We start from the raw sequence: 52,821 nt of genomic DNA, 5'->3' as shown, positions 1-52,821 counted from the left end.
GTTAAGGATACCTGCCACAAATACTCGGTTTCCGTTTCTGTAGGTTGCCTGCAGTATTTCTCTTGCAGTTTTCCCATCTCGTCTCCCGAGTATGGGGTAGTTCTAATCATGCTTCTAGTGTTACCCCCTTGGGGCCGTGTCGCGGTTTTGTTTTTTACAACTGGCCGCACATCCAGAGGTGAGGGTCCTGGAGGGTACAAATCGCCATCGTCCTCCAAACTACTGCTGTTTCCCCATGTATCTCTGCCCCAGTCGTCCGGGTCCTCCACCAATATCTTTCTAATCTGGGCTGCTGTGGGGGCTTCCTTGCTGTCGAAAGGACAAGTTCTAACTTGTTTTGTAGTTTCTGATTTTTCTCCTTCTCTAATTTCAATTCTCTTTCAAGATCTACACACCTTTTCTTGTAACTGTTCCTTAGTTTTTCGATGGGTCCGATTGGCTTGTTGGGCCGCTAGTACACAGGCCCCTAAGATGGCACACGTACCACCTTTTCCTTTCCCGTCTCTTTGGTTGCCTCTGATTTCTCTACCCTACGCACGACAGAGGCTTCATCTTCCCAGTTATCATTTGCCCAGTCAATCCCAGAGCTGGAGGGTCCGCATCCGTGTCTCCTCAATAACTCACACAGCGACATAGTTCAAAATGTTTCTATCCGGTAACCCTAGCTTATGTATCTACTGAGTCTGTATCCTATCCTGCCACTACGCCAAAAGTTACTGTCACGCTATGAAGGTTTGATAGTAACAACTGAGACAGTAGCATAATAAAAAATATGTTTATTTCCTCACGCAAGCTCTCAGATTAGTAACACCCATTAAAATAATGCGATTACTAATTTAGAAAGGATAACCCCAAACCGTCGGCTACTGTGCTGTTAATTGGAAGCACTGCTTATCCCAACTTGAAAGCTAGCTTGTTCACTCTCTTAGTGAGAGGACTTTCAACCTCGAGGAGTTACCTTAACCCAGCGTCCCAGGAAAAGGAGATCTGGGGGGGAATACTCACGGTCTAGCCGGAGAGGATGGTCAGGTCACGTTCCCGTCCCTGCTCAAACTCTCTTAGCTTCCAAGTCTCTTTTAATACGGCTGGGGCTCTGGGCAAACACTGCTTTTGCTGACCTCTGTGAATCACACAATCACAGGACTGTTTCTTCTTCTGCTTGGAAAGTCCCTGCTAGGGAGCCAAGACCGCAACACCTCTGTATCACTTCCTCCCTCCCTGGGGGTACGTGCAGTTTTGATTCCACAGCCTTATCAGGGGCAGAGTTCTTTAATCCTGTTAACTCTTCTATTCCGCAGCCTTGCGCATATCAGTTGGCAGTCTTCTCCAGTCCTGTTAACTCTTTACTTGCTCGGCACAGGGTTTCACCCTGCAGCCATGCGCTGCTGCCAGGGGTGGCACAAACGCCAACGCTGTGGCCCCCTGCTCCTCCGAGGGCAAATTCAGCCCATTTGTTCTGTGTTTCAGCGTCTGACTCGCGAGCCCGGCAGCTCTCCTCCTTCGCCCAAAAGATGCTTGTTTGGCTCCGCACAGTGGTTGAAGCCTGCAGGACTACCACAGCTCAGAGCTGCGCTGGGTCGGGAGTCGAAGCAAAATGAGACCACCGCTGGTTTCAAGCGGCCGTTGTCACTGGCCTACAAAACCGCCTCGGGTCTGCCAGCTCCTCTAGGCAGTTTCCGGTGGGTGCGGAAGTCCAGGCTGGGTCAAGTTTCACCAAATAACGGCTTTGCTTTTCTCAGCCGCCTTCCCTGCGTGCTGCAGAGGCGGTGTGGGGACACCCCGGGGCTGGGGACATCCGTGGGGCTTGGGACACCTCCGGGGCCGGGGACTGAGATCTCGTGTGCAGCAAGTCACCCTGCTCCTCCTGAGGTGCCCCAAATGGTCCGGCTTTTATAAAATGAAGGAACAGGATCACCCCAATTTCAGATAGGTTTCCCCAGAGGGAATCCACCGGTTTGCAGCACACAGCAATGAGCCCCCTCCCCGTCCCAACATTCAGGTGGAAAATTTCGTCCTCTGAAAGAATAATCACGCAGACAGTTCACCGTTTAGGATCCGTCACAGTTCCCGCCAGCCTGCCTATTGCCAGCCGCTCCACTGGCGCAGTAATAGCGTGGACAGGAGCCAGCACAGCTAGACCGGGAGAAGGCAACCTCTTGAAATCAAGCTAATCCCTTTCCACAGCGGAGGGTCTACGATACAGCTCAGCAGCTTTCATTCTCATTAGCACAGCGCTGCAGTCCCGGGCAGCTCTTGCGCTTCTTGCTGATCCACTACGGCAAGAACGTATCAAGGACTGCCCGGTAAGTGGCAGTTATTTTCTTCCAAAGACTTCCACAGAGATGGAACAGTTTTGATTTCATGGAATTTGCAGATTCTTTTCTGAAAACCAAGCTGAAGTGTTTTCCTGGTTTATTCTGTTCTTCCCCGTTTCTCTCTCCCCTCGCTATCTTCAGGAAAGGGAGAGGGGGGAAGGAAAGCAGGAAGAGACAGACAAAAATATGCAAATCCCAGAAGCAACTGAAATCCAAACCATTCTTATAATTTTCCCCGTTGCTATTTCCCTGTATGTTCACGTAACTTTAGCAGCAGTTTTTGATGAGGGCTAGACAGAGTCTTGGAAAACCTCAACCCTTTTCCCCCCCTATCATAACTGTCAGCTGTTATTGTAGTCAACCACACAATGACCATCTTTCCCTCTTCTCTATAACCTTTAGATGGTGCTTGTGTATCATTTTCTGCACATAAAGTGGCTCACGCTGCCTCCAGCCAAGCTGGGAAGTGGCTGGGAAGTGCAGCGCTCTGGCAGGCTGGGAGCAGGAGCTGGAGGTAGGCATGCCGGGTGGTCGCCGCATCCAGCTCTCCGCCAGAGACCACGGTGGTCCTCAGCCACTTCCCAAACGCGAGTCACGGGACAGGCAATACGCTGTGGCACGTTTTACTGAAATTTCTGAAAAGTCACATTTGATTGCATTTCCTCGGCATCGTGCCTTACCACGCTCTTGATGCCCGAGGCTTCACCCCTTCTGTGGGTGCCCAGTAGTTCCAGCATATCAAATGCGCGTCCAAGCAGTCGGTGGGAAAGAAGCCATTCTTGCTCGAAACGGCACTCTCAAATGCCAGAGCACCTCGCTTTTCCATGAATAATGTCACCAAAGCCTGCCGCTCACGAGGATCGCAGCAAAACAGAAGCTTGTGTCTGGGCTACGGGGAGGAGGGGAAAATTCAGGGTAAGAAGCTGGTGCAGGCAGGGAAAGAAACAAGGGCTCTGCCTTGGGGTCAGAGAAGGTGGGTACTTCTGAATGGGTCTATTTTTTAGGAAAAAAATCCATTCTGGAAAGAAAACAACCCCTCTCCCAACCTCTTATTATTCAACTCTTCATTCTGATTCAGGACACAAATGCATGCAGAAGTATTGAAATGTAACAGAGAAACAAAATCCTGAGCATTCCTCTCTGTCACGAAGGAGTGATGCACTTCACTTGTAAGAGGGAAGCAGCACTATGTTCATTGCGGTAAAATAGAATAAGAATAAATAAGAATGATGTAACGAGGTTCTATTGGCAAGGTTCACTCAGTTATTTACTGCATGAAGGACAAGGTCAGATGCATGTTCAACAGAGACCCTCCCGTTGAGTCACGAGGTTCAGAAAGGACCCCCTTGCTTTCTAAACTCCTTCGGAGAGGAGCCTAGGTGCGGCTGGATCCAGTCTTAGTCCCAGACTTGGTCAACGGTTCATGTCTAAAGGAGTATGTGCGAAGGAGACCCTCCTGTTGAGTCATGAGGTTCAGAAAGGACCCCCTTGCTTTCCAGACTCCTTCAGAGAGGAGCCTAGGTGCGGCTGGATCCAATCCTAGTCCCAGACTTGGTCAACAGTTTATGTCTGAAGGAGTGGGTGCAAAAGGGACCCTCCCGTTGAGTCACGAGGTTCAGAAAGGACCCCCTTGCTTTCCAGACTCCTTCAGAGAGGAGCCTAGGTGCGGCTGATCCAGTCTTAGTCCCAGACTTGGTCAACGGTTCATTTCTAAAGGAGTATGTGCGAAGGAGACCCTCCTGTTGAGTCATGAGGTTCAGAAAGGACCCCCTTGCTTTCCAGACTCCTTCAGAGAGGAGCCTAGGTGCGGCTGGATCCAATCCTAGTCCCGGACTTGGTCAACAGTTTATGTCTGAAGGAGTGGGTGCAAAAGGGACCCTCCCGTTGAGTCACGAGGTTCGGAAAGGACCCCCTTGCTTTCTAAACTCCTTCAGAGAGGAGCCTAGGTGCGGCTGGATCCAATCCTAGTCCCGGACTTGGTCAACGGTTTATGTCTAAAGGAGTATGTGTGAAGGAGACCCTCCCGTTGAGTCACAAGGTTCAGAAAGGACCCCCTTGCTTTCCAAACTCCCCCTTGGAGGAGCCTGGGTGTGGCTGGATCCAATCCTAGTCCCAGACTTGGTTAATGGTTTATGTCTAAAGGATTATGTGCGCAATTCATCAGAGATATAACTCAGCAAAGTTTCACAAAGTTCGCAAAAATTTCAGCATGCTATTAATCACTTACCGAGCATCTGTCGCGGGTAAGGAATCTCTCAACCTCGAGGAGTAACCTTGAGAGGCGTCCCTGCTCGAGAGGAGGTTCTGCAGTGCAGCCCGCTGCCGTGCAGGAGAGCTCAATGGGCTCTGGGCTGCCCCCTGTTTATGGGGGGGGGCATATGACTCATAGTCATATTTGCATGCTAGATGGGCCTTAGTTGGCACATGCTCAATTAGCCCCTACATACGTGCTGTTTAGAGGGAGGTCAGGTTGAGGGGGAGAGAGCGCATCGGGGGGGAAAGGAGCACAGCGTCACACTCTCCTTTGCTCAATTTCAGCAGTCAAATTGCTCTGCGAATTGAATTTTCAGATCCTCTGTCTAATATTGCCTTCGGCCCAGCCTTCCCTACCTGGGCCCACCTGGAGCAGACTGAGTCATCCTGCTTCCTCTTTTGTATTTATGCTCTTCAAATATTTGCAGGGAATTAAGCTGGCTAGCCTCTGTTTGGACTCCTTTTCTCAAGAAGTTTCTTTCCTTGAGATTTCTCTCTTCCCTTCCCACACCTTCTGCCTAAACTTACCAAGGAAGGGGCAGTCGCCACACACGCTCTCTGTGAGCAAAGCTGCTGCTTACCCAGCTCTCAGCTGGACGCACGGTGAGCTTTACTGGGGAAACCCAACCGCTAAGTCGGAAGGCAGCAGGGAGCAGAAAATAGCTGCTGCTTCGGCTCCCAGGCCTACCTGCAGCCGCCTTGCCGGGGGGGTGTCTGTCTATGTATCCGGACAAAATGAATTAGGAGGGCAGGAACCGCACGTTTTAAGGTCCAAAAAGACTTCTGCACCCAAGGTCTTTTTTTCTGCTGTAAACATTTTATATGGAGGAAGCACCACCAAAAGCCCGCAAATATGATGGGTGACTTTCCACTGCCTGAGATAAGAATCTATTTTTATAGGTGGGGAGAGTACAGTGATTTTTGCCCCAGGCGACACTGTACATGGTGTTGGCGGATGGGGAGCAGGGGCTACCAGCCTGCCTCCTGTTTGCTGCTATACAATAACATACAGTTTGCAATGTTGGGGCTAGGTCATGCAGCTGGATTGCATCCAGCGTTGCCCCCCTGCAGGTCATATGGCCAACTGGCCATCTCTTGCTCTATCAAGTTCACCCTTTCTTTTGCTAGTCAGTTAATTCATAAAATTGCACTACTTTGAGAGTACCAAAGACAGGTTTTTTTTTTTAAAGATCATTTAAATTAGAAGCTCGTTCCTCGTGCAGTTGTTCCAGCATTTCCCTGTCTTTTAACCCTCACTGGCCTCTCCACGGCCACCTCAGCTGCAGCAACGCATGAAGTCCAGACGCAGGCTTTGTGGTCGCTCTGACCTCCCACCGTTTGGGGCCAGACCTTTGAAGGAAAGGAGCTTGGAAACCGTGGGCATCTGGGCTCCTCGAGAGCTGAGCCGCAAGCCTGCCTTTCAGCACGCAAGGCACAGGATCGGTTTCAATGGTGTAAACAGGTGTGGCTGCAGTATTGCCATTTTTCTTTGCTCCTTGTCAAAAAGCGCATTTTAAGAAGGGGCAAGAGATTATCAAGCTTTTAAGCAAATACAAGGGGAGTAGCACAGGCCGGTGCCCGCAGCCCCGGCAGCGCAGGCTCCGGCCCCTGCCATCTTCCTGCTGCCGGCCTCGCTGACGTGTTTGCTCTTCGCACGCTTCCTCCCTCCGAGGCCGTCGAAGCGCGCGGGGCAGCCCTCGCTCCACCCCAGCCGGCCGCCTGCATATATTCGGCCCGTCCTGGGCACGAGGCGAGGACGGAGCAGCCCCGCAGCAGCAGCCGACATGTCCAGCGCCGCGGCCAGGCTGTGCAAGGAGCGGGCAGCAGCGGGTGGGCTGGGGTCCCACGGCAATGCCATCCGGTATTTAAACCAGGACTACGAGGCCCTGAAGCAGCAGTGCCTGCAGGCCAGGGTGCTCTTTAAGGATGAAAAGTTCCCAGCCTGTCCCTCCACACTGGGCTACAAGGACCTGGGACCAGACTCCTGCAAAACCCAGGGAATTACCTGGAAGCGCCCCACGGTAAGAGTGCTTTATCACTGCGTGTTTCCCTAGGGCCAGGTCTAATCAAAGGCACCAGGACGTCCATCCTAAACCAGTGCTGATCCTGAATATCTGCTATTCCTTTATGTTTTTTCTTCTCGCTTTCTTTACCTCCCTGGTTGCTAGCTGCAGCGAGGTTGAAAAGGGGAAGACCAACCTTTCTGAAATCCCTCATAAAGCGAGGAAGCCTATTGCTGCATGAGAACCTGCTTCCTTCCTTTCTCTCTAAAGCTTTCCAGCCCAGCTCCACGGAGCTAGAAAGCTGCGCTAAAATTCAGAGCAGCACACAAAGGCCGAAAGGGGATCCAGACAGGGCTCCCCCAGGAGCCACCGATCATCAGGTGTAACAGCGTCCGTGCACCACGTCCCTTCCGATGTGCCTCCAAGGCCATTAGGCTAATGCTTAAAGAAAACCCTTTGCATGACTTCAAGCTGCCTGTAGCAATTAAAGAACAACCGATTGGAATTGTTGTTACCCAAATGCATATATCCTAGAAATAGCCATTCATTTAAAATAGTCATTTTCATCAGACAGGAATAGATGCTGAGATTTTTTTAAACCGCAAGGTAAGGGCCTCACTATTTTTCTGGTCTTTCATTTTCCAGTCGTTTGTCCATACTTCATTCCTCCTTCCTTTGCTTTGTCCCTGCCTGGGATATCAAGAAGAAAAAAATGAAAAAAGGGGGGAGGGAGGAAGGAACCCCTCCCCCCCCAATAACTTGCCTTCCTCAAATGAGGAGGGGGGAGGAAGGAGAAAGAGAGAAAGAGAGAAAATTTCAAGGTCTAGAAATTTATTTTCCTGAAAAGTGAGACACTGAAACTTCCAGTTTTCATAACTTCCCGTACCTCCCCTGGTGCGCCCATCTGTCAATCAGCATTTCGCTTTGGTACCTGGGTGTTTCAGCAACAAGCACCGTGCAAATATTTCTTGGTTTTGCCTGCCCTGGGAGAACAGGGGCCTTCGGCAGCCCCTTGAATGATCCTTGTCCAGCCCGTGCGAGGGAGCTCTGTGCCTGCAGCAGATGCGCGGCACAGGCAGGGCCAGCCCGGGGCTGCGAGCCAGCCCGGTGCACTGCTCCAGCCCTGCCCAGCACCCCCCCGTGCTCCCCAGAAACCAGGCAGCTCTGTCGTCGCTTCACCTGCAAGCGTCGAGACCCGCTGGCTTGTCCCCGCGCGCGGGGTGGAGGGCAGCCCAGCGCCAGGATGGCACCGGCGCGTCTGCTAGAGCCCTCGCGCCCTGCCCAGGAGGACGGACCCTCTGCTTCCTTCTCCTGGGGACGGAGCCCTGCATCTAAGCCGCTTGTAAAGGCGACAGATAACCCCCGTCGGAGGTGACAGCCTGGGAAACCAGGCTCATTTCCTGGACTTTTCCAGCCAGCCGGCAGGTTTCCAGCTCCAGACCCTGCCTGGGACTCCAGGCTGGTGGGGTCATTGCTCGCTTACCTGCCGGCACCCGAAACAAGCAGCGGGGCCCAGCGGGTGATCGGGAAGAGCCCTGCTGGAGCAATGGCCCTCTGCAAGACAAATATTCACTGCTCAGGGCACCTCGCCCTGGGTTGGGACTGCTGCGGTGCAGTGAGTGACAGGTGCTCTTCCATCATTATTTTCTGGCTTTGACACTGGGTTTCTAAAAGGAGAAAAGGTAGAAAGTGCCCTTCTAAAGAGTGCCTACGTGGCACTTGGCGGTGGCTTAGAAGAGACAGGTGTCTTAAATGAGTAATATGTCACCTACTGCTGACTGCCATCAGGTGCTGTAACAGGTCACCAATTTGGAAGGGGGGGAAAACCCCACAAGAACTCTTCTGGGTGGCAACGTCCTCCGGTCTCCTGTCCACCGGGACGGCTGAGCTCTGTGATAGACTGTCTGGAGTCGGAAGAAGAAGAAAAGCCATTAACATAACCTGCTTGGCTGCCCCCAAAAGGCTGGGAAGAACGGGGGAGTTGCTAATAAGAGTATTTGCACGGGAAGTGCGGTTGGGGTGGGGAAGCGCCACCACTACAAGCAGTAGTGGAAATGCAGCACCTCTCCGGTGCGTGAGAGCAGGGAATCACTGCCACAAATCAGCTGCACTAGCCCAAAGCACGGCAAGAGAAAATCAGATCTGAACTCCAAAGGTGAGTTTTCCCTCTGTCCTCATACCTGCAAAACTTCTCGCTAGTATCACGGACAGTCTCAAGCAACAAAGCGCTTCAGGATTTGGCTCACCACCCCCCAGTAAGAGCAGTTTTCAATTTAACGATGCAATGTTGTTGTGACAGCTGGTTAATCAGAGAAAGGAGGAAGTGGGTATTTTTAAGAAATATTGGAAACGTTTACTATTTTTTGAACTTCATACTGAAACAACGAACAAGAAATGGAGACTTTTCAGACCAGAAAGGATGATACGTACTTTCAAAACATTTCTTTTCAGGAGTTATGCACCAACCCTCAGTTTATAGTTGGAGGAGCTACTCGAACGGACATCTGCCAAGGCAAGCTGGGTAAGTAGACAAGTTCTGAATTTTATTCTGGAAGAAGAAAAAGGAAGCTTAATTTAAAAATTCCTCATACACCACGTCCTCTTGGCTACCCTATAGGCAGGCTAAGGACTTTGAGGCTGGGCATCGCAGCCCCCACATGTGGGGCAGAGCCCACAGCCGCAAGCCAGGCACCCAGGCTCAACATGAGACAGTATGGAGAGTGCCAGATACCACAACCAGTCCTCGTGCAACCAGCACACTGATGGTGGGATGGGGCATATAGAGGCTTGTAAGAGCTGTGTCAAGCCTGCGGTTGCCTGAACTGTCTCCTGGAGGTGGGCACCTGCTTATCCCTTTCCGAAGTGGGAAGCTGGATTGCTGTTTTTCCTCCTCTTAAGACAGAGGTGGATGGCAGCAGCAGCGTTAGTGCACGTGCCCCGCAGTGAGAGCCGGCGCTCCGTGCCTGGCCCCAAAGAGCAGCTCCCAGACTCAGGGGACGAGGACAGGGCACCGAGGACACTGGAGCCTGCAGCCTAGTCCTTAGGGGTTTCATTTGGGAAGGAGAGCAAGGTCTAGCGACGGTTTCATGCCACTCAAATACACAGGAGCGGAGGGGCAGAATAGGGGCTGACTTAGCGCGGAGCCTGGGACTGCGACGTGCCCATCCGCTTGCAGGCACGAACTAGAAACAAGGATCCCTTTACACTGTAAAAAAAAGAAAAGAAAAAAACAATTAGCGGAGCCTGTCAGCTGTGTCGCACCGTCCACGACAAGGCAGTGGGTCCCGACCCTCCGTGCTGGACGCTCAGTGTGTTGGTGCAGCCGACGGGCAGAGCCGCGAGCAAGCGGAGAGGAGCGCCGGGACGCCCCGCGCGCTGGGCAAACACCGCCAAAAAGGCAGCTCCCACGCCAGGGCCTGACGCCCGTAAGGCGTCTGTCAGGCAGTAAGCACCCTCTCCTGGAGATCTGTCACAGCAAAACTGTCTGTCTTGCCTGTTTTCTCCAACGCTTGTCATCGTCTAAGCAGAGCCCTTAGGCAAACGCCCAGAATGGAGCTGCAAGCGCTTTCTGTTCCCGCTTCGAATAGCTGCTGTCGCAGCCTTCTTTCCTGGCTGCCCAGCTGATAAAACGCAGCTGCGGAAGACAGCAGCAGCAGCCTCTCCTGACTGCATACAGAGGCGAGAGCGCTGCAACTCTGGTAATGAGAATCTGATAGATCAAACGCAGAGAAACCAGCTTTTCTCACTTGTGTGCTGCTTAGTGCAGCACTTCGGACCTCACTGCACTAGTGTCTCATGCGTTGTGCAAATGCGATTGAAACAATTTCTGCAAGTCATTGGCAAGAAATGATACCAGTGCTGGTCCTGTAAATGCAGCACCACTAAAGCAATGGCTAAAAAAATTCCCCAGTGTGCATGCCTATGCTCCCAAGGCTAAAAATAAGATGCCCAATCATATACTTGCTCCAGGACATTTATTTGGTGGGTGCTAGAGCAGAGTATGGGGAATCACTTCCTCTGTTTTAGGAGAATTGTTCTGACAAATAAGAAAAGCGACATTTCTTGTCACCTCCAATTTGAGAAGTTTCTCTAATAGCATTAAAAGAAAAAAATGCCTGCAGTAAAGCCTCATTTTCCTTGACAGCTTACAAGCTAAAGGACTGAGGAATATTACCTGCTCTCGAGCTAGAAGAGGTCAATGCATCATTTGTGCTAAGCCTAGAAACTGATTGCAAGCACCTCGAGCCCCTTTTTATTTCTGTCACCTCCTGAATGTCTCTAGGGACTCCCGGTCGTTTGTGGGGCTTAACAGGCTTTCAGTATAGAGCAGGGCCCAAATGCATCAAATAGTGGTAACCAGAGAACTGGGCCCAGACGCCTCCCATGAATACAAGGACAGTGCTGGCTTTGGGGGCTTCGCAGCCCAGTGTCCTGTGGGCTGAACCCCACATGCTCTTCCAGAAAGCTACCCCTAAACTCACAAGAAAGGCCCCCCAAATCCAATTCTGCTTTTGTTAGGAGCTTACCATTCTCTCTAAGCAGGGAGGGGGGGGAAAAATCAGATTTCTGCGAGGGCAAAGAATAAGAGAGCAAAGATAATCCGGTTTTGTTTCTGAAAGGCTGTTTACAACCACTTCTACACATACTGACCCTTTACAAAAACAAACTTGAGAATATAGGCATGGGACTAATCTTTTAGTGTTCAGGTATTTGCTTAACATTGCTGAGGCACACTATGCTTTTTTGGTGTTTGATCCAATGCCTCAAACATCAAAGTACTTGTTATGAGAGCCCTCGTGTAAAACACTTCTATTGAACAGATCCTGATTCCATATTTACATAAGCCATGTATGTGACCCATTAACAAGTCCTTTGGGGGGAAAAAATCTATTTTTAATGATCTTTTCTGATATGTTTCTTTTCTTTCAAAAATAACACTGCAGGTCTGGGTTTATATGAACAAAAAGAACAAGAAAACCCAGAGTTAGTCTCACTTCATTAAACTTACTTTTTTGACAACAGCATAAGCTAGATGAATATCAGCTTGGGAAGTCTGATGGGAACTTGAAAGACCTGCAATATTTTAAATGCTCTTTGAACCATATCTTTTTGATGGCCTAGTAACAACTTGAAATACAGTCGCATAGTCTTAGTTATTAAATGTGACTTATGAAGTTTCCCTACAGCTAGCTGAGTAAGTTAATCCCAGAACTGTTTGTAGAAGGTCTTAAGTAGCAAGTGGCATAAATTTAATTTAAAAGAGTAGAAAACATACCCCACCTTCTCAACTTAATACAGCTTTCCAGATCCACACCAGTTGCATTCGCAGAGCACCTTTACTTTTGGAGGAGCAGCAAGTCCTCCCTGCGCCTCAGCTCCCCGGGCCCAGGCTGCCAGCGGGGGAAGCTGGGAGGGTCCCCCCGGGCTGGAGGGGGGGATCCTCACACAGGCTGAGCATCCAGCCCCCCGGCTCCTTTGGGGGGCATCTTGCCTTACAGGCAGCTCCAAGAGCCTCACGGAGGTCTGAAAGCAACCCAAAGCTTTTAGCATCTCTGCGATAGATCGGGTACACGTTGAGGGAGGCTTTGGGGCTCCTTCAGGACAGGGAGTGCTTAACGGTGCTTGTTTTGGTCACTTATTTCACTGTAAACATTCATCTACGGCTCTGTGGAAGGTCAGACCCACGGACCCAGGGGGATTTCAGATCCCTGGTCCAGCAGATGGATCCCCTGGCTTCCCCAAAACACATCTGCAGGCAACTGCGCGACTGCAGGGAGACTAAAAGCCGGTTCCTTTGCTGGGGGCTCCTTTGCCTTCCTGCAGAGCTTAGCTCACGCCCATATACGACTTAGCAGGCCTTCGTTAGACACGGCAAAGCAGCAGGAGCCTGCGCTGCGGGAGGTTGTGCAGCGAGGGGGTCAGGGCTTGCCCGGTGCCTGGCAGGAGGCTCCAGGTGCCAGGAGCTCTGGACGAGCATTTCCAGCATAGAGCAAAACGGAGAGTCAGATCTGCTCGAGGCACTGGGAAGCCGGAGCGACAGCACTGTACCTGGATCCCTTCTGAAGGCCAGGCCTTGCAGAAACAGCAGCCAGGACACAGCCAGGGCAGAAACGCCTCTATAGGGGCCGGGGAGGTGGTGGAACAGGGCGCTTTGGGCTTTTGGCTTAAGCTCATCCCTAGGTCTGTGAAGATGCTTCAGTCTAGACACTTCGATGGCAGCTAAACAGAAACTGAACACTGCTCTGTAGCAACTGAAACTAATCACATTTCTCATTAATTTTATGGCCTCTGTGTGTGCAGTGCACTTGGGTAAACATCATCGATGTAGAAAAGAGTGGCGCAGTTCCCCGCTCACCACAGATGCGGTGGTTCTGCAGCAGTTCGGTTAGCTTTGTAAAGCAGGAAGCCTGCTGCAGAGCACTGGAAACACAGGCCTTCTCCGTGCATCTGTGAGCAGGCAGCGATTTCATTTGAAGTATGCTAATAGTCAAAGTAGTTCTTCAAAACTGCATATATATGCACAGCTAGGTTTCATGTTTGCATCACAAACTCAAGGTCAGAATTTTTCATTTCAAATTAAAAAATAAAAAAATTGGATCTTACCAGCATTACAAATGACTTGGGATCCAAGAACCAAGCTGGTTCCTTTTTAGCACATTCAACAGCAGCAGCACACATTGTCATTGGCACTTGTCTGAAACTTTTATTGATGAAATATGAGACTCAGCAGAAAGCAGCTTATGTGCCCGTAGGTGACACAGCCTTGCAGGGCTAATGCTGGGAAGACTTCTTTATTTTTGTAAGCTAAAAAGAGTACAACTTCAAATGTATACAGTGAGCAGAAATGTTTTTTGTTGCTGTCATTTTGTTGGGCTCTACCTGTGTTGGAAATACATTCTAATTAAATATTTAATTCATTGGCCAGTTGGCCTCATTTTCCCTCGCTCCAGAAATTCTAGATGCCCTTTTTAGGAAGGGAATGGAACAGTTTCCTCACATATTGAAAGGTGACTTGTAACGTGCAGCTGTATTACGACAAGTTTTAGTGGTCCTACGTAGGCTGCCTTACCAGGGACAGGGAGCATGTGCTGCTGCACCATGCAGGCACAACCGCACACAAAACTGTGAAAGCTGCTGCTGGCAAAATGATGTTGAACTTGGAAAAAATAAATGTGCACTGTCAGCTTGTGCTTTTTTTAAACTAGCAATTTATTATTCTAGTAGGGCCAAGAAACTTTACTTATAGGCCGAGATCTCATTGTGGTGTACAAGAAGATAAGAGCAGTGGATGTTTTCTACCTTGACTTCAGCAAGGCTTTCAACACTGTCTCCCATAGCATCCTCATAGACAAGCTCAGGAAGTGTGGGTTAGATGAGTGGACAGTGAGGTGGATTGAGACCTGGCTGAATGGCAGAGCTCAGAGAGTTGTGATCAGCGGTGCAGAGTCTAGTTGGAGGCCTGTAGCTAGCGGTGTCCCCCAGGGGTCAGTACTGGGTCCAGTCTTGTTCACCTTCTTCATCAATGACCTGGATGAAGGCACAGAGTGCACCCTCAGCAAGTTTGCTGACGATACAAAACTGGGAGGAGTGGTGATACCCCAGAGGACTGTGCTGCCATTCAGAGAGACCTGGACAGGCTGGAGAGGTGGGCGGAGAGGAACCTCATGAAGTTCAACAGAGGCAAGTGCAGGGTCCTGCACCTGGGGAGGAATAACCCCATGAACCAGTACAGGCTGGGGGCTGACTTGCTGGAAAGCAGCTCTGCTGAGAAGGACCTGGGAGTGCTGCTGGACACCAAGTTAAGCACGAGGCAGCAATGTGCCCTTGTGGCCAAGAAGGCCAATGGTATGCTGGGGTGCATGAGGAAGAGTGTTGCCAGCAGGTGGAGGGAGGTGATCCTCCCCCTCTGCTCAGCCCTGCTGAGGCCACATCTGGAGTACTGCGTCCAGTTCTGGGCTCCCCAGTACAAGAGGGATGTGGCACTACTGGAGCAAGTCCAGCGAAGGGCTACAGAGATGATTAGGGGACCTGGAGCATCTCTCTTATGAGGAAAGGCTGAGAGAGCTGGGCCTGTTTAGCCTGGAGAAGAGAAGGCTGAGAGGAGATCTTATTAATGTGTACAAATATCTGAAGGAAGAGTGTCGAGAGGATGGGACCAGACTCTTTTCAGTGGTGCCCAGCGACAGGATGCGAGGCAACAGGCACAAACTGAAACACGGACAGTTCCATCTGAACATGAGGAAAAACTTCTTCACTGTGAGGGTGACAGAGCACTGGAACAGGTTGCCCTGAGAGGCTGTGGAGTCTCCTTCTCTGGAGATATTCAAAATCTGCCTGGATGCAATCCTGTGCAATGTGCTCTAGGTGACCCTGCTTGAGCAGGGGGGTTGGACTAGATGATCTCCAGAGGTCCCTTCCAACCTCAACCATTCTGTGATTCTGTGTTTCTGTGAAGAGGCAGGCTGTGTAATTTAGACCCCGTCCTGGAAGCTTCTTGGTACGGACAGTTTCCTGCATCCTCATTAATGCACAACAGCCAATTCCCAACTTGTTCCTTTCTGAAGACATGGTTAATACTTGTTCAGTCAAAAGCTTGGACAAAGATATTAGGCTCCCAAGTAAGGTTTAGAGATGAGACTTTGCATTGCTCAAGGCAGGTATAGCAATTTTCAAGACAAAGTTCAGCACTGCAATTCTTTCAATACAATTCTTTCCATTAATACTCCAAGCAGACTTGCCCCGATACTTCCCATGAAAGTTAAATTGCATTGTACGTTTGCGGGAGGCAGAAGCGTCCACACCAATGTCACTCATTCTCCCAGATGTTAAGAAGTTAATTGATACTGTAGACAGTTGCAAAGGATTTCACACGGCATTTGGTATCCTATGGGGATGAGAGTCTGAAATTGTTTTGTTCCGAGTCCCATTTCACTGAATCTTGGTGTAGTTGTGAATCAAACGCACCTTTCCTTTCGCTGGCTGTAAAAGTCTGGCCTGAGCCGGGGAGAGGGAAGCCCTTGCAGATGCTGCATGTTGGGAGTGCAGCACCTTGTCACTCCTACAGACTTCCTCTAGTCTCCCCAGGGCACGGAGGCACACAGCAGGGACACCAGGAGCCCTGCTCTGGCATCTGCTCAGAAATAGCCTTTTGTGCTTCACGGCGGGCCAGGAACAGTCAGGACAGCAAGAAAGCTGGGGACAGCTGGAAAAATAAGGGTTTCAATTCTAACTTTATAAGACTCTTCCTCTTCCTCCTCTGAAGAACTCTTCCCCAGACTTGGCACCATTATTTCTGCCTCTCCAAGGGAAAACAGCAATGGTCCAAATTCAGACCTTCAAAGAAAGGCCTAACAAGGACTAGCCACCCAAATCTTCCTGCTATCAACCAAGCTTTCTCCAAAAGCTAAAACTGAAAATCCCACCACCCTGCTAGCAACTCAGACCTTTTGCCCTTTTCTGGATGCCCTCCAAGCCCCTGCCTCTCCCAGGTGTGGCAGCTCAGGGCTGGTTAAGGATGCGCAAGTCATTAACTCTGTACTGCCAGCTGGGGTTTGCAACCCAACATACCTCAAATCCCTTCTCTCTGGCTATGCCCTTTTTTCCAGAAGGCATTGCAAAGCATGCAAAAATCTTGCTTTCACAGCATGTAGAAGAGGATCCTGCTTTCACAGCTTCATTAAGAAAAAACAAAACAGTAAAGCCTTGGAAAGAGTGCCAAATTACACAATGACATTTATCACCATTATGAGCTTCAGAGACTCCAGGATATCTGTGAGCTCTGGGTGGGTAGAAAATGAGCCAAATAGATAAAAAACAGAACACAACAAAAATGAATAGCCAAACCAATACTGCATCTGGCGGGACCTTGCAAGGCACTTAATCTTGGCATTTTAGTCTAGGAGCATTACATATTGGTGTAAGGATCAGCTTGGCAAAACCCTGTTAATGAACTATTCTGCTTTGGAACTTGCATGTTTTTAGGTGACTGCTGGCTCCTAGCTGCCATGGCATCTCTCACTTTGAATCCAGATGTTCTGTACCGCGTTGTTCCCAAGGCTCAGAGTTTCCAAAAGGACTATGCTGGGATCTTTCATTTCCAGGTACCTATATGATCAGCGTATTGTGAATAAAAGAGAATACGCCCATATTTAGCTAAAAGCAGCTTTTTTGTCTTTGGCACAGGTTAAATATTCAAGAATTACAGTGCAGAAGTGAAGTGGTTGGGGGTAAAGAGGAGGAGAAAAGAAGAGCAGAGTTAAATGCTAAATCGTGTTAAATGACACATGTTCACTGGGCTAGGTTGTGCTTTTTTTACAGCAGACAGTATACTGGCTTTTTAAACTGAGCTGAACCATCATGCGATGTGACTCAAGCCAAGCTATGTCTGAAGTGCTTATTGAGATGGAGTTCAGACTGACAAGTTCTCTCCTCCTTCCCTTCCCTCCCTGCTGCTTTGTCTGAATTTCCTTCCTGGAGAGCGAGTGCACCAGTTTCAGGGTTAAGCCAACCTACTTTGCCTTCCAGGCTGTGTTGAGGATGTGGAAGTTAGGCTCAAGCACAAGCTCTGCTGCTGGGTTAACGTGGCAGTGTAGGTTTGTCCTGCAATACTAAAGGAGGTCTTCTGGTGAGGGCAGGTGTGCTGGAGCCCAGATCCATTCTGCCAACTCATCTCAGCAGAGGGTTTATTGTGTAAACGATCCTCTTTCCTTTGCATCCAGGATTGCATCAAATTCTGGAGGAAATGTTTCAAGTGTTCAAGCAAAAAAATAATATTAGCAATGTTTCTCACATTTTCCGGTATTTTCAGAGCGGGCTGGCACTGTTGGGTACTTCCACTTTTGGGTCACCTCTCCTTGCAACGTTTTTACAGGGGCTTGATTTTTTCAGTGGATGGCTTTCAGCGCTTTCTGAAAATTGGATCTCTTCAAGGTATCTTGCATTAAAAGAGTAGATTAGAAAAAGAAGACTTCAGAGTATCCTGTGTACCCATTAGCTTTCTGTGGTCTCCACCACGTAACCTACACATGGAGCACAAACAGTGTTCCAGATGTTCAAGAAGTGCTGATGTTCCAGATATTCAAGATGTGCAAGAAGGTGCTGTTAGTATTAGCTATCTGCAAAACTTGAATACCATGTTAAGAAGCCTACTTAGTGGCTCACAAGGATGGGAAAGAGGAGTTCTTCCTTCTATTACAAGGAGGAGGAGTCCAACATGGGAACGACAGCCCACAGTAGCTTGTCCAGGGGGACTAGATGACAGGTGCCTGTGGATGACAGTCAGAAGCCACAAGCTGGTATAAAACAGAAAGAGTAGCGCGTGAGCCAGTATTAAATAGGGTCAGGAAGGTGGTAGTATGGAGCCATTATATGCATATCAGCCCCGATCAGCAATTTCTCTCTTCTTTTCATCAGTTCTGGCAGTACGGGGAGTGGGTGGATGTGGTGGTTGACGACCGGCTGCCCACCAAGGACGGGAAGCTGCTCTTCGTCCGCTCGGCGGAGCGCAGCGAGTTCTGGAGCGCCCTGCTGGAGAAGGCCTATGCCAAGTAAGCTGGCTACCTGCGAGGCAGCATTCCTGGTTGGGAGAAAGCTGACTGCCTGAGCAGTTGTGGTGTGAGGCACGATGTACTTCACCCAAACGCAGTCTCTTTTCCACCCATTTTTAGTTTACTCTAGGTCCATAAAGGACACTACCAACTGTCTGTTTCAAGCTTCTTTACTTCTGGTGCCCCAAGTCACACTGATGATCAGAAGACCAAGAGATACTGAACTGCAAACCCTTCTTTCTGCAGTGCAAATGTTTGTAAGTGGAGATTACCCTTTGGATTGCTCTGCTCTTCCATAGGTTGAACGGCTCTTACGAAGCTCTCAAGGGAGGTTTCGCTATAGAAGCGTTTGAGGATTTCACTGGAGGCATCTCTGAGTCCTATGAACTGAAGGCGGCTCCTTCAGACCTGTACCAAATCATCCAGAAGGCTCTGCGAGCTGGGTCGTTGCTGAGCTGCTCCATCAATGTAAGAGGCTGCTGCTGTTTTACTCTCCTCACTCCTCTTCTCAGAGCCATGGTCCATATTGTAACAAAAGCTCAGATCAGTGTTAGGCATTGGTCATAAGGTCTGAACTAAAAGCGAACTACAATCAGAGAGAAACTTTTCTTGATTTCAGTGATAAAACCTTTGGGCTAGGTTTTAAATAATTTACTCTTGTCGTACCTCCCTTTTTACAAGAGAGTCCGTGATAACACTTAAAGCCATGAACTGGGAACTGGACTCCCTCAGTTTTGTTCTTTTGTCTCATTCTCGGAGTATCTTTGCTCATTCAAAATCTGTGTAATTTCAACTCCAGATACTCAACTGCTGGAGACACACTCTCTGAGATACTTCCTAGGAGTCTGTAGTCTGATTCTGGCTTTGATTTTTAATCCCCAGAATTATCAACACCCGTAATGCAAAGTCTCTTGAGTAAGAAAAGATGTTTGTACGTTTTGAAAACCCCACACCTTCCACATCCTGTTTCATAATCTTGTTTCAAATCCTGGTTGGTGGCATGTAGGGTTAGCAGAGTTCAGATTTGGACATACTGGATGCAAACCGAGGCATTTTGGAGCTGAGTTCACACGGACATGTCTTTGTAGGTGACTGGCTCTGTTGCCTGAGATGGGAGTCTGGATTTAGATTGAGATTTCACAGTACTTTCTTGAATCTCGGCTGTGACTGGGGCTGCGTATATGGGGGTATGAAACTCTGGATGTGAACTGTTGCTGAGGACCTCACTTCTATTTAATATACTTGGCATTGGGAATATCGATATTCATTGCGGATACCAATCTGGATATCTTCACCTGTACATGAAAGCTGTGTGCTTGTGTACAATGTATAGCAATAAATGTGTATATTTTTATTGCCCCAGATAACTGATGCAGCTGAAATAGAAGCAGTCACAAGTCTGAAGCTGGTAGAGGGACACGCTTACTCCGTCACTGGAGCAGAAGAGGTAAGCCAGCCTCTCCTAGGTACCCATTGATTAATCCAGCTCATCGAGCCTGGATGAAGGTTTTACCCTTGCCATCATACAGAACAGCTTGGGATTGCAATAGTGCAGTGTCTTCACCTTTCCAGGGTCTCTGTGGGGCTGACCAAATAAAAATGTTGCTAACTTGTGCACAGCCCTTACAGAAAAAAAAGAAGACAGACTGTAATACTTAGCCAGGTTGAAGGCTCAGTACACTACTGGTAGTTTTACGGAGTACAGTGTGCAGCCTGTAACCTGTGTTGTACCAAGAGATTGGTGACCCTAGCTGTTATTGCGCTGGGGGGAAGGGAAGGAGGAGCAGGAAAGGGGGCAGCCGCTCCACCACAAAATTGTGCCACGTGAGGCGAGAGCATGAACTTTGCCAGTCGGCATCAAGGGGAAAGGTGCCAAAGCCTCGTTAGGGAACTCCCCTCGATGTCTGTTCCTGCACAGGGAGCCCTAGATATTCCTGCTTCTCCGAAAGTGGAATCGTTTGTTCATGCCAGATGCCAGATGTTCATGCCAAATAACCTCTTTCCAACTTTGCTGTGTTGTGAGGTGCCTCCTGCTTCTGAGAATGTAGATATTGTGCTATTTTGTAGCTGCTGTTTTTCCTTGCAGGTTGCTATCATTATACAAAATCGTGGGTGATGCAGCTAACAGCTCACTTGGTGGCACAGGAGAATGTAAAATAAGGGTGGAAGACCTGTAGGTGTCTTGTAACTCTTGCAGATTATAATGGACCGTATCACTCAAGTACAAATCATACTTAACCTGTTTGAAAAGCAATTGCTACATGGTGATTGGAATAATGGAAGTGCTCAGTCTCTGTTTGTTGTGTCTCCTTTAGGTAAATTACCGAGGACAGCCAGAGAAACTAGTGAGGCTTAGAAATCCCTGGGGTGAAGTGGAATGGACTGGAGCTTGGAAAGATGAGTAGGTTATTACACACCCCTGCCTCTCTCTCTTCACTGTATTTTGGTATCTTTTCAGAATTAAATTGGGAGTATGCAGTTAATCAAATCACAGAGCACATTCAGGAAAGACACTAAATCAGTTGGAATAAAACACTATTAAATCAGTAGCAAGGCTAGATATTGATCTGTTCTGCCCAGTGGACATTCTTCCCTGCCACAGACAGAGCTTTCCAATAAGAGAGAACAGTCTACATTTTAATTGTGAGCAACACAATGCAAGCCATAGCCATGTCATTTTGCAAGATGACGTTTCCCAGAGCGATCCTACCGATGCTGCCAAGACCTTAGGAGAGTATGCAGACCAATTCCATTCCTGGGAAATAACAGAACAGAGCTAAACCATTTTGCCTCTTTGGCAGCTCTGAGGAGGTTGATGGGCTCTGCGTCAGGCCTGTATTTTATTTCTGCTGGAGAATCTTGAAAAGGTCAGTGCAGCTAAAGGTCTATTCAGCTAAAGACCCTGAAATTTGAATATGTGTCTGGAACTGTCTGGTCTTAAACTGGACTTGGAGTCTCATGAGAATGCCAGTGAAAACATCTCTTTTATCTTTATTTTTAGAATGGCATGGATTTTCCTTTCATTTGGACCAGGCTATATCTTTTCAGGCAGTATTTTGAGATCTGTTTCCAGTCCCGACTGACTGCATTACTGATGCTGATGTTGTATAATACTTGAGGATAGAAAATACAGATAAAAATTAGGATTATTCTTATCTTTCTCAGAGCTTGCCTCAGGCGCATGTACATGCCACATCTGGATTTTACTACACCTGTTTTAGCATGGGACAACCCTGCTGAAGCAGGTGTAGAGTTTTACGGCTACATGGGAGCAGATCAAATCAGAATGCAGCTTGTCACACAATAACATCAGAACAGCGGAGAAGAAATACTGTTTTCTGCAGTGTATTTTCTAATTCCCTCTTTTGGCTTGTTCTTCGGTGATCCAAACGGTGGAGCTTATATTAATTCCCTAGAGAGGACACCAGGCATTCCAGTAGATCTCACAGCTGAGAAGCTCCGCCTGACCTGCAGCCCGCGTATTACCTAATCCAGTCAGTCTCTGTGACATTGTGCATTCTGGCACCTCACAGGGATGATCCCGCTTAAGGCTCATTCGTTGTAAGTGCAGCTGAAATGTGATCCCAGCTCTGTCTAGTCCGGTCGCTGGGTACACTGCCGCTGTGGGGACAGAAGGTCGAATTGTTGCAGAAATACATATGCCTTTGTCAGCTGCAACCCAAGACAGACCCTAACTCTCTGCTCTTGTCATGAAATTAAATGTAACAACTGAACAGGTTGCTTTTGTCTTTTGCCTGCAGTGCTCCTGAATGGAATCATATTGATCGCAGACAAAAAGAGGCTCTGCATAAGCAAGTAAATGATGGAGAGTTTTGGTGAGAATCATTCTGTTAGCTTAATCTTTTGGACATTTTGTGTGCACATATGCTTTTTTAACAGTCCTTTCATTTGGATGGAGAAAAACTACCAGTACCAAAAGGGTTACTAAGGTACCAGTGACATGTGTGAGTTGCTAGCCTCTTGTTTATCTCCATTCCCATTCAAATATTACCTTCTATTAGAGCTTGCGTAACTTAGTGCTTATCCAAAATATAGAGACCAGATGGCAATAAAATTAATGAAGTGGCAAGAATGAACCTCAGATGCTCTATATTTTGAGGCTTGTTTTTTGCCAAAATGCTACACGCTAATGAAAAAGTCTAGATTCCCCGCTTGGGAAGAGTCTATTTACCCAGAGCTAATGGAAAGCCCATCCCAGTTAGCTGATTACACAGACCAATATTGAGCCCATGTCAAACTCTGTCCTAGACTGGATTAAAGGATGAACACCCACCATCCTTCAGTACAAGCAACTGTGTGGGACATAAGGCAGGGGAGAGCTGAGAACATGCCTCATGCTCACGGCACGATGCAAAAGGTCTGTCACTCATGCAGACATACTAGGAGTGGTAAAAATCAACATCCACAGTCAAATTTGAGCAAAACACCAAACTGAGGCTTTCTTTTTTTTACAGAGAGACTCTTTCAGAAGGGCCAACTCTTACTCGCATTAAATAGCATCTTATTGCACATTTGGTTCCACCAGTTTTGGTGAATTTACTTGTGAAGCGCAATCCATGAGGGACTGGTTGCCCATGACTGTGCATGGCAGCAAATGGTACGACTGAGGCCATAATGCATAATGGCCACAGATAAAAATTGGCTTCATGAGATACAGGTCTTTCAGGCTGTGGGAAGTGGGGTTTCCCAAAAGCCAGTTCTAAATTTCAGAGTTCAATTAAATGGGACTTTGGGCAGTTCTGTGACACGGATATCTGCTGCCCCGTTGGGAAAGGGATCCGTTTGCTCTGACTGTTACAGGTGATGAACTCACCCGGTCTTTTTGTGTGCCAGGATGGCGTTTTCAGATTTTCAAATGCATTTCACCTGGCTCGATATCTGCAACCTGACCCCTGACACACTGACCAGAAGCACAGTCAATAAGTGGGACCTGACCCTGTTTCATGGACAGTGGAGACGTGGCTCCACTGCCGGGGGCAGCCGAAAACACCCAGGTAAAGACTCAGCCAAGCAGGCACTTGGTGAAATAACAAAGAAAACAAACAAAGCAGCAAACTCTTTCTGAACCAGAAGGGGGTTAGATAGGAAGGTTTTGGAGGTGAAATTCTTTCTGCAGGGTTTAGATAGTAAGCAAAAGCTTGGCAGTCTAAATCAAGATCTAATTCACACTTATTTCCTCATCAGGGCATTATCTCCCCACTGCGCAGTTAATTCACACCTCTCTTCTTTCTCCTCTCCGTGCTCTTCCTGCTTACGCTCCTTCTGCTTCTGGCTGCAATAATCCTCCAAAGGGCTAGACAGGCCAGGAAAGTGTGGCAGGTCAGCGGCAGCGTGGTTTGGCATGCCTTTTCAGGTTAGACCTCTGGAGAGGCCTGCTGGCATTTGGTCCTCTTGCACCAATAGCAGCCTCAGCCAAGGATGTCTCCTGGAGATAAATGCCTGATTGGAATTAATGGCATCAGCTCCTGCCTGTTTGTTATTACTGCCCAGGAAATATCTGGGTGCTTTGATTTGCTATGGCTCCACTTGATGTTTGGCATAGCCGTGAAAACATAGAACTATATAATATACTGGAAGCATAGGGGCAAACTGCAGGCAAAGGTTCTTCCAAAGATATGTTCTTTGTAATTCAAGTGGCAACCATCTTGGTTACCACGAGAGCAAAATCTTCTCCTTTTTGTTTTGCCTTGGGGCTTTTTAGAAACATACTGGACCAATCCCCAGTTTAAAATCCGTTTGGACAAACCAGACGATGACCACGAAGGGAGCGTGAATGAGCCGTGCTGTACTCTGCTGGTGGGCTTGATGCAGAAGAACCGCAGGAAACAGAAGAAAATGGGGGAAGCTCTGCTTAGTATTGGCTATTCACTCTATCGGGTATAGTTTGTTGCTCATTAAAGGTTTTATTCCCCTGGTTCTGTTCCCCTGGAAGAAATTAGTAATGTGCAACATCTTCACATTGAACACTACACTTCAAGAAGACCTGGATTTTGCCTGATGATTCAAATCCTTCTCTCATTTTTTCCTGACGCACATAATACGGGAAGTGTGAGACAAATTTTGGTTCAGTTTTTGTCCCACTTTAACAGGAGAGAGGTGTAGAAGTATGGGCAATTAATTTGTAACAGTCTTATGGAGAGCCTTCTCTTTCAGCATCTAAATGGGGGCAGGCTCATGGTGCCTGGCAATCCCAGATAAGTGGCTCTGATTACAGCCTACCGTTAGTGCTCAGTAGTTGCTTGCATTTTTTTTTCTTTGCATTTGAAAATTGTTTTGATTCATTGTCTACCATGCTACTGTTCTGGTTCAGGAGGGTGTTTTTTTTGTTTTTTTTTTTGATTTCCCCAGTGTTGCTTCTGTCTCTGTAAATATAATGTAGGGAAAAATTCTACAGTGACATCTCTAACTTCTGTGATGTGAGGGGAGAGAAGCAAATATGAGAATTTCCAACCGATTTTTTTGATCACGGCATCATATCTGGGGAAAAGCAATTAAATGTTGTATAGATTCCTCTGGTTGGAGATCATTAACTGGCACAGGTGGGAGCAGATGGGAATGGCTGATTTTTGCTAATGTATCTTGTGTGGGATGGTTCAAAATGAGGAAGTGTTTTCCCTAGTGCCTAAGCAGCTGCATGCACAGAGAGTTTTAGCCGTGCTCATTTCTGACTCGCCATCTGTGTGGCGCCAAGCACTCTGACCTCTTTCTGTCCTGGAATTTGCACATTAAAGATGGCCCGCTGCTCACATCACTCAGCACGACAGCAGAGAAGTTAGCAGAGCCTTTCTGCTTTACGTATAATTCATCTCATCTGCTTCCTCTGTGATCTTTTCCGTATTAGGGAGATTTAGTGACTCTTAACAAGACAAACTCTTCCTTTTGAACGAAGTGGCTGCTAAGCCACCTGGCGTAGACATCCAGCCACGATCCAAGTTCCTAGGGTCACTCAGTGCTGTAGATGTACATCATTGCAGCTGCTGCTGTGGCTGAGGAAGGCCAGTTAGGCCAACACGGATGGTGATCTAAAGCAGATCTATATAAGAGAAAGCAAAAAGGTGTGTGCTCAAGCCCACCTGCCCTGCAGAGCTTTTATAGGTCATGTAGCTGGAACTGCGTGGTGAAAAATCCTGTAACAGGACCTATCCCCGAGCTCCTGACTTCTGCTGTGCTGGCTATAAGGAACAAGGCCTGAGGTCCCAGGAGCCATCTCAGGTAGTCCAGAAGCGTTGTACGAGTGAAATTTCCAAAAGCTCTTTGGTGACTTGGGAGCACAATCCCTTTGGCTCTCACTGGAATTTGCGCTCCCAAGACAATTGATTGTGTTTCGAAAAGCTACCTTGTATTCGGAGGTACCAATTAACATAGCTGTCTAGTTGATTTAGCAAGGGCTAACTCTTGAAATTTGTTGCTCATTACATTCGCCTTACAACAGTCTATTCATCCTCAGGCTGATGGCCGGTGACAGTATCCTTATATTTTTTATCAGCATTCCCATAACAGGAGACTTGCAGATTTTAGGTCTGCTCTGAGAAATTCTGAGGTCAGTTTTGCAAGGTGGGGCTAAACGATTGTTGAGTCTCCTGACTGAACATTTCAAGGCTCATCCAAATATTTCCAGCCAACAGTATCATTCACACCATCATATCTGGAGAACAGCAATTAAGTGGTGTACAGATTTGTCTGGCTGAAAATCCTGGTTTTCCTTTGGAACAGCTCTAGCACAAGACAGAACTTCATGCAGAGCTGTAAACTACAGTATATGGTTGTAAATGGGAATGAACAATAAGTGTCTGAATGAGGCTTTATCTGGTGTTTTTCTCTAATGGCTGAAGAATGTGTGTAGCAGCCCTTTAACATCAGCTCTTTCTCTTCCTTTCAGATTCCTCCGGAGGTACGTAATCTCTGCTGAAGACTTCTAGCCTCCAAATGAACACCTCCTGTCGCACTGGAGATTTAAACTACCAGCAGGACTTCCTCCTTGCTGATGACAGTTCTTCTGGAGAGCTTTGTTCCTTTGTCACTGCACAAATATCTCAAGTTCTCCATAACCATTTCCAAGGCACTGGGGCACCAGGTTTTATTAGGGAGATCTGAGTCCCAATCTTGATCTCCTTTATCCTTGTTGAAATTTGATTTTGTACAGCAGAGGTCAGAATTTGTCTGTTTATTAAAGACGAAGGCAGAACAGGGTCTCTGCACTCTAAAGGTGAGAAAATGTAGCTAATGTTTTTTGGAAGAAATGCCAAACTCTGGGGCACTCTCCATTCCTTTTATTGTTCTGAGCTGGGGCTGCCGTTAATGAAGAAACCCAGCTCAACCTTCCCTAATCCTCAGAGATGTCAATATCAAGGTAAAGAGACTTTTCGTTGCTGAAGAAAGAGACCCCAGGGCTATCTGGCAGTAGGAACAGCCTGTGCTCATTTACTTAAGTCCAGCGGTCTGTGCTGCCAATGTTTCCTGGGCTTTTCAACCCTTTCCTTCTCTTTCAGTAAATGAATGTGTGGTCAGGAACCAATTAATTTTGCTCCTTTAACAGCCTTGCAGATGCAAGGGAAAATGAACTGTATGCAATGAAAAAGATGTGCGATCTGACTTCTTGTTCTTTGCAGCCCCACGTAGCTGAAGCTTGAGTGGAGAGAAGTGATGGGGGTGTTGAAAAAAATCCTAAACCCAATCTTGTCTTCAAAACAGAAAAAGATGAAAACCCCTGTTACGCTACAGTTTATGAGAAAAACACTGAATTATCGTAAAATGTTTGATAACACCTCTGTATGCTCTGATCTTAGACAGGCAGAAATTTTATCAGTATGTCATGTTCCACAGCCTGTGTCAAACATACAACTCTTTTTTGTGGATCATTGGCTCATACTTTTTGAAGGACATCCCTGTGGAGCAAAAATCAGGACTGTGAGGTTCAAAAGCAGAGATGCTGTTCTTACTTCCTTGTTCCTTGTTCCATCAGTACTTTGTGAGCTATACAGTGTATCACTTGTTTAATGATATATGGATATTACGGAAAAGTTGAGTACTGTTTACCCCATAATCCAAAGGGCTATGTACATATCTTTAATATTATTAGTAGAAGTTGGCTAAATCCTCTAATCTGACCTGAAAAATCTCACCCTCATGCTAGTATTTTTGTCCTGTTTGCTCTTCTTTTCTGTCTGTTTAAAGAAATCAGAGAGCATAACTCCTATGCAACTGGGAGATCTATCACAGACCATAAATTGCTCCAAAGAAATGCATTTGTAAAATCAAAATCTTTTTCATGAACAGGCTATGAAAGGAAAAAATGCTCAATAGGTGGGACAACTTGTATAGCAAGTACTAATTTGACCAAATTTGAGTGGATGTTATGATGTTTTAAATTATCTTTATACCACTGTGAAGAGGCATGTGAAAAGATAGTCTTTATAGAGCAAGACACTTTTCCCCTTCTCATTATCTGCCTGACTGTTTCCCATGACAGAATCCTGGTGCTTATCTTTTACGCTGTCACTCAGGGATTTATTTTTTCATGCTAAGAAAAACTTCTTGAGATGGCTTTTAAGCAATGAAATTGAAGCAGGGTGTCTGGCTTACCAGTCAATTGTCAAATGGTTTCTAACAAAAACATGTTCTCCACAGCTGGAAAACAACACGGATGTTCATCTGAACCGCGATTTCTTTGCAAGGAACAAACCAGCAGCCAGGTCTGACAGTTACGTCAACCTGCGCGAAGTCTCCAGGCGCATGAAGCTGCCCCGGGGCGAGTACATCATTGTGCCCTCCACTTTTGAGCCTGACAAAAATGGGGAGTTCTGCCTTCGAGTTTTTTCTGAGAAACAGGCTAAAACTCGGTAAGTGTCTTCTGTAAAGCGTCCTCTTCTGCTGGTGAGAGACACGAAGGAAAATGTTGCACTCTGTGCGAGAGACCCATGTCCCGTGCCCTACGCTTCCCCTTAACCAGCAATTAACCAGCCAAAGAGACCCATTTCTAGGACGTATTTGATTACCTAGTCTTCCCTGTATGGCACACACATCCATAACACACAGTCACGGCTTATCAGATGGCCTCCAGCAAGCAGCGATGTCCTAACCAGAGCCCCCAGGGCTACAAAGTAGAAGTTGCCCCTATTAAGGAGTGCAGGGAAGGACCTGGGAGTACGGTGATGAAGAGATGGTTTTAAAAAGGGCTGTTTCATCAATAGCAGCCGGTGAATGAAAAACCGAGGAGTCTGGATACGAGGCAAGAACAACGAAGCTGGGTTTTCTAATGAACAAGAAAGCTGGATTTCCCAATGAAACTATCTTAAAATGAGGTGGTACAGACAGGGGTGAAATGGGGAGCACCGCAAGCGGGGAAACTAGAGGCTTGTTCTGTGCATTTTGCAATGCCTTTTGTATTAAAACATGTTATTTTCTTAATTATTTTATGGGCAAATGGTAGACTAGTCATTACTGGTTGTTGTGTTTTATTTGTTTTTTTCCTTAGGGTGATTGGTGATGTGGTGGCTGCAAAACCGTATGAGGTAAACACCTTAACTGGGCAGACTGTTTTTCTCTAACACACTTTTCTTTCAAGGTGCGGTAAAATTGATGTAAGATTTTTACTGTTCTCTTGAGTACTGTGCTACTTGATCACAGTATATGTTTGGGCTCAGGAGAAAACATTTTGATTACAGGGCTTCTTTACACATCTCTCTGGCTTAGTTTCACGTGTATTTTCATGTAACTGTGCCCATGAGGCACAGAAGCTGCACCCTTGTAGACAGGGTAGGAACACCTTAAATTGTCCTTTTGTGTAATATAGGTAGGAGACGGGGGGAGGGCACAGAATGATCTTTTTCATAGAAACAAATAGTCTTGCTGAAGCCGGAGGGAAATTGCAAAATTGTACTTCCAAGGAACCGGTGAACTAAGACACCCACATGTTCCCTGTAGCCGGGTACAGCAACATTTGCTCTGTAGTTATAAGACTATTTTGATACTGCAAGAAAGCCTTTTCAAAACATTTTCAGTCTTGGAAAGCAGTTAGTCCCAAATGAAGGCAACCCCCTGACCGGTCTTGATTTAAGGAGCGCTTCTGTTTTGCCACTGCTGCAGTGCAAGTGGATATTTTCCATGGTTGTAAACGGTCCCCTGTAAAGTTGCTTTATGACACCCATATCTCACTTTCTAGTACCACGTCATAAATCACATTCTTGATCATCTCTTTCCTCCAGCCTCATGTCGATAACGAAGTTATAGCTGAAGAGTTCAAGACTCCGTTTCACAAGCTTTCAGGAGAGGTAAGGGGACTAAAATGAAAGAAAAAGACTGTGACCTCTCTGTTATGATCATGCAAATATTTGGCCTGCCAATTCCTTTTACTGTCTGGCCTTCGGAAACCAGGCAGTTCTCCCCTTCTGTTAGCTCACAGCTCCAGCTCAATTTGTTCTACAATAGAACAGGTCTACTACATTATTCCTCTTATCGGTGCAGAACATGACTTGTTCACTCGGTAATGCAAGGCAAGGAATAGCTCTGAAAATAGGGCTGATGGGAGTTGTGACTGTGAAAATATTGTTCCATGGTGAAATAAATTATCTGTGGAGTTAGCACCTAATTGTGACAACTGGCTACTTGGGCAATTCCTTCCTTTTAGTGTAGAATTAGAAAACTGTTGGGTGAAATTTCTCTTTATTTGTTGTATTTGACAGACGCCAGTATCTGCCAAAGCCTGCTGCGCTAGCCCGCAGCTGTCACGTCACATTTGCTCCTGATGAATAGGTGGCCACAGGCACTGAAGAATGAGAACATCTTTAGAGTTAGAAAGGCTTTTCTGTCTGGTGAGAGGGGAGTTTTGGTATTGCTTGCTTGTAGTTTCCATAAGCCTGGAAGATCTCGAATGCAATCCCGAACCCCTTTAGTCGCGATAGAAACTGAGACATTGAATCAGTCGAGCCAAGCCTGGTAAAAAGTTAACATTTGCTGGGTCATGTCCCCACGGCACCTGACAAAAGGCTTATTTCCCATCTGAAAGGGTAGGAAATACTTGTGGTTTCTGAGGATCTCCTCCATGGGCTGTCTGCTGGAAAATGGGAAGCGTTAGAAAAGAAGTAAAGATTTACCCACCTTAGAAGAGGGTTGGAGGTATGATAGTCTCCAGATGTCTGACAGAGAATGAAGGCAGTTTGCTTCAACTGCTTTTGCCGTTAATGTGCTGTGTTTCCTGCCCAGGACTGTGAAGTGACTGCAGCTGAACTTCAAACCATCCTGAACCAGCTTTTGGCAAAGCGTGAGTTGCACTGTGCGCTGCAGGCTGAGCGGGGCAGCAGGCACCTGCTGCAGCGTGGCACACGAGTTGCGCCAGGGCTCAGCGGGAGGGGAGGGAGCCGCGGCAGGACGAGGCAGCTCCCGGCCAGCGGTGCCGCAGCCTCGCATGCGGCCAGGGACCCGCCAGCGCCTTGCTCCTCTCGCCGCCCAGCCCCGCTGAGTTTCTTCTGACCTGCTGAACCTCTTATACGGGGCGGGGGAAAAATACCATCCGGCACTCCCTTTCAAAGAGCTGCCAAATCGCTCCCCCTTCACCAGGGGAAATTATTCTTATTGTGCTGCTGCGTGATTTCTGTGGGCAGATAGAGGCTTACCACCCCCTAAAATGAGAGCATCCCCTGCCCCTGCACTAAAACAGCCACTTTAGTGTCCATTTGTTCATAAAGTGAGAGAGACGGCTGGGAGGAAATAGTGGAAGAGATGACCGAGCATTTACCGTGCTAGAGAGATTTTGATGTGGCTGGCATGTGGAGAAATGTTGGTCTAAAAGTACTTCTGACTTTGATTTTTGCTTCCTTTGTGTGCAGGAAAGGATATTAAAAGCGATGGATTCAACATTAACACTTGCAGGGAGATGATCAGCCTTTTAGATGTATCCTTTAAATGTCATTTCATCACTGTTAAAGTTTCTGGATCTCTGTTGCAAGTTTTTCTGATAAGATAAGGCTAAGTTTGCATTTCATTGCCTCGGCACACGTGTCTTTGTTGACCGAAGGCATAAAATTCAGCCGAGCAAGCTCTGTCAGCTCAGGGCGGCAGCAACCTCAACTGTTTCATCACCGGTTGCTTCTCTCATCGGCTTTACGTCTCCCATTGCCTAAACGTTTCCCTAAAGAGCAGCAGTGGAGAGAAGCCAGGACGTTGAGCCTGGGCGCCCCAGACCAGGGGCCAGGTTAAGACACACAGACAGCGTGCTTGGCAGGAGTCTGGGTTTTAAGCACAACCTCCACTTCCGTCTCTACAGTCAGGCTCTCCCTACACAGCACGGGGCTGAAAGGGGCAGAGAGGGGCTGGAGGAGCTGTCTGAGGGGGAAAGCCAAGAGCGTGTGCGTAGTCTTCTGCAGGAAGGGATGTGCAGGGCCCTGAGGGACGTGCAGACGACGGCGTAGCCTGAGACGAGCTCTCGCAGTTCACTCGCGGTTCCTGCCTCTGGTGTCTAACAGGGGTCCACCCCAAGGCAGATGCTTTGTTTCCTGAAGGACTTTAATCCACTGTTAACCGTACAAAATATGGGTGGATCTAATCACGCTTGTGTATTCAGCAATCCCGTAAATCATTCCTTGAGAGTGCAGATAGCCTGGAGAGTCTTGGCATGCCTTTCCCTAAGCAAATATAAAAGTGTGGGCCTGTCTGTAGGAGATGGAGATACTTTACAAAGGAGAGCTAATGTGGCATTAAGATTACCCTGTGCTGAGTGATTTGTTTTTGTCAGAACTAGTTGTCTTCCAGCTTTGGTGAGGATAGAGGAATCCTGATTTTCGAACCCTGCCTTAACAACCCCAGATGAATGGGACTGGCTCCTTGGGACTTGTAGAAGTCAAGACACTTTGGATGAAGATTCAAAAGTATTTGGTAAGATATTATTTCTGACTGTCTCCCCTTCCCTCTCAACTCTGAAGTACAGATCCAGAAGTGAGGTTGGGTTAAGCCACCAAAGGCAGATATACATGTAAGCTTCCCTTCTCGCAGCTGGAGCTTGATCCAGGGCTCAGAAGCACCTTCCATTTAAAAGGGCCCAAGCAGAGCCTCTTTCACCTTAGCCCCGCCATTCTCCATAATTTGCAATACCTTCTGAAAAGCCACATTAACTCCCTTTCACTGCTGGACAAAAGACAGAGTCTCTCTCGGCTGCTTGCTTTATTAAAGCTGCTGCCTGTCTCTGCTGTTGTGGTGTGTTACATTATCGCCTGAGCACCAGGGTCGCTGAGACATGTTCTGGCGCTAGAGTTTGCCAGTTAACTGCTGAAGCAAACACAAGAAACATACATTTTCAGGATCTACCAAAAGCCTGGCTTTGTATTTTTAAAATCTTGTAGAAATGCTACAATAACTTTTCTGATGGAGGGTTTAATATCCCAAGAAGTTCACCAAGAATCAAGCAGTTTAAAGGAAGGTCGAACTTGGACCTGTGCTATTTGATGACATCCCTTTGAAGCAAGTCTGTTGCTACCATGTTTGATGCTGCTCAGCACGGAGCACCTTTCATGGATGTTCGTGAAGAAGTGCTCAGCTCCCCTCAGGCTGGAGGCATTGGGTCCATGGAGGGGCTTAGGTCAGCAGAGCAAGCCCTCAGAGCCAGTTCCAGCCTGAGCTCTAGGCCTACGTATTTTCCAGTGCTGGATAACAAACCTGCTGGCAGTAGGAAGCATCTGTCCTTGCGTCTGAAATATTAAGCAAAACGGACTTTGTCTGCTGTGGTGTTTGCCAAATGATAGGGTATTTTCCTCAATGCTCTGTCTGTCACCAGGTAACGTGAAGGCAGGCAGGCTGCCAGCCCATGGGAATGTGCTTCCCAGTCCGTCTTGCTTGCAAGGAGCTACTTGAAATGTTTCCCTTCTCGCTAACATTTCAAAGGGTAGAAGGTTTGGCTGATAGGGGCAGCGTCTGTCCCAGCCCATGGGAAAGCTAAGGCTGTGTCTGCACAGCAAAGTGGTGGTGTGGATGCAGCGCAGGCAGGCATGATCAGTCTAGCTACAAGAGCAGGGCCTATGGCAGGGCATGGGCTCCAGGGTGGACTAGCAAACCAAGGTTAGAGCCTAGAAGGGCCCTGATATTTCATTCTGGTTGCCAGCCCCTGGTGAATTCATGTTACCATGTCTTCACTGCTGTTGTTATCCAGCTGTGGAAGTCAGAGCCTGCCCGCCTGTGCTCGCACAACCCCGCTGCTGTGCAGGCGCGCTTTTAAAAGCAGCTGCCACATTCCCTCGTTCCTCTGCCACAGGCCATCTATAAGAAAGTGGACAGTGACTACTCCGGGACCATGGACTTCCATGAGATGCGGAACGCCCTCAGCGAGGCGGGTGGGTATGCTGCCTGGGGAGGCTTTCTGGCCACTGTGATCGCCCGCTAAAAACAAGCCCTGGGAGGCCAGCAGAGCATGTTAACTGCTCTGCTTCTGTCTCCTAGATCGCAGTGTTGCCAGTGCCGCTCTTGCTTCCCGACTTGCCGCTAAGTGCTTTTGCTGTTATATACGTCAAACCCCATCCTCTCCTCTGCATTCTCAACCATTAATATTTTTGTCTATGCTGTGATCATTGCTTGTCCATCTGATTATTACTTGCTCTATTTTTGGCCTCATTATTTCCCAGTCTAACCATCCTCTCTCAAAGCTATGCCCAAAGCCTCTTTTCCCTTCATTTCCTCCCACCACCTTCCTCCACACTAGAGATGGCGCAAGCTTTATCAAGGCATGCCCCAACCGTGTCCTCTCTGATCTGTGCTATTCACTTTTGCAGCAGGGCTTGCCAGCTCGGGGACATCTAGAGGAGCACTGTTTTTTGATCTCTTTTGTGCCCAGTGGAGTGCTATGTGAATGATCCAGAGACGCAAATAGCACTAATACGGGTCTGAATAAAGCCCAACGTGTTACGTGAACAATCTGCTCTGCTGCCATCACTGCTCTTTATCTGGATCCTCTAGACTCACTAATCATGGGTTTATATGGGGACCAGAGGACTGGTAATGCTGTGAAACAATGTTAAATATGCAGTTTGACAAAATGCTGGGGGAGAGCTTTGTGGCTGCCTTCACCGCAGTGCAATGGGCTTTAAAGGTGCCCAGCAGACCTTCTGGGATGAATGGACCCCCTCCGTGCTCCGGGTGTGCCTGCGGCTGCAGGAGTCCACAGACGACTCACATCAAAGGCAGCGTATTAACCTGCTGCGGCAGTGATTTGTGTGCTTCCTGTGCCTTCAGGTTTCACTCTCAACGATCAAGTGCAGCAAAGCATTGCCGTCCGCTATGCCAGCAGCAAACTGACCATCAATTTTGATGGCTTTGTGGCCTGCATGATCCGCCTGGAGACCCTGTTCAGTAAGTGCCATCAGCCAAGTGCCATCAGCCAAGGAGGATTCCTGATAACTTTGGGTTTTTATTAAGTATTTGGTGTCTTTTAACTCTGAATGTGGCAAAGTGCGTGGAAATGTGAGGGAGCCAGCAAAAATGTGCCTATTTCAAAAAGCAGCAGAGAAATGGCAAACGCCATTCCGTCTGAGCGGCCATGGAGTTGGCTCTTCTGGTTTATGGCTATCTACACTTTATGTTCAGTGCTGTGGCCCCCAGTTGTCCCATCTCCTCTAAATGGTACCATTTATCATCTAGAGTGCTGACTCAGACCTGATTTACATGTGCACCCCTCAAATCATATCAGATACGAGCGTGTTAGATTTTGTAGTTGTCCTGCTGCCAACTCCCAGCTTGCTGCTGTAGATCTAGCTATTCTGCCCTGTGAAGTGGCTTAGAAATTACCTGTAAGAGGAAAGGAGAAGAACAGCTGTAATATTCTCAGTAGGTCTGCAGCAGGTCGTGGCAAACGGCCAGACGTCTACCTTTTGTCAGACAGGGATTCTCTATATGCCAAACTCTGTGGTTTATATGCATTTTTTCCCTCTCTTGCTTTTTAGAAGTGTTCCAGCTCCTAGACAAAGACAAGAGTGGAGTCATCCAGCTCTCTTTGGCTGAGGTGAGGCTAGTCAAATTAAAATACCACGTGGTTAAGCTGTAACAATGGACACCACTAAAATTCATTTCTGTAAAATGACTGTTGTAAGTATTAAATTAAATACTGATTCAAAGGGAAAGTTTACTTATGCAAAAAAGCTCATCAGCTCAGAAGGCTTGTCCAGATTAGTAGACCAAACACTTACTTTCTATGAGCAAAAAAGTAAAGATATGTTCAAAACACCTAAAGTTGTTTGAGGAAATGTTTTCACCGTGTGTTTTACTGTCCACTTTCAGGGGGGCAGTGGTCAATGCATTAGAAAACAGACAGTAGAAAACTGTTCCTGTCTGGCAGAAAATGACCTGAACCACCTGCCAGAATTAGAAGAGACCTTTTAAGATGCCAGGTCTTCTTTTTATTGTTGTTAATGCAAATTTCTCCTGTTGAAGCTGTAATAAAAGCAATCAGCTTCAGTCTTCCCTTTGCGGAATCCAAATGTATCACAGGAAACAGAGCTGGAAGGGGCCCCAAGAGGTCCATTGAATTAGTCCTCTCAGCTGAAGACTGGCTGTAAAGGGGGGAGGATGGCTAGGAAGCCCTATGGCCTTCAGTCAGAGTTATTTAAATCCAATTACGTTTGCGTACCTTGCATAATCTGGCCCTAGAATTTTAAAAGAGCATGCAGCTTGCCCTGGAGAACTTTGTCCTTCCTCAAGAGAAACCCCACATGCAATGTCTGAAGTCCATCCCAGCAATAAATTTCCCCAAAGTTCCAGTGCAGATGGATCCTACACATAAAGCATAAAAATACAGTTCCAGTCTTCTGCAGCATGTTCTCTCAGAGCCCATTACCGAGAGCCATGATAGCGTGTCCCTGCCGTGGCCCTTCCAGACGATCTAACTCCTTGTTCTGTTTCTCCCACAGTGGCTGTGCTGCACACTGATTTGAAGCACTATAGATGAATTCAGCAGAGACCTCTGCAGCTCTTACAACCGTGGAATGACTTGTTTGGCTTCTGCCTATCAATCACAGACAGCAGAGAGAGAAACCTTTTTTGATTACTGGCAAGTTATTTTAAGCCCAATGAAAAATGAAATGATCTCCTGTTAGTTAGAAGATACATATGTTCCTGATCAAAAAAAGCGCAAATAAAAGAAGCAAATCCAGATCTGTCCTCCTTTTCCTGCCCAAAGATTATTTCTTGGTGTCATGCTGAAGTGTCACAGTTTTGACTTTCCACAGATGGGTCTGGGTGGCTTTGATTTGTCTTCTAACTGTGTACCATAACTCAGCAGTGTTCAAAATCCAGGAACGGATCTCTGTTGCTTGCAGTATCGAGCATTTGTTTTGCCCTCTGAGTGAGGGCAAAAACTGTGTTTAACGAGCCACAGGGAATGAAAAAGAAAAGCTTTTTGTCCAGAGTTTCTTAGGTGCCCATGGACCTTTCCGAGTGCCACACAGTGTGGGAGAAGGTACCCACCTTACTGGAAGTGGCATTTTCCAAGGTGTGGCATATCCACAGGTGTCTTCGGGACTTCAGATGAACAGCACAAACTCAGTGCGCATGTACCTTAGCTATCTTCTGTTTCGCTGCTCTGGCCACCTCCCTTCCTAGCCAGCTGCCTGCTTTGGCTCTGCCAAGTGTTAGCAGAAGCTGGGGTGAAGGAGCCCTGAGGAGCAAGAGGAGCTGCTGAAAGCACGCAGGGATCGGGCATGGACATGGCCCCAAGCCCAAACGGGGAAGCAGGCAAACATGATGGCACCTGTCCGTCAGGCTTGGCTCACTCTTCCAGGCAGAGGAGCAGGGATGGGAGGCCGTAGGCACGTTCCTGCTGTTCCGTCAGCTGAGATTTTCTCCTTTGAATACCTGTCCATTTGCATATTTCAGTGCCCAAGGATGGGGTTTGGCGTTTCAGGTGATAAGGGATTGAAGTCCAGAAGATCACAAAGGCAAACATGAGGAGAGGAATATAAAATGCTCTTGTAGGGGTCTTGGAGCTTGTGTGTGATGGATGTGCTAAGGTGGACCGTGATTTAAAGAAGAAACAGAAGCTAATAGTCATTGGCTAACAGCGCTCTCCTTCCCTAATATCTTGTAAAACCTTTGTGCTTTAAAAAAATCCCTTTGCCTTTAATTTCATGGTCTTATAAAGAATAACTGTATTTGTTGCAGGCTAGATAATCTAGCAGCCTCTTCAGTAATTAGAAGAAGCTTTCTGTATCTTACAGTATTGTGATGATCTGGTGCGATGACGTCTCCGACACTTCAACCCGGGAGCCAAAGGAGTGCAGACAAAGAGCTGTACCCTCAAAGCGGGCAGTGGGGCCATGGCTCTAGCTCCCTGTCTCCTCAGAGCTATGTTTAAGAGAGTCCTTTCTTCCATGCTGGCTTTTCCCTAAGCTCTTTTCTTAAGCAGGAAGGAAACGTTGGTTGCTCCTTGTCTCCGAACACAGAATACCTCATGACAGCCTCCAAGTTTCTGTTTGGCATCTCCTAGCATTTCTCATTGGTGCTGGCTATAGCTGTCTGACTAAAAGGGAACTATGTCCTGTTTCAGTGCCTTACTCTACCTTTCTAGTAGATGGTATTTGCTACACTCATTTAGAAATCCTCTCCCAGTAAAAGAGAAATAAACACCTTTTAGTTCAGGTTGCAGGGTAAAAACAACCGGTGGGGGCAACTGCAAGCTTTCCCCTGCCGTCTCTGTGCATGTATCATTGGTCATGACGTGTACACAGCCGTCTTATGTTGCCACCAGTTTCTCGTGGTAGATATTTGCCTGCTAACCAACAACGGAAATCTTCACCCCTCCACCTGACTGGAAGAGAGAGCTACCTGGGACAAGTTTAGGTCTCAAGAACCATTGCGCTTTTCTAGCAAATACTCTGCCTGTTCAGTAAGAAGAACATGTCCTTCTCTGCTCCGTAGCTTGAGTACGCACCACATCTCCTTGCTAATGATGCAGCGGGGTGAGCTAACTGCTTGCAGCTCTGGATTAGCTTTCTGCTCACGTGCAGCTATTCATCAGTTTATTCCAATTATGGTCGCAGAGAGGCCTCTCTTAACAGGATTGGGAAGAAACAAGTAGGCACAGAAATCCATTGCATGCTCCCAGTTCTTCTCCCCTCACATTAAGTGAGATGCCCCCATTACAATGCATTTCATAGTTATCTCAATGACTCTCACCCTCCCGTACAGGCTGGGCAGAGAGCTGCACTCCATCTTGCTTTATCTTTGGGAAGCAGGCAGCTCAGGAGGAGCCACTTCTCTCTCATCTGTCCTTTGAGCACAGCACTTGGCTATCAGGTCTCCAACGACTGCTGAAAAATGAGCCTTTTCATGGGATTGAATGCACTTCTCCTTTTTACTTGATGCGTCTGCAAAACGATGGTTAAGGTCCCCTTATTCTCCTTCCTTGTGCTACAAGCTGAACAAATGTCTGTGTTCATCAGTTTCCTGGTTAGCCCTGGTGGGCTGTTGACCAAGATGCTTGCAGCAGCTCCGATGGCGGCAGCAGCATCAAGGCATGGTGGGCTGAGCAAGCGCTTGGGCGTCTGGGCTCCCTGCGCTCTAATACTGCTTTGCCAGAATCATAATGCAGGCAAGGCGCAAGAGTTCATGAATTTGTGATATGTTCATCATTACTATAAGAACCTTGCTACGTGGCACTTTCTGTGCTTTGTAAGTAAGGTGGGGCCAAAGAGGCCTCCTTGGAAGCTCTGCGGTGGCTCTTCAAACCTTCCCCTTCTCTCCTTCCTCTCACTGTAGAAATGTTTTGTTTGCACTGCAGCCGGGTGCCCTGAAAACCTGAACTCTGCCTATTGCTCCTGTAAAATGTGATTCATATTAGTGCAGATTCAGACTTTCAAGCTCCTTGTGGCCTAACTGTCTTGCAGTTGCTTATACACGAACTTCCCGCGGGTATAAATCCTACCACATCAGCATCTGCCACCAGCTTCGCACCAGAGGAAATGTCTGCATGAGGTACAAGACAATCACTGTGATTTGGGATTGTGCCTAAGAGCTTGGAGTATAAAAAGAGTCAAACCTAGCATGCGCAATTATCTGTCACCTGTTCATCCTCCCAGAATGGGAGGTTTACATGGGGCTCTCGCCTTTCTCATCACCGCAGGCTAATGAGCACATTCATGGCTTATGAGTAAGGACAGAAGGAACAGTCCTTTTCAGACTTCATTTCGTCCTTTCAATCCAGACAGTCGTGCTGAACCTGACTCAGTTGTACGTTTTGGGTCCTAATTTCCATATAAATTAGCCAGCCTGGCCTGCCTGGAAGTGCTGAGATACTGTGAGCACATTTTTCCTTTCTGTCCTATTTGGGATGCATCCAGAATCCCAGGCTGCTGTTGTTATCCCGGTCTAAACTTACACACTGGAGATCCAAATAAAGTTCAGAAAAGCCAGTGAGATTCTGGGTGCGAAACAAACCCAAATTGCAAAGGTTTTGAAGTTTCTCCACCACTAATGATGTCCCTCGTGATATTTAATCTCAAAGTAGTGCCCTGCTAGTGCCTGACAAGCTTGTTGCCATGGTGTCTGTCTCTCTCTGCAGAACTGGCACGTACAGCATAAAATCCTCTCTTTCTTTAATACAGCAAATGACTTCAGTTTTTACTATTGGCCGCTCATTACCTCCTTCCTCAGCCTTTGACTTTCTTTGACACGGCTCTCACCTGAAATGTCGGCCCCCATCAGTGCCAAGTCATCTGCCTGCGTGGGCGGAAGGGCTTTGCTGGTTATGGTGCTTGGGGAGGGGTGAATATGCAAAAGACAGGTTGTGAAGCCAAAAATAATCTGTAGGAATGGCTCTGGGTGATGGCCTAAAGAAACACCTGAGCAAATGCTGGGATAACAGCTAGGAGGAAGCTGAGTGAATCCGCTTTTCAGCAGTGTGGGAGCTGAGCGATGTCAGGAACTGGAGAAAACTTTCTTCTTTGACTCCTGCTGCTTTCTGGGAAGAAGGTACATGCACTTGCTTCGTAACGCACAGGGCTGACTCAAAAAACAAAATGCCTTTCCCACTGCTCTCTTCTTATTTGGAAAACTCTACGAAACATTGCTTTTCTTGTCTGTCCACTCACTTTGAAATGTGTAAAACTACATTGTTAGCTCAAGGAGTGATTTGGATACTTTTTCTAACTCAGTTCCTCTTTGTACATTAAAAAAAAACCAAAACAAAAACCCTCAGTGATGCTTTAAGTTCAAGCTAGTTAACCTGCATCTCAATATGGTCCTTCAAGCAAATAAAGTTTCCGTAAGCTAGTTTAAACGGACTAGCTTGATCTAGCTGTCATAGAGAAGACAACGGTAAGGGCCTTCCAGTGTCTTCCAGCATTTCAGCCCTCCCTGTGTTCCCACCTCCTTTTTGATATTCTCTTTCTTATTCTCCTAACTGCACACAGGGTCACATTTTTATCTTCACTGTATGTTTAAGATGCTGATGTGGTAAAATGTTTCAGTGTTCCTCTCTTGTGTGGAAAACAACAAGGCGCAGAGAGTAGACCCAGACAAGCCTAAGTCATCAGTGACACCACGGGCTGAGGCACAGAGACGGCAACGCTTTCTGGAGGTTCACCTAAACTCACCTCTGATGCCAGCAAGTATAGTTTGCACTGCGAGGGAGAGACACCTGCTGCACCGGGCCCCCACTGGCTCCAACGCACCTGACACCAAACTGACCAAACGTACCTTGCCGTCCTTAGCAGATATGGCACTGAAGCCATTTTTGCAAGGGAGTTTCCATCCTCCTCCTCAGTTGCTCCCACTGGAAAACCTCCTTCTCATATTGTCGTTGCTGCTGACACTGCCCCGACACTGTCACAAAAGGCACCAGACCGCTGCTTGGTCTGCCGAGGCTTCGAAAGGGACGAGAGAGAAGAATGGGGCAGTGTCGCATTGCTCTAGTTATAAAACCACCCCTGTTCAGTTTAATAGTGACTGGGATCCTTTTGGTACAGCTCAGCTGCAGACAGCCTAGGATTTGGGACTTCCGGAGATTTTTCAGTTCTGTATCTCCCTCACTCTGCCCCATTAGCCAGTACTCCTTGTCCGGTTCTTGGGCACGGCTCTCTGGACACCTGGGCTTTAACGTCATTCGTCTCTAACGGCATCCGTGTAGGCTTGTCCAGGAAAGAAAACCTTTCCCTTTATTTGAAGAGTTTTATTCGGTAACTGATAAAAGCAAGATATCTGGCACACTCAGTCAGCTAACCAGCTTAAAACTGTATGTGTCTGGAGAACTGTATATGTTTTCACAAGCTGTAAGGATACCTTCAGACTACTGTGTAAGTTTACCCAGCACACATGCCGAAGCGGGTATGCTCTCTTGGGAGTTCAAGGGGCTCTGTGGCCAACAGAGTTTATGGTATATTGTGTTTTGCTACCTTTCAAAAGCTCGTGATATTTGTTCGTCAATTTTCAGTGGAGCTGGCTGGAGATCAGGAGCTGTGACGGTCACTAAGCAAAGGATTGCTTGCATCAGATCGCGCCGCAAGCCGGCAGCAGCGCGCTGTACCACCTCCAGGGGTCTTCTCACTAGAGGGCAGCAGAAACTCTTGCTTCGCCGGCGATTTTCCCTCGGGGTGTTCGTTTGGTGTTCAGGTTGCACGCGCGGGCTCCTTGAAACACAGGGATGCTGCACTGTGCATTGCGTGGCCTCTTGCTGCTGGGAAAACCTCGCTGAGGAAGTGGTAACTGTAACAGGAGGCTTGGAAAATGCTTTTAGTTTCAGAAAGAATCAGCATGGAATGACTGAAACAGAAGGAAGAGGATTCAAAGAAAATGAGGAAATGAAAAAGTACCAGTCTGACCTCTAATCTGTAAAACACCTTAGTCAAAATCCTGTGAGAAGGAGCTAGCTGAAGCAGCAGTTGTCAACTTAATAATAAGAAAGGTGAAGTTACTTCCAGCAGAGTGCCAGCCTTCTTCATGATAATTTAATTTGAGCACATCTTTGTTGCAGGGTAAGATTTTTTGCATGTTTTCATGTAGACTGATAATGTTTGAATTTCAGACATGCTGGTCTGGTGCATGAAAGCTTGGAAGAGAAATCATCTAACCGCATTTTAGTGTCCAAGCTGACAAAAGCACAAAGAATAAACAGGCTTCATGGAAACTACAAAGAATTTTGCAGTTCATGTCTTGCATTGTATAGTAATGCTAGCAACACAAGTACCAAGAACAAAACATCATTTTAAAAAGGAGGTGGGTCACTCGGGGGTGTTCCCTATGTGTTCTGTCAAAGCAGTAGATAGATTAAGCACAGTCTTCTTAATTAGGAGTTTGAGTTCAGGTCTCCCCTTGGCCAATGACTTCCTGGGTATCACTGGGGAAGTCACTTAAACTGTTCCCCCCTGCAGCTGAGGCCCTGACCCCAAGCTACAGTCCTCGGATTTGCCTGTGTTCAGCTGCTGCTTGCCTGTGAGACGCCTCAGCTCTGGAGGCACCGCAGCTTTCCTACTTTTGACAGTTCTCAGTCTTTGGCATCTTGCTCAGACTCAAGCCCACCCAGGCTCCAGCTACTAGATGTTTCTCCAGACAAAAGTCCTCTGAGAGACTCAGTCCAAGGGGCACCTTAGAGCATACCTGAAGCTTACCAAGAGGGTCCGGCTCCTTTCGAAGCACAGTGGTGGCACTGCTTTCATTTGAAGTACATTTAAGGAGGAGTTGTTTCCCTGCCACTTCCACCTGCCTCCCACATGTGGTGGTGGAGCAGACCAAGCACTTCACTAGGGCACGAGAAGCTCTGGTTCAAGCCCCGCGTCTCTGCAGATGGCGCAGGTGAGCCTCCCCCATCCCCATCCCCATCCCCATCCCCATCCCCATCTCGGTGGTGGTAGAGGTGGGGAGGCGCCTCCCAGCCTTCCTGTGGGAGTTGTGCTGCTGCACAAAAACAAACCCAAATGTTCATGTGCCAGGGAAAGAGCAGGCCTGTGTGAGAGGGAGTGCTGTTGGCTGTAGGGCCCCTCCGTGGGGCAGTGTAGCCTGAGGTCTTGTCCCCAAATGAAGGGCTGCCCATAGGTGGCCGGTTGGCATAGGTGACCGACCACCAAAGCTCTCTGACTCCTGCACCCTGCGGCAGAAGGGACCGGGGCCGCCATCACTCATGGGCTCAATTTTGCGTGTCCTCATAAGCAGCCCTGAGCCAGCTCTATCCATACGACTGCCAATATTACTCTAGTTTTAAGGGTATCTCTTTCTTCTGTAGCTGGTACCCTATCACCATGCTGGGATGAGATGGTGTTATGTAACGGCGATGTCTTATTGTCGGTAGGGAGGTACAGTTTTCAAAGACAAAGTTCATTTTGTGAAGCGCATACACACCAGCATAACTTGAAAAACATGGTATTTTTCTAACCAGGATATCACTTCTCTGAATTCCGATGTGTAGAGCAGAGGAAGTTTTCACAAATATGAGGCAGGTGATTTTCTCTTTATTTCATTTTTGTTTTATTCTGAATTAACACTTCTGTTTCAGGGTTCCTTGAAAACAAAGGTATGTAAACTACATTGGCCAAGTCTCCAAGTAGTTGGCAACATAGTGATAATTAGCTTGAGGATACTCGGTGGCAAAATGTTGCCACCCCTGAACTCACGATCATTGCGTGCACGGGTGGAGATGACTAAACCAGAACAGAAGCCTTTTTGAGGATGATGTGTTTAGCCAGAACGGGAATGAACCTGACCAGGCCACAGAGGTTCACTGCATTGAGCAAAGACCGAACAGCAGGTCTGGTTGATGTTCATTCTGGTAGGCCAGAGAATTCTGACAGATGTAGTAAATTATGACAGCTGTCACTGGAGGGGTCAATAGAGAAGTCCGGGAATACAGCTCATTCAGAGACACTATAAAACCAGTTAAACCACCAGCAGATCTTAAAAGCACCACAGAGTTAGAAACGTCTGTGCTGTAACACGTCTTCAACCTGCATTACTTCTAACTAATTTTCTTAATTGCGTAACAGTGCACTTCCTAATTACACTGGGGAACCACTCCTGAATTGTAACCGGGTCTTTATCCATCGCTCACGTTATTCTGGTTATCACTCTATCAGCATACTCCCCTGGCCTAATTTTGTGCTAGCCTTTGTGTCTACGAGCACAGGCTGCTTGGGGAATGCTTGACAGATCCTTCAGCTGGTGCAGCTACATCTCCGAGGACCAGATGGATGCTCTTGTTCACACTGAGATACTACTTGAGTAGTATCATTGAAATCAGTGGGACTGCTGTGGAGACACTTACTGCTTGATGTCAGGGTTTTGTTAAGATCTCATGTAAACGACAGCCAGAGGAAGCCATTTGCAGTGCACATCCACAGTTTTATTGGTCCTACAATACCCAGGAGCTAGACTATGTGGTCTTGAGAGCCATCTAATCTAGGAGGTAACTAGGTCCTTATCAACAGATGGCATGCAGGGAGCACAATCTGCCCCCAAACTAGTCGTTTCCACACGATGCTGACAGAAACGAGCCACCCTGTACCCCCAAGAGCTAGGCAGCCACTGCAACTGGCATATGGAGCAGTATAGACAGGTAAATAATAGAAGAATAGGAGAGTAATTACAATCAATCAGCTTTCATACAGCATTGGTGCTTCTGGGTTTCCACCACTGCTGGGAAGTGGATTAAAGTCTGGATCCTTCTTGCCCTTTCCCCATATTTTACTGAAAACAAAACAAAATCTCCTAAGAGTGCTAGTAGATTTTATAAGTCTTCTCCTCCTTTATTTCCCAATTTTGTAAAACCTGGCCTCTTAGCCAGTGGGTTTACCAGGAGCTCTCTTGAGGACACCTGCTTTCCTCCAGGAGAAGGGGATGTTCAGTGTAATATCAAAGTAATAAATTTAAAGCTGGTCAAAGGAAATACATTTTGCAGATAGTGCAACTTAACTGCAGAGCTTATTGTCCCTGGACATTGTTGGTCTTCAGTATCTGTCAAGGTGAGGAAAGGGATGGGATGTCTGTATGGTTACAAAGGATATCCAGTGTTTTAATAGTTGTTCTAGGAAATTATGAAAGGTTGTGATTTCAGGCTCTGAGCCGGCCTCTAATATTAGGGATTGAGAGGAGACCTGCTGAGTGGTTTGGAATGTGCCTACAACCGTGCGGTTCCTCTGAAACACTTGGGCTTGGACACTCTGAGACAGGATGGTCTACTGGGTGGGCCACAGGGCCCTTCCAGGATGCCAGTGTTTGCTTCACTTTCTGTCAAGTGGTCTTTACCCATTTGTTGCGCAGTTACCATTGGTGGTTTGCAGATCACCCTGCTACATTGCTGGGAGCCTATCGTCTGCAACGGGGAGCTGCTGTTTGGCTGAGCAGAGAGGAGCTGACTGGCCGCAGAACAGCATGAACTGTGCCCTCTCAGAAAGGTTTCACTTCTCCTCTTCCTTCCTTTGCTGCTTCTCCTGCATCCTAAATAAAAGTGTTTGAGTGGTAAATTACATATTTATTCTTTATGTATAGACATATAAAGCCATGAAGACTGTGAAAGGTGCTCTCAAAACACTGTTCTGGGCAATTTACGAATGACTGAATTGGCTGAAATGTGCTTGACCAAGAACAATTACTGTAAAGCAAGGAAAACGCATAGAAGTGTAATTGTCTTCATTTATAAAACAAAATTGACCTACGATGTGTGGGCTTGAGGACACTAAGATATGTATTAAAAATGCTTTATGTCACCCCAGGCTATGCCAATCATGAAAAACCTCTCTGGGCCTCAGGCTCTGTCCCTGGAGCTCCCTCAGAGAGCGCAGCGTGGGCAGACCCACCGCAGTCATTTCCAGGGCTCCTGATAACGGTGACTGCAGTCACTGGCTCACCTCAGCAATCCCTTTATAATTCCTCTTACTACCTTGAGTGCACCTCTTTTTAGATATCGACACACCTGCACAACAGCTCTAGAAAATTCCTTGTGGGACTGAATAAAAGTCCTCTAGAATTTTAAATAGCAGTCCTGAGAGAGATCAGTCCCAAAAGAGGAAGCATCTGGGTACCCAAGGAACAAATCTTTTGGGCTGTAAACGTGTTTCTTAATGATGATGGTCGTACCAGATGTAACGCTTCCTTTTTGTCTTGCCCTTTTAACACAATCACAGCAACACATGGCTTCAGCCTCGGTTTTTCTCTGTGTCGTCTGCTGCAGAGACAGAGCTGCTTTCAAATTGGTTATGATGTGGACCAGGTGCCGCATCCATGAGCACTGCACAAGCAATGAAATCCAAAACTTGCCTTTCAGCGCAGCCTGGTTAGAGCTCTCATAAAACAGCAGCAAGGCCTGCCTGGGTCTCAGAACCTGCCTTAACGTTTGCTGTCTGTGATGCATTTCAGTCTGCACTGCTGGTGGCTTTACTGCCATGGTACTTTCTAAGAGTGTAAATGGAGGAAGGCTGCTAAAGCAAAGGATGGCCGTGAGGTTGCTATTAGACTGGGGCTTGGCAGATTTGGACTCAGCTCTCGGTTACGTCACAAATGACTTGTATGATTTTGAGAAAGTCACTTCATCTCTCTTTGAGGCTCTCTTCCCCATATACGCTTTCCTTTTTTTAGCAGCTTGGCTCTCCTATCTCCTTGAGCTAGACAGAGAAAGCCGCTCAGTCTCCATTTCTGCACTAGCACAGTGAGTGGTTCAGCCATCATGTTGGGATGCCTCTACCTATCGATGTGTCAGAGGCTGCCCTACTGGAAACGCACCACCAGGCCACCACTGCAGGTCCTCTTTTAAGAGTGGCAAGTTCCCCGGCGTGCAAGCTGGCGGAGCCCTGTGTCTTCTGCCACCCACTGTATCCTTGTGAAATGATATGCTCCATTTCCAAGCAAAAGAGGGGTTAACTTTCTCAGTGACACTCTTCAAACTGGGCAGATGTCCCAGACCATCATCACAAGTACCTATTCCACTGCAAAAAATAGGTGCTGGTATTTTTTCAGCTTGGACCCTGAGTGGCGTCTTTGCCCTAAGTGAGCTTGCACAGGTATAAATGTTTGGGAACTCAGTGAATTATTTCCCTGGCAATACAGAGGGGAAATAAAAGCCGAGACGCTCTTTGCAGAGTTTAGAGGAGTAACAGGAATTAAAGGCAGTAAAAAATAAATTGACACTGAAGTTACAAGTCTGACTCTAATACACGCAAAGGTCAGAGCAGCTAATAAAACAGCTCCTTTTTTTCCCCAGTTCAGATTAGGAGGGTGCTTTAATCCTCAGAACATCCTTGCTGAATACACTCGCCTGTGACAGCGCTCACAGCTAGCTCTGAAAGCAAGTGCTGGGCATGGGCTGAGCTGCAAGGATCATGACTCGCTACATGGGGAAGGGTCCAGGGGAGAGCGCCAGTTCATACTCAGATGAAGGAGTAAGTATCACTTGTTTTCAAAAGCACCTGGGGGCTAAGACTGCAACTGTTCAATTGCAGAGGTCGAGTACCTGTGCAAAGCATGCCTACTGAATATGGTAACGCACCAGCTCTTTTGGGCAGGGCCTGGACACGTCTCAGCAGAGGTCTCCTGGAGGTTTTCATTCAGGCTGAGCCGCTCATAAACGGAGAACGTCCACTCCCCTGGAGCCCGGCTGTGACGGGCTCCTGGGGGCTCCCAGCTGGTGGGGAGCTGCATGGAGCCAGCGCTGCATGGAGGAAGGGGAAACATGAGCTGCCCTGGAGTTTGGAGCAAGCTGAAAGCGCTAGAGGAGAACTGAGGTGAGAGACCTCCACGGGAATGTCCACCCCACTTCTTAAAGGCCCTATGCTGAGATGCCTCTTAGACAGATGTGGCCAGAGTGAGCCAAAGAGCCGTGAAAGACTGAGAGGTACTGCGAGTGTCCAGCCTCGCACCGACTCAGTCCGAGCTATCCTTGCTGAAATGTTCTAGTTTTGGCTGTGCAAGTTCTAATGATCTCTATTTATTTCATACATGTGGAATTTATTATGTCCATTTCTGTCTTAAATGCAACAGTATAAACAATACTTTCTGCTTCCAAACAGCCACGGACAGATTGCAAAAGCTGCTTACTAGGTGTTGATTCTGTCGACACTGAACTTTAAATTAGAGGTAATTCCTGAGCTTTTTAAGAATGTTATGAGATGGTTTAAAAAAAACCCCAATATTGAAACACACGAAAATTGGTAGGTATCGTTTCCAATAATAATGTAAAGCTTATGATAACTGAGTTTGAATATAGTGGAGATGTGTATACATTTGTCTTGAGAAAAAAAAAATAAACGGAGAGAGGAATTGACGATTCCTAAAATATTGCTTAAAAGAAAGCATTGCCCCTGGCTTCCAGGTGGCTGTCCTTCACTTCCACTGAAGGAAGGGGTCACCCTAACTTTGTATGCCTTGTAGCCATGCTCCCAGTGACTTCTCACCCGATGCCTGCCCCCTGCAACTCTCCGAAAGGAAACCTTCAGTGCAGTATTTATTGTCTTCTGAGCGCAGGACCCATCCCAAGCTTGAGCCCAATCTCAGCTTGCATCAATTTCTTTGATTGGAGTCTGTGCCAAGGGCTGCGCCTGTGCTCCCCCTCGCCTGCAGCACGGGCTGTGCGGGTGCCCTGGCCACATCCGGCAGCTCGGCAGCCTGCGGCAGTGCTGGGCGCCAGTGCTGGGGAGCTGAGCCAGCCAAGCCCCTTCCCAAAAGGACCCATCATCCCCTGCAGCAAGGTGGCATGGGGCATGGAGGCGGATGAGCCGCTGGAAGTTCAGGTGCATGGGCCAGGGAGTATCAAGGAGCGTTATTAGACCAGGTCTTCGGATGACAGCATTAATCTTTATAAGCAGCTGAATGTCACAATGAAAAGTGTTTACATTTTGAAGAATAAACAGAATCTCTCCTCCTGCTGATTTGAATCCCTCCCTACACCATTGCAGTACCCCAAGGACAACTTTTCATGTCCTTAGAGTATTCATTTCTTAGTCCATTTTTATTTGGGGATTTTTGCTTAGCTGATAAACATTGAATGTATCTGACCTGAACAGCTCAAGATAAAGTTCAGTTTGGTAATGTTAATGAAATCTGGGAGGCTGGGAGAGAAAACCGAGAGGTGTCTCAAAACAGGGCTTGTATTTCACACTGTGTTGCAGCAGCTGAAACCAAATTCTGATGAATGTTGTTCACAGTCAGTAGTAAGCGACTGCAGTGACCCTTGCTTGCCAGTAGTTTTTTCATACATGCCAGAGGTCAAACAAGCAAGAGACCAAGGAGGGATGGCCAGGGGGCATAGGGGGAGCGAACAGGAAGAGGCTCTTGATATGTTACATGTGGCAGCTACATGCCTGCTATTTAACAACTGTTCTTTCCTACTTCATACCCTCAGGCAGCCTGAAACTAGTAGTCCTGTCATCTGGAGAGATAACATAACACTGGTCATTACAATTTCACTAAATAAGGAATTCTGAATTAATTATATCGCATCCTAGTAAGACTAGCTCTGGTTGACTCCTCGCTTTTCTCTTGGATTATTTTGTCAGGGCTGAATACACTAGTTTTACGGATAACGCTGTGTGTGCTTGTAGACCAGCTGGCGCTGAGTGTCTCTCGAGCATAGGAAAAGAAGGGGGACTGTGTGAGCCCGTTTGTATGGTAACACAGTCTGTGTAACCTGCTAATCACACCCCTCTTACCTCGTGAAAGCCCAGCGAGCAAGACCCCCTGGGTAGGGAAAAGTAGACAGTTTTTCTGCGTGATGCCCTCCTGCAACTGCATGTGCCTCCTGTTTTGCTTGTTGTAGTCACCTCAGTCCTGCCTGCTTATCTCCAGCCATGAAGCACTGCAATCCAAACGCAAGCCCGGAGCTTGGAAATCAGCTCTTCTATATGTAGGTGTGCTCCAAAGCAGCTCCCTCAACCATTTCAACAAGCTCAGAGTCTGCTGGCTGGCGTACGATAAAGCAGCCCCTTTATTTGACATTCTCATGATAAGGCCCGCACTGCCAAGCTCCAGAAAAGAGGGCTGGACTCATGGGCAGGGAACAGAGAGAGCAGAAGGAGATCTTGGAAAGCTCTCAGCCTGCCTCCCGAACAGCTACTTGAGAAATGTTTCTTTGAAACGCTCTTCTTGTCAGAAAATGCCTTCTGTGTTGAAACAAATCAGTTCTGCTGCGCTTTCAGTCTGAGCAGAGCTGAGGAAGGATGGCAATTGCTACATTCTGATTCAAAATTTTTTTCCTCAGAAATTTAATGTGTACGGAAAATGTTGGAAATCAAAATAAAACATTCTTATTGATGTGATTGCAATGACTTTCTCAAGCAAAAAACCCTCATGATTTTGGCTTTTCATTTTGATTGAGGATAAAGGAAGAGTGGGGGCATATTCAAAGCAATGGGAATTCTCTTGGGACAGAAAAAGATACCCAACCGACTGTGGCCACGGCATGCTACCAACTGGGCATGAATTTTCATCTTGGAACTGTCCGGCTGAATATTCACTCTAGGGATCCTCCCAGCCCTTCGGAGATGTCTCTGTGGCTTCCTCTGGCCTTGCTCCTCTCTGCTCTGCCTTCTAGGATTAAGCACGACAACGCGGACACCCAGGGTGAGGGAGAGGAAAAGTGCATGGAGCTGCGGAGTGTTACAAGCATTTCCAGTACACCTGCGCCACACTCTTTTTAATGTCATGGTACATCACTGAGTGATAACAAGTTGTGGTGATTCCTAACTGGCAGGATTTGCTGAAGGGGAGAATAGCAATGAGACAGAAGATGGTGTTCCTGGGGAAGAAGAGGACAAACCCATAAAAGCCCTTGCACAAGACTGCAAAGCACCGAGATGAGAATTAGCAGCTGTTACGTGGGAGCTGCGTAACATGCACACCGGCACTTCGTACCCCCAGAGCAGCCTAAGCAGGCTGCCGAAGCTAAGCCTCCTCCTGCGTGAGACAAGCACTTGCCTTCTCCGAGGGAATTACAGACAGTGCCATTAAGCAGCAGACACAGAATACAGGATTTTTTCACCCAATATGCAGTGTTCTCTAAGTTAGCTTGACTACATCTTTCCTGGAGTCAGTCAAGAAGAAAGGATAATCTCTAAATGCTCCGTAAGGTGCTGAACTACGTTATTATGAAAAAACCTGATCAGTCTCAAGCTAGTGTTGAAACTATACCTGTAAGTATAAATGAAGGCAAGTAAATGCCATCACAGATTAGGTGTGAGACACCACACGCCAGCAACACTTCAGGCCGTTCTCGGACCCATGCTGCGAAGGATGTTCTCCTCTCAGACACACTTGCTGAAGGGCTCCAAGAGAAACACAAGGTTCACTAACGTTGTCCCCTCTCGCAGATGTTTTTCTTCCAAGCGAAGGAGTGGCGGAGCTCCAGACACACGCTAGTTATGAAGGAGATGCGGAGTCTCCCTCAAATTCCCAAGAATTTGTGTCTTCTCAGCAGTGATATTTTCATCCTATAAAAAGGAAACTTATTGCCTGATTAGCAAGATTTTATCATCTGCAGTGTAAGAGATCTCCCCTCTCAACAGCTGCTTACTTTATGTTTTTCCAGGAAAATTTACATCTCTTTAAGATAACTGAGACCAATAATCTAACTGGCAACTGGCATTAGATGGTCTGGCAAAGTATGATCTGAATTCAAGGCTGACAGGAACAGGGGTGAATTATAGACTCGAGTCTCTAGCCAAAGGAAATAGGTTTCCGCGACTCCCCAGAAGGAAGGCGGTTATGATTAATGTGAACACGGCAGTATAAGAGCTGAGGAGAGCAAAGACTTCTTACAGGAAGGAAAAGGGTCATTTACCATCAGTATTAAAATGCTATCTTTATTGCCTAGACCGAGTAGGAAAACGCTGTGTCTTACACAGACATAAGAGAGAGACACAAGATGTCCAGCGACAAGGTAATATTGGCCAAAGGAAGTGTCTCCTTTGGCTTTTTGGGTTTTTTTTAGGAAGACTGGCTTTCTCCAGGCAAGGCTACTTCACACTTTACTCATTTCACCTCTGTGTATTATCTTCGTTAAGAGACACAGAGACGTTACGTGGCTGACTAAGCCCACGGACCATAATAAAGACTACTTTTACTGTTACGGTTTAAGGTTGAGGAACGATTTTCAAGAGAACACGCTCTTATCAAAGCCTCTGGAGTTATGCAATTCTCTTAGTACATCAATAAACTCTCTACACATATATCGCCCTGATTTGAGTTCTCTGGAGGCCTGGACAGTCCAAAACTGAAATTGAAACAGTGCTAGGAGCTGCTCTGACTCCTGTTGTAGCTCACGTAATCCCACAGGCTGAAACATGGAGATACCGTGACCCTCAACTCTGACGTCTCCCTCTCTGTTTGCTAAACATATGTTTGGGACACTTGCCAAATGGCTATTTTACAGAGTGTAGCAAGGAACTACAGGGTCCAGATTGATGCTTTGTGTCCTGTGCAGAAGGACTGAACAAAAACTATACGTTTGCCAAGGGACTGATTCAAAACATATGCTTTTACTCAGCCATTTGACAGAGGGACAGCAATCCTCCCTGCAACATTACTGAGGCCCTTTCTCATTCTTCTCCTCTCTGGGCCACTTCATTTTCAGGTCCCTTTTTCCTTTTGCAGGTGGAAGTTTTGCCATAACATCCTTGGCTACTTCCAAACACAGTAGAGACAGTTTCTGTCCTGTGCCTTGTATCTGGGCATCTGTACTGACATCTCAGTGGTCTTATGAAGGATCTGAAGGTAAGACCTGAACCACTGCTGGCTGTGGGCTGA

At 47.3% G+C, this 52,821-nt stretch overlaps 1 protein-coding gene across 1 annotated transcript; it reads left to right on the top strand.

The window, feature by feature from the left end:
- The first annotated feature begins 5,848 nt into the window (after nt 1-5,848).
- LOC136991553 (calpain-8-like) lies at nt 5,849-36,270 on the top strand. The gene is made up of 21 exons (XM_067292907.1): nt 5,849-6,589; nt 9,023-9,092; nt 16,553-16,671; nt 17,984-18,117; nt 18,417-18,585; nt 19,481-19,564; nt 20,433-20,518; nt 21,879-21,953; nt 22,972-23,132; nt 23,840-24,015; nt 26,018-26,029; nt 27,766-27,977; nt 28,613-28,649; nt 29,343-29,408; nt 30,340-30,397; nt 30,963-31,027; nt 31,939-32,007; nt 33,377-33,455; nt 34,351-34,467; nt 35,058-35,116; nt 36,021-36,270. The coding sequence occupies exons 1-21, from the start codon at nt 6,353-6,355 to the stop codon at nt 36,042-36,044; spliced, it is 2,109 nt and encodes a 702-aa protein (XP_067149008.1). The 5' UTR covers nt 5,849-6,352; the 3' UTR covers nt 36,045-36,270.
- The last annotated feature ends 16,551 nt before the right edge of the window (nt 36,271-52,821 follow it).

The sequence above is a fragment of the Apteryx mantelli genome, chromosome 3, assembly GCF_036417845.1.
Source record: "Apteryx mantelli isolate bAptMan1 chromosome 3, bAptMan1.hap1, whole genome shotgun sequence".
Taxonomy (NCBI): domain Eukaryota; kingdom Metazoa; phylum Chordata; class Aves; order Apterygiformes; family Apterygidae; genus Apteryx; species Apteryx mantelli.
The sequence above is the reverse complement of the archived record's forward strand: the minus strand, read 5'-3'. Positions and strand labels throughout refer to the sequence as shown.

Bases quoted from the DNA above. Each gene is read 5' to 3' on its own strand.
- LOC136991553 (XM_067292907.1), top strand. From the start codon at position 6,353: ATGTCCAGCGCCGCGGCCAGGCTGTGCAAGGAGCGGGCAGCAGCGGGT. The intron at 18,118-18,416 runs GTAAGCTGGCTA...GCTCTTCCATAG, and splicing joins CTGGAGAAGGCCTATGCCAA to GTTGAACGGCTCTTACGAAG. The intron at 21,954-22,971 runs GTGAGAATCATT...TTTGTGTGCCAG, and splicing joins GTAAATGATGGAGAGTTTTG to GATGGCGTTTTCAGATTTTC.